The 70,540-nt window shown below is 43.8% G+C and overlaps 3 protein-coding genes and 1 long non-coding RNA gene across 8 annotated transcripts in view; 2 read left to right on the top strand and 2 right to left on the bottom strand.

Moving 5' to 3' along the window:
• Positions 1-6,134: 6,134 nt before the first annotated feature.
• Positions 6,135-25,532, top strand: thbs2a (thrombospondin 2a). 2 transcript variants are annotated; one of them, XM_034682468.1, is made up of 23 exons: positions 6,135-6,565; positions 6,938-7,009; positions 7,246-7,799; positions 8,112-8,196; positions 10,449-10,648; positions 12,131-12,271; positions 12,358-12,451; positions 12,824-12,994; positions 13,773-13,949; positions 14,279-14,452; positions 15,305-15,432; positions 15,522-15,674; positions 17,665-17,883; positions 17,975-18,082; positions 18,337-18,496; positions 18,582-18,700; positions 18,840-19,074; positions 21,341-21,568; positions 21,655-21,926; positions 22,007-22,104; positions 22,237-22,376; positions 23,763-23,793; positions 24,133-25,532. In XM_034682468.1, the coding sequence occupies exons 2-23, from the start codon at positions 6,943-6,945 to the stop codon at positions 24,134-24,136; spliced, it is 3,558 nt and encodes a 1,185-aa protein (XP_034538359.1). In that variant the 5' UTR covers positions 6,135-6,565; positions 6,938-6,942; the 3' UTR covers positions 24,137-25,532. The 2 variants fall into 2 exon arrangements, with proteins under 2 accessions (XP_034538359.1, XP_034538360.1); XM_034682469.1 differs by lacking the exon at positions 23,763-23,793.
• A 6,867-nt stretch (positions 25,533-32,399) lies between these two features.
• On the bottom strand, positions 32,400-37,740 carry LOC117811961. Its single transcript, XR_004631095.1, has 4 exons — positions 37,547-37,740; positions 36,474-36,564; positions 33,216-33,402; positions 32,400-33,136 (listed from the first exon to the last, which is right to left on the bottom strand). It is a non-coding gene; the product is annotated as an uncharacterized LOC117811961 (long non-coding RNA).
• A 246-nt stretch (positions 37,741-37,986) lies between these two features.
• On the top strand, positions 37,987-44,423 carry agpat4 (1-acylglycerol-3-phosphate O-acyltransferase 4 (lysophosphatidic acid acyltransferase, delta)). Its single transcript, XM_034682467.1, has 9 exons — positions 37,987-38,254; positions 39,039-39,220; positions 41,233-41,402; positions 41,490-41,651; positions 41,765-41,918; positions 42,046-42,148; positions 42,236-42,311; positions 43,299-43,497; positions 43,952-44,423. The coding sequence occupies exons 2-9, from the start codon at positions 39,043-39,045 to the stop codon at positions 44,041-44,043; spliced, it is 1,134 nt and encodes a 377-aa protein (XP_034538358.1). The 5' UTR covers positions 37,987-38,254; positions 39,039-39,042; the 3' UTR covers positions 44,044-44,423.
• Positions 44,424-48,150: 3,727 nt separating this feature from the next.
• The window catches only part of map3k4 (mitogen-activated protein kinase kinase kinase 4), a 34,245-nt gene continuing 11,855 nt past the window's right edge, over positions 48,151-70,540 (bottom strand). For 2 of the 4 annotated variants that reach the window (XM_034681982.1, XM_034681984.1), the window contains exons 2-27: positions 69,621-69,811; positions 68,089-69,524; positions 67,137-67,397; positions 66,893-67,045; positions 66,645-66,802; positions 66,178-66,294; positions 65,998-66,097; positions 65,765-65,848; positions 65,397-65,666; positions 65,167-65,316; positions 64,615-64,776; positions 63,277-63,410; positions 62,262-62,340; positions 62,099-62,177; positions 55,637-55,730; positions 55,108-55,233; positions 53,945-54,045; positions 53,770-53,850; positions 52,165-52,356; positions 52,009-52,079; positions 51,804-51,920; positions 51,499-51,658; positions 51,277-51,399; positions 50,962-51,068; positions 49,225-49,404; positions 48,151-48,342 (exon numbers count right to left, since the gene is read on the bottom strand). In XM_034681982.1, the coding sequence (XP_034537873.1) occupies positions 48,322-48,342; positions 49,225-49,404; positions 50,962-51,068; positions 51,277-51,399; positions 51,499-51,658; positions 51,804-51,920; positions 52,009-52,079; positions 52,165-52,356; positions 53,770-53,850; positions 53,945-54,045; positions 55,108-55,233; positions 55,637-55,730; positions 62,099-62,177; positions 62,262-62,340; positions 63,277-63,410; positions 64,615-64,776; positions 65,167-65,316; positions 65,397-65,666; positions 65,765-65,848; positions 65,998-66,097; positions 66,178-66,294; positions 66,645-66,802; positions 66,893-67,045; positions 67,137-67,397; positions 68,089-69,524; positions 69,621-69,811 (4,747 nt within the window). In that variant the 3' untranslated portion in view covers positions 48,151-48,321. The remainder of the gene's footprint in view (positions 48,343-49,224; positions 49,405-50,961; positions 51,069-51,276; positions 51,400-51,498; positions 51,659-51,803; positions 51,921-52,008; positions 52,080-52,164; positions 52,357-53,769; positions 53,851-53,944; positions 54,046-55,107; positions 55,234-55,636; positions 55,731-62,098; positions 62,178-62,261; positions 62,341-63,276; positions 63,411-64,614; positions 64,777-65,166; positions 65,317-65,396; positions 65,667-65,764; positions 65,849-65,997; positions 66,098-66,177; positions 66,295-66,644; positions 66,803-66,892; positions 67,046-67,136; positions 67,398-68,088; positions 69,525-69,620; positions 69,812-70,540) is intronic. The other 2 variants (XM_034681983.1, XM_034681985.1) reach the window with 1 other exon arrangement.

A 70,540-nucleotide genomic window follows, 5' to 3' on the forward strand; every position in this document is an offset into this window, starting at 1 on the left:
TACAGACACCGAAGTGCTTCAAGTGAAAGCACAAATTTGATGCGTTTGTCATGACATGTGTTTAAACCAACATTGGTTCACTGAAAAGCTGTCAGCATTTGAAGCTTGAAGCACTCTTTCTGCAGAACTCTTTCTTTAAACCGGTTATGAACAATAAACAGCGTCTTCAGGTCTCATAAACATACGTGGTGGAAGGATGCTTTCTGTCCAAAGTCTACTGAGAGAAAATAAACCAGAGAGAAACTGAGAGAAGAGACAGAAACAGATGAAGTCATCGACGGTCAAATGTAACTGACCCATGTTTGTCAAAGAAAACTCTATAATATGACACTGAAAATTACTGTTGTGAAAACTCCTGAGAGAAACCTTTGAAACTGTGCGTCTGTATTTAGAGAGTTACTACTGAGAGAGTTTGCTCGGCAGCTTCAGACACAACAGATCGAGATCATAGGATTAGATTTGCAGGAATATATTTTCTCATGCACAAATTTAATTTTGGTAATCTGTCAAGAATTATGGAGACTTCTCACTTAAAGCTGAAATTGGATGACAACATCTCATCAGTTTCCTGCTGATGGTGCACAGGATGTCATCATCATCATATTTATTCATGCATACAGCAAAGCCTGCAGTTATGTGATTGGTCAATACCACTTGGACTACAAACAGCTCCACACTGTATCCTATCTACTACTGTTTACACAGGCCTAACCTAATCCTCCATTAGAAAGCATTGAGCAGTTCCATTGACATGCACAAACCTTGAGCCGTTCCAGACTCATTGGGGGACAGCAAAGTCTGATACTTCAATTTAAACAAGGAGTGAAACAGGCGGCCAAACAACCAACTTATACACAGACCTCAAAGTTACACAGCGATCCTAACTAACACTATGATGGAGGAGTTAACACAAACACATTTTCATTTGAACTTTATCTCAGTCAGAGGTGCTTGTGGCATCAAATTCAAGTATATAGCATAAAGAAATCAAGAAAGAGAAAGTTGTAAAGGCTCTCCGATCGAGTCGAAAGCCTCTGCACAAGTGCACACCACCATCCTGCTAACCTCTAAATCCTCTGCAGCTCAGAAAATTATTCTTCACCTCAACAAATGTGTCTGTGTCTGCACAGGTACATACGTTTTACTAAGATTTACAGCCTAAAATCTTATGATAGTAGGAGGTCCCTGTGAGGGAGCACAGCATTGACAATAAGGTAATTAAAGGAGCATTTATGAATATAAAGTTAAAATATTCACACTATCAACTTGTATAAATGTGATTGGACATAACTCAGCAAACATCTGTGAATTAGCAAATCACTGAGAAGCATTTGGCCAGTCCACCTGTAAATACAGCTTTTAGTCATTTCAACTACTGTCTCTTTCAGCCCCTCCCCCTCCTGGAGCCTCCTCCACTGTTGCCACAAAATGTTATTTCTCTTAAATGACAAATTATGATTAACTGAACCTCAAATCTGTCCAGGAAAATGATTTGAAACTAATCTGAAATCCTAATCTCGCCCTTCTTACCACAACACAAGAAAGAATACATCCTTGTGCTCTACAAAAGTCCTCCAAACTGAAAAGGGCCACTTGCTTTAAGATGGAATGACCATTAGTTATTGGAAAAGCAGAAGTCTATGACATTTTGAAATAAGCTATATAACTAGATATTACAAATGATCCTCTTTCAGCTAATAAACAGAACCAGTTTAAAGGAAGAGGGACGATCCTGTGGGTTTGGAGCAAAGGTGATCTGATGTCATCGCCGACCTGGAGTAAACTTCTTTACTGAGTGAAGAGCTCAGAGCTCATGATGACAGTCATATCCAGAGATAATGCTGCCTCTCTCCTGATGTTTGAATATGATCAATACATTGAAGCTGTGGTGCATTCACAGTGCTCATTACATTTGGGAGATTACGCAAACAGGACTTTACAATGCCAGCCATTCAGGCCAAATGTCTTTCATTGGCATGAGTCAACGTTTGGAAGGATAAACGTAAAGAGCTTTATGAAGTAAATCTGAACTAAGAAACACAAATTGACCTGACCTGTTAATTTTCATCATTCCCCTAATTGTTGTATTTTAAAGAGGATGTGAGATTTGCATGTTACATGTGTCACTCTCTCCAGCTCTCAGTATTTCAAACCTGTGAGGTGCCAGATTTCCTCTCTGGATTGTGCTCCTGAGTCACTCTGAACCCGATTCTGTTAAAAACACATAAACCTTGGTGGTGAAGTCAGAGCTTGGAGAAGAGAGCTGGAAACTAGAGTTGTTTATCAAACCGACTGACATTCATCACCTTCAGTCCATGACTCCTCCAGATCTCTGGTGTGTGTAGCATTAAAAGAGGAATTCCACATTTATGTGTGGTTCTGTGATGCGCACTAGATAAGCATTAGCTCATGGTGCGATCCAAATGACCCAGAAAGTTCTGTGAAAGATCTCAGAGTGATGGAAACTCCTTTTGAATAGATTAAGAGCTTTGAGGAAATATTAGAGCAGAGTGTTCCTGACTCTCTTTTTATGACACAGTTTGGTGTAAACAAGTCAGACTTGATGTGTTGCTACACCTTTAATTCTTCCTCTCTCATGTGTGAATATCACATGATGATTTCACTTACAGGGCCAGGAGGCCAGCACTGTCTCAACTTTAAGAGTGGACTTATAGTTAGAGCCGGCTCAGGCTTGGACCAGCTCTTAGTTATACTGCTATAGGCTTAGACTGACACACTAAGGTCAATCAATCAATCAATCAATCAATCAATCAATCTATCTATCTATCTATCTATCTATCTATCTATCTATCTATCTATCTATCTATCTATCTATCTATCTATGTATCTATCTATCTATCTATCTATCTATCTATCAATCAATCAATCAATCAATCAATCAATCAATCAATCAATCAATCAATCAATCAATCAATCAATCAATCAATCAATCAATCAATCTATCTATCTATCTATCTATCTATCTATCTATCTTTATTAATAAAGCACGAAATCACAACAAATGTTATCTCAAGACTCTCTCCAAACAGAGCCGGTCTAGACCGTTCTCTATGTTCTATCATTAACAAAGACCCAACATCAAGGCCGGATCAGATCCAGTCCCATTTTAGAGACAGGACTGAGTCTGATCTCATCCTAATCCACCATGAGCAGAGCACTTTGCAGCCATTTACTATTGGCTCCGTAACCATCAGTCTATTTGAGATTTGAGTTTTTGGTGTCCCTTCATCTGTTTGTCTGATGCGTATCTCCCTCTGTCTTTCCAAATAAACCCACACAGTCTCAGCAGATGGCTCTTCAACATGAGTCTGGTCCTGCTGGAGGTTTCTGCCTGTTAAAGGAAGTCTGTCCTTGCCACTGTAACTTGTGAATGGATTAAGATAAAGTAGAATCTCATCTTGATGTTGGGTCTTAAATAACAGTCGGTACAGTCTAGACCTGTAAACAGTAACAGGCTGTACCAATGAACATGATTGTTTCCATATAAAAAGAAAGTTGGAATTGAAATCTAGAAGTGTTTTCTTTTCAGATTCACAATCAGCAAATACAACGTGATAACAATCAGACCCAGCCTCTGAGGACAGATCTGAGAATCCAGCTTTGATGATCTCTAATTCAAATGGAACAAAGTCAAACTGATTACAAACCCATCCTGCAAAACTACAACTGACAGTTTAATGAGTGCAAGTCTGAGGAGTATTTGAACTTTTTCCATCCCTGACAGTTTTAATCTGATGTTCTCTGCTCCCTGCAGAATGCTTTTATCATCAGCACTGTCACATTCTGCCATGTCTGACTCACCGTTCACTACTGTTTCTAATTTCTGTCAGGTTAGTGATTCCATGTTGTTGAGAGGAAATCGCCCCGTTCAGTAAGAAACTGTTTGTTCCTCGGCCTCGGTTCTTTTTTTCCTCTAAATGGAATGCACATTTCCAATTGACGCAAACCAGCGCTGAGACGTATCCTATTGGTACACGAAGGTCTACCCACATCCAGCCCTGCTATGATCCCTCTACAGGACTCCAAGAATGAGACGGATCAGCTTTTCTTTCCTTGACACCGCAGAGGGAAGCCTTGGCAAAAGCCTGACAGTCTCCAGACACAGGACATTGCCTGCCAGCTAAGTTAAACCATCTTAAGTTCCTATTGTATCAGGGTGATTTTCAGGTTCTATTTTTAAACACTGCAGACATTTCTGAAATTCTCCCTTTAGGCTGCAGTTCAATAAAAAAGAGCTTCAGTCAAATATGCAGTGATCCACACACTTCAGATCAGTCTCAGTGATTTACCTGTTTTTGAGTTCCCCTCTGATCAGCTGAGTCATTGTGAAGAGGTGATTTGGGGAGCTGTGGGGTATGATTGTTTATTCCAGGCTCTAATAGTTTCAGCAGAAAGCAGTAACAAATAAAGTAAGATGTAAAAACAAGATCCAAAAATGTCAAATAAATAAAAGAAAAATCTTGGACCGATCTATCAAACTTAGCAACAAAACAATGACACTAAAGAAATACACAACACGTGCAACTTCGATGAAAAATGATGGTTGGAAAATTCTTTGAACACAGGAACGCCGACCTGAAGATGGATCGAGTTTCAGCCTTTTCCAGAGGAAGCCTGTAAAGACTCATGGTTGTTTTATCATCCCATTATTTATTTTATTGAGAGCTCTATTTATACTTGATAACTGTCTTTTGTCATAGAAAGGAATGTAACCTTTATTAGGTATGGGATTTGTGATAATGTAAGGTCATATCATGCTTGTGTTGAGATCAAATGGGGGTTAACAGTGTAACCAGGTGTTATTAAGAACTCTCCACAAAGACTTTCTTTTGTCCTGTCATTTACAGTCTGAGTGGAAACTTCAGAAGCAAGTGGCAGGATGCAGTGAAGAGACTGTCTGTGCTGTTTCATCCAGTCTTTATGTGACATTCCTCTTCGTTAACATTAAACCACAGTTCATGTTAACTAGCTGCTCAGCAGTTATACTGAAAGTTAGCGTGAGCAGTGTTAACTCCTCAGTGAGGACAGCAGCTATTGGCTGTCCTAGAAGTCGCTAATGACATCATCACTTAATTTGCATAATGGGAATAATAATGGACGCTGTAGGAGGAGTGTGTAATGTTGAGAGAGACAGAAAGAGGTTAAAAATCACCCTAAATATATTTATAACTACACTTAGGAGAACAAATTAAAGTAAAACAAGAAAGTTTTCAACCAGAACATTTTCTACATGTTTAGTGTCCATAATCTACATTAATAATAATAATAATAATAATAATAATAATAATAATAATAATAATAAACTATCTAAAGGACCAATAAGAAACAGCAGGTGACAGCCTAGGAGGGACTCACAACATCGCCACTGCTAATTGAGAAGAGTTAGAACGATACATGCTTTCATGTCAGTCTCAAAAAGTCTCCATTAACACCTGAAGGAGCTGGATTTATAGCTGGTCCCTCTTTTGAAAAAGCGTCTGAAGGAGAGGGGTCTGAAAACTAAATAAAACAAAGTCACTAATACTGAGTGAGGCCAAGCAGCAATCTTCTGTGTTATAAAATGAAGCAGTGGTGCAGTTCCTTCAGTGTCCACTTCAGAGTAGTTCCAAAAAGAGGAGCTTGCTTATTCACAGTGAAAATGTAGTCAAAGTAAGTCCTCTGATACTTACAGAGTAACTCTGCTTTTATTGTCATTCACAGTCTCAGTCAAATTACACAGACAGGAAAATAAATGTTATCATTACTTCTGTCCCTGAAGGCATCACATGAATTACAGTAAATATATGTAAATAGGCTTTGATTATCAAGTTACATACACTTCTGAGCTAACTTAAAGTCCCTCTATATTTTTTATTTTGGAGTTTTATTTGATTCAAAATAACTTTTTTCATTAAATTAAACCTTTAATTATTTTGTGCAACATGAAGTGAATTCACCAACTTCACAAAGCTTTGTCCACATCAACACAGCTCTGTCCTGCAGACAGCCCATTTCACCTCCATCACTCTCCCACAGTGAGAGTGGATGAGCTCCACACACAGAGGGGAGGTGGGGGTATTTGATAGGGCGGGGATGGTGGTGGGCATCTCGGTGCAGCGAGACATCAGGGGAGGGGTCACGAATCCTCCATACCAACCTCTGTGTGCAACGAAAGCCATCGGGAGGTAATTATGTAACTCTGTCTCCTCGAACTGTTCAAACCCAGAGGAGTGAGAGTGACAGGCTGAGCCAGCCTCTATATAAGAGGAGGGAGGAGAGAGCTGCAGTCACAGTTGTGCCTCAAGTCCTCCAGACTGTGGATGTAGTGAACCATAGCGGACTCTACGGTTTTACGCACGAGGGTTTCAGGAGATACCACCTCTCATTCATCAAACCATCAACAACCATCAACAACCATCAACAACCATCAACAACCATCAACTTAAATCAACTCAAATCAACTCAAATCAACAGGTTGAGTCTTTTTTTTCCCGAACTCAACCTTTTATTTCTCCTATTTTCGGATATCAGACAGAACTAAGACAATCAAAGCTTCATCCCTCTGGTGAGTTAAACTGACGGTGTGCATGTGTATCTGTTCTTTTTGCAGACTGAGTGTAAAGCACGAGGATGAAAGTAAAGTCATGAGAATAAGCACTTTTATATCAGATGAGGATTTTATTCTGGTAAAGGGCTGCAGATGAGGTGTTGAAAACTGAATCATGAACCTGTTCAGATGGAATTCTTGAATCTACATCAGTGCAACTATTATCTCGATTTAAGCTTGCAGTGCTGTCGTGTCTACTTTTTAAAAACAGTTATGCAATGGAATGATGTCTAAGTGAGAAGCACAACATTTGAAATGGACGTGGGTTGTCAAAAAATGAAAAGAGGCATAAAAGACAAACTAACAAAAAGCTTCTGTGTTGTTTTGAAGGAGGTATGATACTCAGGAGGAGTCTGTTCTTGCTGCTGTTGTCCTTTAATTTCCTCCACACATTAGCTCAAGGTGAGTGGAACACTTGTATGATTGTAATATCTCAAACTGATATTGTATTGTATATAAATATTGTATTTTAAAGTTAAAGCTTGTATCATCAGAGGAACTAAGTTGATGCTTTAAACCTCACTGACTGTAGTTCCATGATCCGTTTGAATCCTTTAAACTTTTTAATTTCTCTGATAAACAGATTCTATTTGTGCATGAACTCTTATTTCTCACTCTGCATCCTTCCTCATTCGTAGATGTTGAGCAGGAGGATGAGACATCGTTTGACATGTTTGAAATCAGCCAAATCACACGTAAGACTCTGGGGGCCAAACAGTTCAGGGGCCAGAACTCTGATGCCCCTGCTTACCGCTTCATCCGCTTCGACCACCTTCCTCCAGTGAGCCCCCCTGTACTCAAACAAATCCTGCAACAGATCCAAAACAACGAGGGCTTTGTGTTTGTGGCCAGCATCCGCCAGGACCGTGCCTCTCGGGGGACCCTGATTGGTCTTGAGGGCCCTGATGGCCAGCGGCAGTTTGAGATTGTCTCCAACGGACGGGCCAACACGCTGGACTTGGTTTACTGGGAGGGAGGCTCGCAGAACGTGTTTTCATTCGAGGAAGTGGACCTGTCCGACTCGCAGTGGAAGAACATCACAATTCATGTTCATGGGGAGAATGCAAACCTGTACGTGGGCTGCAGCCTGCTGGACAGCTTCATCCTGGATGAGCCTTTCTACGAGCACCTGCAGGCCGAGGGGAGCCGCATGTATGTGGCCAAGGGATCCACTCGGGAAAGCCACTTCAGGGTGAGGCTTTTTGTTGTCTAGACAAGAAAATCACTGTTTCTGGGAGTAAAGAGACAAGCACACTCCTCCCTCCTGAAGTGTTGCCCGTGTTATTCTGTGGGGAAAGGAGTCCATATTTAGACTTTAAATTGCCCCTTGTGTGTAAAATGTGTGTCAATGTGTGTGACCGGTCTGAGAGTAAACTTCAGAGCTCCTGTGTGAATGTGTTCGCCTGTCAGCTGAACTTTCTTGAAAAGGAGAGAGTGAGAATAGAAAGTAGACTGTAAAAATGTAAGAGTGGCTGTAACCACGTCTCTCTTTTCTTTGACACAGGGCCTTCTGCAGAATGTGCGTTTCATCTTTGACACGGCACTGGAAGACGTCCTCCTGAGCAGAGACTGTGAGGTTGCAAAACCGGGTAAGAGCACATTTCTTTGTGGTTATCTTAAACCAACACTCACCCCGAAGCGCCTGCCAAACTCCATCAGTGGGAACCGTTTCGAATTGTGTGATTTTCATGAGCCAAATGATGAGTCAAAATAATTATATTAGCAAACCCTTTCAAGCTGCGATACCTTACAGATGGGATTGGGAAACTCCTTCACATGCAAGCCTCCCAAGCGTGGTATCTGTGTTTTGTTAAGTATCAACCACAGCAACTTTCCAGAGAAAGCTGTTTAGCGTTCTCAGTTGACTCCCTTCACGTGAATTTAACTCTTCTGGTTCTAAAATGGGTCAAAAACCTCTTCAGATAAGATCCCCCTCCAGGACTTCATGCTGACGGAAACAGCCGTGTCAATGCGGTGGCTCAGAGTGGAGCTGCATGCGTGGTGAACGAAAGGAGATACAGATGCTTACATTTATTTCCATTGGCAGTGGACTCGGGATAATGCCCTGGGAAAGAAAACAGAAAATAGAAAGTGGATGCTGTGCTGCAAAGTGGGGAGCTTCCTCTTCCAGCTGTGCACACAAACACACGCACACACACACACACACACACACACACACACACACACACACACACACACACACACACACACACACACACACACACACACGATGAAGTCATGTATTGGCTGATTGGGTTACCTTTCTCAGCTGAAGCTCTGCTCACATGAGCGATAATCCCTGGGGATCCTCACGCGAGACGCCGCTGCAGCTAAGAAGAAACAGATATCTGGGTGAACGTGGAGATCATCATCTTCAACAACAAAGCTGAAGGGTCGTCGGATTTGGCCCAATGTGACAAAACACACCCATATGTGCTGTGCGTGTTTGGCTTTGATAGAGATGTTGTATTTCTGTTTTCAACAGCAGCGTTGAATTCCAGCTGAATTAGTTTATGTGTTGAACGAATGTCACCAAGGCCTGGAAGTGTTCTTCACGTCGCAGTCCAAGCTCGGCTCTGAGAGCAATCTTTGAGCTAAAGTCACTCGTAAACCCACAAAACCCACACTCGTAAAATGTGTCATGTAGGGACATTAATGAGCAGCATTAAACCTACCTGAGCTTTTTCACTCCTTCTTAATTCTCTCCTATCTGCTTTGAGAAAAACAGAGGATGCCTAACAGGAGGAGAAGAATGTGTGAGTGCTTTCACAGACGAGCTAGCGCGCGTTCACATGCACACACAGCGTGAGAGCCCGCTGAGATTTGAATGAATCCAGCAGACTGAAAAGGAAAGAAAACACAGAGCTGGCTGCAGAGAGACAACATTGGACAATTTGGACGGCTTCATGATTTAGAGTCCCCGGCCTGCCGTTAATCTTCACCAATTTACACAGCGAGGTCCAAACCAGTTGCAGAATTGTGCTGTGCTCTGGCTGACTGACAGTCATCCCGTGGAGCTTGGATATGTGTCTTGTGTTTTTTGCATTAAACATTCAAAAAGCTCATCATGAGATAACTGAATTTCAAGGATATAAAAGGGGAATAAGTTGAGGGTTAAAGAGAAGTGATTTAAAAGACAGATCCTGGTGATTTCAGAGGGAATGACCCTGCCTGCCCTGACCTGAGCTGGGATTTGGATTCTTGTATATCTGTGGTATAAATATCACAGCTGGCAGACACATTACTCCAGGCTGGACTTCCTGCACCAGATTTATAGATTGTGCAAAGAAGACTAAACATTAAGCTCCTCCACTCCTGATATTTAATGTTTGAATAGATTATCATGTACATCGGTATTTCATCGGTATCGCTGGTGCCTTTGGTGCAAGGCAAAGACAGTGAGCTACACAGGCTTCTCATCAATCCATCTGTGTGGTCACTCCAGTCTGTGGAGCTCTTGTTGGAAGTGTCCACTTACCTCAAACATTGCAGGGATTTAAAACGGCTGGTTTCTCGTGACACCAGGAACACCCAGGTTTCTGCGTTTGCATCCCCTCCTGTCGTCCCGCCACAGCTGCTGTCGTCTGTAGTGGAAAGATTTAGCGTCACCATTTCAAACACAAATACATCCTTCAAACCAAACACTGCTGTCTGAACATCTGTTTCAGAGAACACAATAAACATTGTAATCACCACATTGTTGTGATCGCTTGGCCGCCTTCAGGAAAACAGGAAATCACTCGCTTCCCAGATCAGAGTTTCTCAATCATCATATCTCAAATATGTTTTCCATCACCAGTCCTGTGTAGCTCATCCACTCTGATGTCTCTTTCTCTTCCAGATGAGGTGAATATTGTGAGTGAGAGCACAGAAATCATGGATGTGAGTCCCTCCATCACCACAAACATAATCGGCCAGAAGACGGACGACGTGGGCGCAGATATGTGCGAGCGCTCCTGTGAGGAACTCAGCACCATGTTCCAGGAGCTCAACGGCCTGCGGGTTGTCGTCAGTAACCTTATTGATGGCCTGCAGAAAGTGGTGAGTAGTAGAGACATGCTGTTAATGGACATTATCTTGACATGTGTTTGTGTTCCACGAGCTTCTGCCTGTTTTAAAGTCCAAGCTCAGTGATGAATGTGACATTGTGAAACCGAAGAGAAGCTGGACATTTAAGGAAAACAAATGAAACACTCCCGGGCCGCTGCCAGGAGCTGAGAGCTCTGAATGAGGTTACTAGGTAACCTACATCGGTTTCAAAGCAAACATTTGGTATCCACAGGACTGTTTATAGAGAGACCGTGATGGCTGAACCCGTCTGACTGCAGCTATCTGTGGCAGCGTGAGTCAGACAGCCTTTATGACATGTTACATGTGGATATAGGAAGTGTTCCCCTGGCAGCAGCAGGGTCCAGTCTAATGTCTGGCTGTGTTTAAACAGCCCATGTGTTTCCTCTGGGAGCCTCCCAGCAATAAGAGAGTCTGGGCATGAACCTCGGGAGGAGGAAAAACGACCGGGATGAGAAGGGTCCCTGAGGCTCTTCCAGATCGAGTGGTGTCTCAGATTCTTGCTCTGCACACTGCTGCCTCCCTCTTTCAACTGAACTGACACACACACACACACACACACACACACACACACACACACACACACACACACACACACACACACAGAAACTTTTGGCAGTACTTTATCTCCTGACAGCTCTTTAGTGTTTCAGAATCCAGCCAGAGATCCAGTGGTCTCCAAATGGGTTGTAGGTTACGAAGTGCAAACCTCAGAAACACTTGAAGGATCCATTATTCCAACATAATAGAGAGGTAGTGTTTGTAATCAGCAATAATGAGAAACAAAGTATGACTTAATATTTTACAGGTTTCCTTGTAAACATAACGGAGTAGCTTTTCTATTCAGGGGGATTTTATTTAAGTTCATGTAAGTTTTCTGCTTTCCTCTCATTAGGGTCAGAATGATGCTTTAAAACAATATGATCCAAACCTGCCTGGAGAAATAAAGAAGAGGTTTGTTGATGGGGTCACTGCATGCAACATGGTCTTTCTTTAACTTGTGTTTGTTTGAACTTGAAGTTTTAACCGTTTAGGAAACAGTCTCACGATATTTAAATGCCCCAATATGAGCTGCAAAAGCAAACTAGCCCATCAACTGCAGGCTGCTTTTCCTCTTCTAGTGTATAAACAGAGATAAGGAGGCAGGATAAGGTTTTGAATTTGCATTTACAAAGCTGCATCAACAAAGAGATAAAGTTTACCACTTTGGTCCAAAAGATCATCTCCAAATGAAGACTCCTCACAGCTGTGCTCAGTGAATAACAGCATTTCTGAAGCAGGATGTACTACACCTCACTCCACCTGGTCCAAAGTGACCTCACATGTGCTCTCGTCAAAGAGTCAGCTTGTCGGCAGGTGTACACCTTGACATGCATAATGGAATGCAGTGCACCTTTCTGGTGAGTGTGCCCTAATGGTTTCTGACTGCAGACCTGTGTGTTGTTGTGTGTTCAGACAGAGGAGAACACAATCATGAAGGAGGCCCTCGGGAAGATGAAAAACACTAAGGAGAAAAACATGTGCTGGCAGGACGGCCGTCTGTTCGATGATAAAGAAGACTGGATTGTGGACAGCTGCACCAAGTGTACCTGCCAGGTAGTGCCAAGATATCTGGAAGAACGTACAGATTGAATGTTTAAGGTCAGTGATCCTGATTCATGTCTTCTGTTCCTCCATGGCAGGAGTCTAAGATCGTGTGTCACCAGATCACATGCCCGCCTGTAGCCTGTGCAACCCCCTCCTTTATTGACGGCGAGTGCTGCCCCGTGTGTCTGCGTAAGTAGTCTGTAGCCGATGCTTCCAGCATATAAACACAGTAATAAACACACACACGGTTTTATATACGCATGCTATTTTAACTCAATGGTTCCATATGCCATGAAAAAACAATATTCCACATGCACTTCATTTTCGTTTCTCTGGACTGTTGCAGCCAGTTTGTCTTTTAGAGGGAACCACATATTTATTTGTCAAGATAAAAGACACTCTGAGTGGCTGCTGTGGGTTTGAAGGATGACGTCATGTGGTGAACAGGCAGACATGAAGAATAAAAGCAGTGCAGTCTTGATCTTTACTTGTCCTTCTTTGTTTGGTTGTAAAACTATCTGGGAGAGGAAAACGTTGACGTTGTGACTTTACATCTTCCAGCTATAGAGAGCGATGACGGCTGGTCCCCCTGGTCTGAGTGGACAGAGTGCACAGTCACCTGCGGGACAGGAACTCAACAAAGGGGTCGGTCATGTGACGCAACCAGTAACCCCTGCCCTGGACCGTCCATCCAGACCCGCAAGTGCAGCCTGGGAAAATGTGACAGCCGTGGTGAGAATATCTTCAATATGATTTATCTCCTGTCGTTCAGTTTTTGTTTGACATCCAGCAGCAGCCGCATCAGTAATCAGATATTATCTTAATCAAAGTATGCATCTGCCAACCCTGCAGCAATCACTTTAAACTAACAGCTGTGGATGGCACACAATGCAACTGTGGAAAAACTCAGCAGTCAAATATGAGATGGAAGCTTTCAAAGTGCAAAAGACGGAATTAACGCCTTCATAAATCTGTTGAATGGATCCCTCTGAGTGAGGCTGGGAGCCAGTGAAGAGCTGGATCACATGGAGGGTTGCAGGGTGTGCCCAGTCCAAGTCACGTCTCAGTAAATCATTGGCTGAGAGGCTGTTCCCCAGCTCCGTGACTCATCGGGCTGCCATGCAAAAAAGAATACAAATATTAATGAATGTGACCATTAGACAGACTCTTGAAGAGGCTGGGTGTCAGGAGAGGCTGATAGATTGATGCTGCGTGTCGAGACGGATGAATTAAGGGTTTGATAAATGTGGGATTAACATTGTTATTGCTTTCAGCTAACATCACTCTGCATCTGTTGAGGGACTGAATCGGTCTTAACGTTGGGGAACAGTTAACCCACAATGACAGAAATACTAGCTGGGATATCTTTGAACGTGGACGCCAGCATCTCAACATGTTTACTTGGAGGGAACTTTGTATTCATGTCTCTAACTCACTGATTGAAATCTAAAGGACAATACTTGTTAGTTTTGGAGATCTTTGCCTGACGTGTTTGATGTTTGATTCCCAGTTCGTCAGGATGGAGGCTGGAGTTTGTGGTCACCGTGGTCATCCTGCTCGGTGACCTGCGGAGAAGGACAGATCACCAGGATACGACACTGTAACGCTCCTGTGCCCCAGCTGGGGGGCAAAGACTGTGAGGGGAGCGGGAGAGAGACTCAGCGCTGCACTGCAGATCCGTGCCCCGGTGAGTATTTCACTAAGAGGCAGGAAACACTCAAAAGAAGCGTCTCCATTTCAGCAGCATCTGTGTAGAACTACCAGACAGCCTGTGTCTCATGACTCCCCTGAGGCTACATTCCCCATGTGTTCTGGACCGGCCTCCCGTCTGTCTGTCAGGAAATGTTGACTCAAATCAGCTCAATATGTTTCATCGTGCAGTATTAAGTTCCAGGCTTCTGACTTCAGAAGTCAGTCCTTTCATTTTCAGATGTTGTTGTTTAGAAGAGTTGAATTAAGAGTTGAAAAGCCTTATGTATGCACTAACTTTTTCATTCCTGTTTCTGTATCTTTTAGTTGATGGTGGTTGGGGTCCTTGGTCTCCATGGGCAACCTGCTCAGCAACATGTGGAGGGGGAATCAAAAGTCGGACGCGAGAATGCAACAGCCCGAAACCTCAATATGGCGGCAATAAATGTATCGGAGAGGCTAACGACAACGACAGCTGTAACAAGAAGGACTGTCCTATCGGTGAGCTAACATTCCTATTTCAACTTAATTCCTGTATTTATGACTGCTACATGATGTATAAGAGGAACAGTAATGACAAAAGGATAAAGAAAGAACTTTAGATTCTGATCAGATCTTAAAAACAGATAGTGTCCTTGTTTATTTCACAAGGAACCTGTATCTGTAATAAGATGATGTTTATAAGAGTTAGAAAACAGATTCTCTGATGCTTTGAGCACCTGACACTAAAATAAGGTGACCACATTTTAAAACCTCCAAATAGTAACACAATAATTTGACCGTTAACTCACCTGTACCAGACATTTGTGTTCCTTCTTTTTGACATGGCTCTGTTAGTCAGCATGTCCACCGTGGGCGACTGAAAATGGACACTTGCATTGTGTGCAAAACAAAACATATTCATTGCCTTTAGAAGGAACGATGGATAATGGATTTATTATTGGTTAAAACAGCAACAGCTTGGGCAACAGCTGACTGATCTATGCTGACAGATCAGTGATGTAAGCATGGTGCATTGTTCTGGTAATTCAGTTTGTTAAAATCAGGCCAGGATCTGTTCAGACTGGAGTATATTAGTGTTTTATAGATATTAGTTGGGACTTGTGCACAGAGTTTGTCACCCTACACTAAAAGCAGTATTATATACAGAAACATTTAGTCAAACATCTCAAACCTTCTTTCTAAATTGGTGTTTGGTGAACCAAACCTCTGCACCTGAACTATGATGTGAATCTAGAGCATGCTCCATCCAGCAGGGTTTCATCCTGAAGCATCAAGTGAAAGCTTATATATTTAGAGATCAACTGCACTGGTGCTGTTTGTATTCATTCCTGTCATCCAAATGTCCTGCAGATGGCTGTCTGTCTAACCCATGCTTTGGTGGAGTGGATTGCAACAGCGCTCCTGATGGATCTTGGGAGTGTGGCCCATGCCCTGCTGGCTTCCGTGGAAATGGTACCCACTGTGAAGACATCAATGAGGTAAGAGTCACTCGTTTCCTCACACGTATCCATCATGCACGTGTTTGAGGCTACGTTCAGATATTTAACTCTTTCCCTCCCTCCTCCAGTGCGACATGGTGTCGGATGTTTGCTTCAAAGTGGGTGGAGCGCAGCGTTGCGTCAACACTGATCCAGGTTTCCACTGTTTGCCCTGTCCCAAGCGCTACAAGGGCACCCAGCCTTTCGGTATGGGTGTAGAGGATGCCAAGAAGAAGAAACAGGTGAGTTCTCCTCATTCAGAGACTCTAACATTAAAGATTGGTAGCTTTTGAAGAGGTGAGAACAAAATGTGAAGGAAGAGAAACAGCCTCAGACTCGGGGCTGATTTTCAAAGCAGGCGTCTGAATTTTTGTAAGTCAGATCCAAATGTATGAATAATGGAAGCAGCAGTTCATGTGATTTACGAGCCTCATCCTCGCAGTGAGAGTGATAACACAGGTTTGGAGGGGAGGCCGTTTATGAATTTACTCACCTTGACCCAGAATCAGCAGGAAGGAGGAAAGGGAGGAGACGGACAACTGGTAACATCAAACATGTGTTACACGTCTGCTTCTTCCATTGTAAGGTCAGAGGCAGATTCAGACCTCTGTTTGAACTGTTCTTTAAATTCACATGTTGAATGGATCATTGCTTTTAATGCAGCAAAATAATGTCAAGCTTTAGTCTTTAGAAAGCTCCATATTTCTGCTCCTGTGATAACTGCTTTTATTGCAGATTTTACATCAAGTCCTATATGTTATAATATTCACTAAAACTTGCCCCACCACTTTAAGATGCACGTCCACAACATCCTCTGCAGCTCTGCAGCTCTGCAGCTCTGCAGCTCTGCAGCTCTGCAGCTCTGCAGCTCTGCAGCTCTGCAGCTCTGCAGCTCTGCAGCTCTGCAGCTCTGCAGCTCTGCAGCTCTGCAGCTCTGCAGCTGCTCGTCTCTGATTCAATGCCCACGTTTCACAAACTGATCTGAGGGACAGTGAAGTGTCCCGTCTGGCATTTAGGATCTATGTTTGGCAGTTCTGATCAAAGGCCTTCCCTCGCTGCCACTCTCTGCTCTATGAGCTCATGGAGGAGCATCCGAACTGGACTCGTGTTCATCATCTGGTAATGAGCGGCAGCTGTGAATACCTCGTGCTGCAATTAAGGGGGAGCAGAGGGTCGCAGTGAGACGTATGAAGCAGGACTTCATGAAATAAACTGTGCTTAGAAGTGTCCCTAAAGTCCCTCCCTTAAATCTTCACTTCAGTTTAGAGAGGCTGAAACAAAGACTACAAGCAGCAGGAGTTAAAGAGCTTCTCTAGAGTCTCTGATTAATCGTATCAGGACACAAGATGCAGTCCACAGAAACAAAGTCTTGATTGGTAAACATTGTGATAGTGCTTGATCCAAACGAAAAACAAATCTGTAAAAACAACAAGAAAATCCTCAAGCCAGGAAACCTGCAGGGTCCAGATTCTCCCCTTCCCCATGCTAATTCAGATGACAAGACCTGAGTACTGGCTCCCACAGATTACTCCAACGATACCAGTTTGATTATGGTTAATGGTGTCAGAATGCACTGGCTGATGAGTCTAGGTCACTCTATGGACAACAAGTTAGGTGATACTATATTACAAATTAGATTTGAGCCAAAAGGTTGATGTGAATTGATAAAAAGTTTCTTAATATCAACCAAATATTGTTTTCCCAACATACTGATGATGAATATGTCAGCTCAGTAAGTCGGGCACCAAATTCTCGCCCCAGTTTCTGAGATGTTGTACCGACTGGAGCCGGCGTTCACTCACATTTTCTAACCTGGAAACTCGACCCCACATGAATGTAGCATAAAACCAAAACTGGTGTTGGTAACAGAATATTTCTTAAAGGGTGGTTAAAATCTTAGTGGTTCAAACTGTCCTCAAAGTCCTCAAAGCCACCCACACCTCTTTGATGCATGTCATCCCACACTCTCATTTTTACAGTTTCCTCCTCTGTCCACCGTTTCATCCTGTTAATAAAAACTTGGAAATCCCCCAAATACTCTAAAAAGAAAACCTGCTCTGAGAGAAAAGGGCAGGAACTGAAACCATGTGAGATGCAAGACCTCAAAATAAGACAGGGAAAGTTATGGATATGAAGGGTCATCTTTTAGTGGTTGGATACATCCAGTGAGAATCATGTCTGATGAGTGACAGATCTCATCGTATGATTCTGATGTCTTGTTACTTCCTGTAGGTGTGTGAGCCAGAGAACCCTTGCAAGGACAAAACCCACAACTGTCACAAATATGCTGATTGCATCTACATCAACCACTTCAGCGACCCCATGTACAAGTGTGAGTGTCGGACCGGGTACGCTGGAGACGGCTTCATCTGTGGAGAAGACTCCGACCTGGATGGCTGGCCCAATCAGAACCTAGTGTGTGATGCCAACGCCACCTATCACTGCAAGAAGGTATTTCATTGAAGGTCCTAACAGGATGTCCCCTGACACTGATCACAAACCTCTGTATCTGTGATTCTCTGAACTTGCCTTTCTTTTTCAGGATAACTGTCCGAACCTTCCCAACTCCGGACAAGAAGACTTTGACAATGACGGGCAGGGAGACGCTTGTGACAAGGACGACGACAGTGATGGAATATTAGATGAGCGGGTACGATAGTTCACAACACATGTGCACCTTTTATTCTCTAAGTAGCTTCATGTTGTTTGAATAGTTCCCCAACAATCATCACTTTCTTCTTTTGGTTTTAACTCAGCCAACACAACAACAACAATGCAGCTATAAGTAGAAATAAATTAATAAATACACACAAAATAAATCAATAAAAATACAACAAATATAAATTAATAAATTAAATTAATAAATAAAATGATAAAAATTATAATCATCTCTTTCTGCCACAGGACAACTGTCCCCTCCTCTTCAATCCTCGCCAGTTTGACTTCGACAAGGATGAAGTCGGCGACCGCTGCGACAACTGTCCCTACGAACACAACCCGGCTCAGATAGACACTGATCACAACAGGGAAGGGGACGCCTGCGCAATAGACATCGATGGAGACGGTACAGTCCTAAAACAGATAAATATATATGTATTTGTTTCTTAAAATTCCCCATCAAATCTCATCAATGCACCTTTGTTCATTAGAAATCCTGAACGAGGGTGATAACTGTCCCTACGTGTACAACACTGACCAGAAGGACACTGACATGGATGGAGTCGGTGATCAGTGTGACAACTGTCCACTGCTGCACAACCCAGACCAGGTACTGAACCTAAACTCCCAAACATACCCCCATCAAACGATACATGATGATCCTGAGACTACATTAGTGAAGCTCCAAGTCAAACATTATTGACAGGAAGTGGTAATACTGCTAACTTCTGTCTGTATTTATCCAACAGATGGACTTAGACAACGACCTGGTTGGAGATCAGTGCGACAACAACCAAGACATTGATGAAGACGGCCATCAGAACAACCTGGACAACTGTCCCTACGTGGCAAACGCCAACCAGGCCGACCACGACAAGGATGGCAAAGGAGACGCATGTGACTACGATGATGATAACGATGGCGTGCCTGATGAGAAGGACAACTGCCGACTGACACCAAACCCGGACCAGGTGGACTCTGATGGTGAGGACTTAGTGATCAATCCGGTGATGTTCTGTCTAAATGCACAAAGCCCTCAAAGACCCAGACAGCCAGCGGTGGCTACTCGTTCCTAAATGCTTGATAACTTTTGAACTGCTAATCCTATCAACAAGCTTTAAAAACTCAGTTACAGTAGACATTCTCAGCTTTCCATTGATACCACATTTGTCTCATTCAGCATATTTAAAATAAATTCAGGAGAGTCTGGCGTCCCCAAAGATGGTCTCGATCTTTAAGGGTTAATGCAAAGGCTACTCATTTGTGATTTCTAATCATCCACAAATTACTTGTTTCCTTTTGCATGAGTCAAACAAAAGTTTAACTCCCAAAATAATCTCTATTTAATGAGTTAAAATAAAATCTGTTTACCGCCCGGTGCAGCAAAGTAAAGCAAACATGTGTTGTACGTAACGAGTTGTTACTTTATATAAAGAAACAGATGGAAGAATTTGGAATAAACATTATTCTGGAGACTGAAAAAAGCAGCCGATTTAATAATCTGACTTAAACTTAATTTTCTTTCTCATCAGATGTGATCTTTCCCTTTGAAAGGGGCTCAAATATTCTCTTCTACTTAGTGCTGAAGGACTCCTCGTCTTTTTGGGCCTGAATTCAAGATGGAGGGTTCGTGCTGCAACAGCAGTTTGCAAAATAAAACCAACCAATTATCACAACTTCTTTATTAACCACTGTTTAACTACTGTTATGTGTCTGCAAGCTGCATGACATGAAGGTCAGAGGTCATGGACAGGGACACTAACAAGAAGAAACTTAGAACCCTCAAATACAAACAGATGTGAGGCCTTTGGGGTCTAGAAGGTGGAGTGGAGGTGTAAAGCTCCACAGCCACTAACTCTACTACAGAGAGTAGACAAACTAAAGAACAGGACTAAACCAACTGCCATCTACAAAAACCTCTCCTGAGAGATCAATCCTCCTTTTAATGATCCCTTTACCACCCTCCTTCCCTCCTTCCCTCCTTCCCTCCTTCCCTCCTTCCCTCCTTCCCTCCTTCCCTCCTTCCCCCCTTCCCTCCTTCCCTCCTTCCCTCCTTAATACATTCACAAACACACACTCTCTCTCAACACACTCTTCAAACAGAACCCAGAGGAAACAACTGAAGGTGTTGTCTTCTCTGTTGCACACCTACCTGAGGGAAAGGAGCTCCTTTCATTGAGCAGCCAGGCTGATGAGCTCAAGCTGGGTGCACCGAGGGCAGGTGCTCTAAATGATGGGCTCATTAGGAGCCCTGGAGGTCTCAGACTACCTCCATCTGTAACAATTACCATAAGTTATTATCACCATTAATCTCACTGGACTAGTTCATGATGCTTGAATGCATATTGAGTAAAAAAGAGAAGCCTGCAGTGAGAGACTTTTTGAGGCTGTGTATCTCTAAAGATAGATTTATATTTCAAAGAGTTCAGCTTTTATTTTGAAATCCACTCCTCAGTGAGCTTCACACACTGAGGTTTTGTACTTGGTGCCGTCCTCTGTGTGCCTTCCTCCAGATGTTTTTACAGTTAGTAATTAGCTGAACTGCTGCAGGTGTGAAATGTGATGGCTGTGGAAAGAGTCAGGGAGCGGGTTGGCAGAGGTGAGGTCACTCTGCGTGACTTCAGTGAGCTGACCAGGAGGGCGCAGAGCAGGCTGTGAAGGTTTTTACTCCTTTCAGGTTTCAGTCCTGATGAGTCCACAGTACCCGGTCTCAGCAGGGTTACCTGGAGTTTGTACAGCTGTCTGTAACTGGAAACAGACCGTGGAGGAGGAAGGCCCCTCACACTTGAGCTTTTCTTCACAGCTCGTCAGATAGTGTTTATTTGATGGGATCGTTTTAGCCTCTTGTGAAATAACAACGATGATGACAGAAAGCAGCTCGCTACTCCCACGCTGAGACCTTCATTAGCCAGTGGCGCCCCTTTCCACTGTGAGCTCCTGGCTCGCAGTCTGCTCTAATAGACTTCAGGCTTCAGATAGAAACAAGTATCAGTGGAAGTCGTCACAGCTTGAGAAGATGGCTGATTTTCCCCCAGTCGACTTGGCAGATGTAGCAAAGCAAGTTTCCTTGGAGGAGCTGCTGTTTTCCCCGTTCATTTTTAATATTCAGTTGGAGGAGCTCCTCTAACCCTGGCTGCAGCAGGAGTCTTATGACACTCATATAAGCTGCCATAGAGAGAGAGAGGAAAACAGGGAAGAAGAGTAAGGAATGTGGATCTGATTTAAACTTATGTGCTCTCTTTTTTTGAAGGTGATGGAAGAGGCGACACCTGCAAAGACGACTTTGACAACGACAGCATTCCAGATATCCTCGACGTGTGCCCGGAGAACAACGCCATCAGTGTCACAGACTTCAGGAAGTTTCAGATGGTCCACTTGGATCCTAAGGGAACCACTCAGATTGATCCAAACTGGGTGGTCAGACATCAGGGCAAGGAGCTGGTTCAGACGGCCAACTCTGACCCAGGCATCGCAGTCGGTGAGCAGCACACCAATGCTTTCTTTCAACGTAAATTTGAAACTTCATCCAGCCTCACAGCTCACATTTCTCTCACACCCTCACAGGTTTTGATGAGTTCAATGCGGTGGACTTCAGTGGGACGATGTACGTGAACACAGACAGAGACGATGACTATGCAGGCTTTGTGTTCGGGTACCAGTCGAGTGGGCGCTTTTATGTGGTGATGTGGAAGCAGATCACACAGACGTACTGGGAGGACAAGCCCTCTAAAGCCTTTGGCATCTCCGGCGTCTCACTAAAAGTCGTAAACTCCACCACTGGCACGGGAGAAAACCTCAGGAACGCTCTGTGGCACACGGGGAACACTCCTGGACAGGTGGGCTTCAGTCTCAGTGCTGTTTCATCTGGTTTTAATGTGCAGCCAGGATTAAGTGTTGTTAACTTTATTCCACTCAGGTGCGGACTCTGTGGCATGACCCCAAAAACATTGGTTGGAAGGACTACACAGCCTACAGGTGGCATCTCATCCACAGACCGAAGACCGGGTTCATAAGGTAGGAAGACTGGAACTGAAATCAGTTCATGTTTGTGACTAGCTACCTCGTTCATTCTTACAGATGAATCCATGGAAGAATGAGCACTGAGCATAACATTTAGAAAACACCTTGTCCGTCTTGTATTTTCAGGGTCGTGGTCTATGAAGGAAAACAGATCATGGCCGACTCAGGACCTGTTTACGACAAGACGTTTGCTGGAGGAAGGTTAGGCTTGTTCGTCTTCTCACAAGAGCTGGTGTTCTTCTCCGACCTCAAGTATGAGTGCAGAGGTGAGAGCACACATTTTCATCATTACTTTTAACCTTGTGTGTTTGTCATCTTGTCATCTAGAAAGTACCAGGGTGTGACTAACATACAAGAACAAAATACAGAGAGAGGTATTTTACTGTGCTTGGGTATTTTACCCAGAAGACGGTGTGAAGAAGGAAGTCACGGTGGATTTGTGCCTCTTTTTGACAGCTCTTCTCCCTCATGAGGTTATAATCATGCATATTAAGGAAACAGGGGTAAACTGTGAAGTAAAGAAACTTTGTTGGGTGCTGATTTGATTGAAAATACCTCTCAATGTAAGACTACAAGTTACCAGGAGAGGTTGGTGCTGCAAGCCTTTGTGAATTGGCCTTCACAATGATTAAAGTTAATGAAGGCTGGAGTCAGCTTCCGTGCATTTAGCTAGCAGGATTTTAAACTCCACATGATGAAAACAGAAACCAGAGAGAGCAACACAACAAACTGCACATCGTGGACTTCACTAAACACAGTGTGGACATCACCACATTGGAAGACATCTTAGGACTTTAATTCCCTCCGGGAGACCCCCAAAAACAGACTGCGTCCATATACCAGTCGGACTTATATCCCAGATTGTCCTGTAAGATAAGATAAGATAAGATCCTCCTTTATTTGGGGAAATTCACAGAGTTACAGCAGCAAACAAGAAGGTTTACAGAACAAGAATTTAACAAGAATATAAATAGGAAAGAAATGTCCATCAGAGACGACAGCTTGGACATAATTCTCCTGTCAGCCACCTCCTCCACAGGGTCCAGGACTGGCCTTCTTCACCAGTCTGTTTTTTGAAGCAGTGGATTTAGCATTACACTGTGATACCCCTATCTGTCCATATCAGGGGATTGATTTCAGCTCGTTTGTTTTCTTACATTTGGGATGTTTAAATAGTTTTTATGTCAAATAAGCTTATGTTAATTAGCTAATACATAGGCTTAGAAATCTAGGTTATTTTTTTCTAATAGAGCAAGCACAAGCTAGTTTTGTAACAAACTCAGACATTGAGATATTCTAATTTTTAACTCTTTAAAAATAAGTATTTTTAAGAGATGTCAAGTCATTATAGGTAAATGTAACCCACTGTGCATGTCAAGATTTAATGCCCTGTTGATATGTATTGGTATTTCAGGTCTCTCTCAGTTGAAGGTTGCTGTTGTAAATATGAAGTGTGCCTTTGTTTATGTTATGCATGCATGTATGTGTGTGTGTGTGTGTGTGTGTGTGTGAGTGTGTGTGTGTGTGTGTAAATATGTGGTTCACATCTAAAGGAGTATACTAAAAAAGACTCAGAGAGGAAACCTTCTCTGTGATAATCTGAATAATCTGGGATGAGTTTTTAAACCTCCAACATCTTTTTCAAACCTCAGATAAGCCGGAGTTTCCCACCGTGTTCATCAGGTAACAGAGAGAGAGGTTCTGTGTTGTTTGTTTGGCTGAAGCAAGAAAAAGAGTCACGCTATGTTTCTGCTTGTCAGCTTGCTCGTGTACAATGCCTCAGAAGCATTGTGAAAGACCTTGCTAGTCGGTCCAAGGTTCTCCTGTTGAGTGCTAAACAGTGGAAAACAAGCCTGCGGCCACTTCACAATCACAGCAACATCGCTGGGGACACGCTTTTTTGACGCACACAGTGCACATGTTGTTTCTGCTCTGGCACTTTGACTGTGAGAATCTCTGAGTGTCCTAGCTCTGGTTGTAAATATGGCAGTAACTGAGCTTTTTCTCTCCATCTTTCCACAGATAACTGAATCAAGTCTGATAGGAAAACATCACAAGCCAAAAAACAAGAACTTCTGAAAGTAAACATCACATCAAATCCAATTCAGCTCAGATCAGACTTTCCATACCGGTCCATGTTTCTCCTCCATGCAGCCACCAGAGGAAACCACGGCCGACTTCTTGTTCCAAGCGGGGAAAGAAAAGCTGTTGAGGAAAGCCTCTGCTGATTATCTAATTATACCATGTTTACCTATTTCTTCATTTTAAAGGATTCATTGTACAACCACTTACACGCTGTGTGTGCTGTCCTTCAGTCCCCTCCTCCTTTAACTGTAAAGACTCTTCTCTCTCTTTGTTGCTGAACATCTGATCGTACAAACATAACCTGTAACCAAAGCATAATCAATCCATCACTATAATATCTCCTCTTCTTTTTATCCTGAATGTTTCCTTTTTATTTTCAAAAGGAGAACTTGAGTGATCGATACCAGTAAGCCATTTAGTAAGTGCCAAAGATGTTTATACTAAGTCTGTATTATAATTCCTTTTGTAAATTATTAATGCTCTGCTTTTTTTCGTTTGTTCGTTTGCATTTTTTGAGAGTTTGTAAATAATTATTTATTTGTTTACACTGACAAAACGTATCGTTGAATATCACAAACGTCAAGATAACACATTTCAGTATAAAGAGTTTTTCCGGTGTGGTCTGCACCCCCTTCACTTCCTGGTTTTATCTCTGGTAAGGTGTCCGGTTAGGCTTTGAAACGATAAACATCAGCTGGTTTTAAGTTGTCACATACATAAAGGCGTCATGTGTTTGTGTCTGAGGAATATCATTCTGATTGTATGCGTGTGTTAAAAAAGAAAAGCCACTGTGTTTTATTTTGTTTGCTTTCCAGACAGCGCCTCTTCGTCCTCTCTGTGATTTGTCACTTTGGTTCACGTGGAACATTTTTCAGTGACCGACTGCAGCGAGCGTCTTTCTGAATCCAAACTAACAACATGTCAGAGACGTTCCTCTGACGGTGTTCACCAGGTAACAAATCACAGCAGCAGCAGAGTTCATGAAGTTACAGTGAAAACAAATACAGTGAAAACATTTTATATCAATACTTCCATGCATATGTTAGTCGATAATATCTCTGAAACGTTACAGTGTTGATGGAAGAGGAATCAGATGAAGGTCTCTGAGTGTGTCTGTGTGTCTGTGTGGATTATCAGAGTGTTAGTGTGTGTACAGCGTATGTGTTCCTCCATGTTTGGTTTCCATCTTGTTTACCTTGTTGAGAGTTTGAAATGCACAAAATGTAAATGTTTTTGTATACTTGTGTTGTTTTCTACAAACCTTGGAGTGAGACTGTTTCATAAATAAAACTCTTGAACACCAGTTTGTTTAATAAATACTTGAGGTTGGAAATCCCCTCGTGATTACTGTCATACTTTAATTAAACTAACATTTCTTCAACATTGTGAAATAAAAGCTGAACCAGGACTCACTTTTAATCTGTTATTTCTTTAGTGCCAAACATTTTTATTTATCTTTGACAAGGGTTGCTGTTGTACACCAACAAGTTAACCTTCTTTATAACAATTCATGAAGCCACACGGTGACAAAAACCCACGGTACACCTCCTGATGTGTCTGTTTTTAACCCTACCATGGGTCTTTATGTAGACAACACATTTAGGATATAACTTAACAAAGCTTTCAAAGTAAGTCAGGAACAAGGAAGAACAATGTCAACTATCTAATACATGATTAACCAGATTAAACAAAGGAAATACAACTTTTCAAAATAAGATGTAAAAAGAAACATTAAAGGTCTTCTAATCTCTTTTCAAGTCAAACCAGCCAGGTATCCAAGCCAGCCTGGTCCATCCATAGACACACATGGATGTGGTCTCAGTCCATCAGTGTCAGGTCAGTGTCAGGTCAGTGTCGGCGTCGGCGTCAGCGCCAGCGCCAGGATCGGCCAAAGTTCGTCTGAAATCATCTCCATATTTGATATCTGCAAAGATCCAGTATCGTGCCTCCCTCACATTTAACCCATCATTTCGTGAGAACTCGGAGACAATCTTTCTTTATATTCTGTCAAATCTGCAACTCAAAATCTCCCACTTCAACTCCAGTCCCATAAATTTACACTCCAATTCCACTTTTCTTTTATTCATACCCTGAAGGACATTGAGGTTTCCACTGAGAGTACAAGCACATTAAAACAAGCTAACAAAAGGATGAACTCATGAAATAAACAAAAAAACAATAGAATCATAAAAAGTAAAAGAGGATTAAAACACAGGATCACAGAAACAAAGATACTGAACTGGACCAGAGAGAGGATAACTTCAACATCTAGAGTCAAACACCATGGTCAGGAGAATATGAGTTCAACAGTTTCATGACCTGGTCTGAGGTTTCTGTAAAGTCTTACAGCTCAGGAGGATGTAAAGGTCTCTGTCTGTCTCAGTGCAGAAACCAGGGAGTGAAGGGGTTAACTGAATCATGTCGAGGCCAGGAAAAAAATGCGCTATTAGGGAAAATGGTGGGAAGTCAAACCCCACTCTCGTAGCTCTGTGGCAGAGATATTTGGGTTGAGGATTTGGAAAAGTCCACGTGGCACACACCAAAGAGCGGTTTTATGGAGCTGGCACCGCTGGCTGGTTCACAGCCCGGAGCACGTTCCAGGGTGGTTCATGCAGCTTTGCCAGAGGATGTCAATGTGTGACACAGTAAACCAGTATTTTCTGCTGAGGCAAGTAATAAGGAACGAGCAAGCATCTTAAAAGGATTAATGACTTCAAGAAACCTGGCTGCAGAAACCTGAAGATTGATCAAAAAAAGCTCCTGCTCCAAAGAATGTCTGCAGAGAAATGTCACACGCTGATGGTTTGGACTGACTTCAGGGATGAGATCATCCTCTCTGAGTTCAAGCTCAGATAGTTTCGTGTCAATATGTATTTGTTTTGGAGGTTCAGCACCAGATTGTTAATTTTAGCAGCTCAGAGACACAGAGAGCTGCAGACCGAGGGGGACACGTCTTATTCAAATATTTAAGAAGAACTATTTTAACATGTTCCCTCTCACTCACAGTGCTGTGAAATACCAGCATGTCAAATACAATACCTTACACTCTGCCTCTTTCCATCCATGCCCACTCCTCTTCCTCATCACTTCTTTGCTCTTGGACCATTTTTCATGCAACGTGCTAAAGTCAGAAATCAAATCCTCAAGGAGAGCTTGGGAGATAAAGATGAGCTCCTCTGAATCTGACATGCTTCGAGTAGATAAATGATGTATTCATAGAAGTCTGGTTTCAATAAAGACTTTAAAAAATATGACGGCTTGTTAACAAATGTAACTGACAGAAGGAAAAGTATATTATCTGGAAGATTATTTAACATTATTTTATTTGTTGGAAAGAGAAGAAACTTTACATTTATTAATATTTTTTAAATAATAAAAAATAAAATAATAAAATATAATAATAACAAGACAATAATAATAACAGTGGTTAGTATTATTATTATTATTATTATTATTAGAACAATAACAACAACACTAATAATAATAATAAAGGAAGTAAGGAGACAACAACAACATCCCATAAAAGCAAGTCTATGAAAGTGAGTTTTAAGAAGTGTTTAAATGATGTTAGGGATCCTCCTGGGGGGGGCGGGTCCAGAGGGGTCCTGATTGAGTTTCAGAGAGGACCAGTTTTAGCTGTTAATTAATGTCAATCAACCTGAGTACTCTCTTGATAACCAATACTTCTACTTCCACTGAAGTATTTTCTGTGGGAAGTATTTTTCAGATCAGAGGGTAATAAATATTTCTGCTCCTCATATGAAACTAAAATCAGTATTTATTTTCCCCGCTGGCTCTCTAAACCAGCGAGCCAGAGATGTTGCTCAACAAAGAGACGAAGAAGCTGCCAAGGGCAAGTGTGCTGGGAAAGAAGTGGGTCTGTCATTTAAAATAAAGTAAGCCATTCATTTCAGAGTTCCTCTAGTCATTGGGAAAATATCCATTCTCCTGCTCTGTGCCAACCTAAGGGCGCACACTCAATGCTCCCAGAAACGTGAAGCAGTTCTGGGCTGTGAGCAGAAGTCCTGCAGGACTGGGCTCCAAGCTGTCTGAGAACCCTTTGATATTACTCATGGGTTTGAGATGCTTCACTTCAGATCCTCTTTAAAAGACACCAAGACGAAAGCAAGAAGAAGAAGAAGAAGAAGAAGAAGAAGAAGAAGAAGAAGAAGAAGAAGAAGAAGAAGAAGAAGAAGAAGAAGAAGAAGAAGAAGTCGTTTCCAAGTAAAAGGATGGAAAGAGAATTTTCCCATGCAGCTGTACTTTAATGTTTGGACATGTGCTCAGCTTCAGTGGAAACAGCACTTATCTCTGGGGATATGTGTTCAAGCTAAGGAGATGGGAGTGCAGTTTGCACAGAGCATGCGAGTACGATCCCCAAAGTACCCAGAGTGTCAGAGTGAGGCTTGTTTCCACTTAGGTCTTGATGGCACTGGTGTGAAACCGGGAACAGCTGCATCGGGTCTCATTAAATCAGGTCGTGAAGTCCTGGCCTTGCAGTAACCTCACACAAAGCAAAGCCAGACAGTGCTGATAGCTGCGGCCTCCGACGCTCTGACTCACAAAGTAAACTCAGATTAAAAAGGAGCTCTGATATCTGCTGGAACGCAGACGCCATCAAGATAAGATACTTACTTCCTTCTGCTTGGTGATAAATCAGCTCTCATTCACTCTAATGGTGTTTTCAAAACATGCAAACATCCATGGAAGTTGTTTTAATATTTGAAAATCTGTGCAGGCTGATCAGTTTGTCACAGAAGCAAAAGAAACAAAAGGTCATGAGTCATTAGAGCGGCGTGTTTGACTGATTCAACCTTAGCCAATCACAGTGCTCGAGTCCTCTCTGAATTATGATGTCTCACCTTTAACATCTGCAGTGTGTTTAACTGATTCAACCTCAGCCAATCACAGTGCTCGAGTCCACTCTGAATGATGATGTCTCACCTTTAACACCTGCAGTGTGTTTGACTGATCTAACCATAGCCAATCACAGTGCTCGAGTCCTCTCTGAATGATGATGTCTCACCTTTAACACCTGCAGTGTGTTTGACTGATTCAACCTTAGCCAATCACAGTGCTCGAGTCCTCTCTGAATGATGATGTCTCACCTTTAACACCTGCAGTGTGTTTGACTGATCTAACCATAGCCAATCACGGTGCTCGAGTCCTCTCTGAATGATGATGTCTCACCTTTAACACCTGCAGTGTGTTTGACTGATTCAACCTTAGCCAATCACAGTGCTCGAGTCCTCTCTGAATGATGATGTCTCACCTTTAACACCTGCAGTGTTTAACTGATTCAACCTTAGCCAATCACAGTGCTCGAGTCCACTCTGAATGATGATGTCTCACCTTTAACACCTGCAGCTTGTTTGACTGATTCAACCTTAGCCAATCACAGTGCTCGAGTCCTCTCTGAATTATGATGTCTCACCTTTAACACCTGCAGTGTGTTTGACTGATTTAACCATAGCCAATCACAGTGCTCGAGTCCTCTCTGAATGATGATGTCTCACCTTTAACACCTGCAGTGTGTTTGACTGATTCAACCTTAGCCAATCACGGTGCTCGAGTCCACTCTGAATGATGATGTCTCACCTTTAACACCTGCAGTGTGTTTAACTGATTCAACCTTAGCCAATCACGGTGCTCGAGTCCACTCTGAATGATGATGTCTCACCTTTAACACCTGCAGTGTGTTTAACTGATTCAACCTTAGCCAATCACGGTGCTCGAGTCCACTCTGAATGATGATGTCTCACCTTTAACACCTGCAGTGTGTTTGCTCTGTTCTGATTCAGATGATAAAATGAGTCCCTGTTGGATTTCTCAGGTTTAGAATCAGAAATGTAAACTATCACCTTCATTCCTGTGATGCTCAAAGAGAATCTTCACTTCAGTATAAAAGCTGAACCTCCAGAGACTTCAGGATCCACTCAGTGTATGAAGACATGTTTAACACGTGGGACACCAAGGCAGTGCCACATTCTCTTTATGAACACAAGGCTACAAGCTCCCCTCCCTGTTTTCACCAGTGGAAACAAGTGATCACTCCGTGTCCTCTCACATCTCTGAGGGGTTCGTCAGGCTTGTTGTCCTCTGCTGTAACGAAACACACACTCCAGATATCAGCTGCTCACTCCTCTCTTTGCTTTCCTCATCATTTCCCCATCACAGATCGGCTGCTTCGTTTCCTCTCTTGTTGCTAAAGTTGATTATCTTCATGATGCTCTAATCAAACGTCATATGTCTCTTTATTCAACAATTAAATCTGTAAATTGTTTTTTCAGATTCAAGCTGACGTAGAACAGAAACAAACGAGTGTCTATTATTCTATTTTTCTTTTGAGGGGATATTTATGACCCTGGGTTGGATTAAAATGAGGCCTTTTGGGAAATAAGACAATCCTAATTTATGCTCCTGCAGAAGTAGAAGTCTTCTCTCCGACTAACTTGACTTTCATCTTAACTCTGAAAGAAATGCTGAACATCTCTGGAATCATAATCAGTTCATCTCTGACTGATAAGACAGTCGACAGCAGTGAAATTGGTGCTAACATGTTCCACGTGTTCTCACTCTTTCCCCTCAGTGCCAGCGTCCATCTCTCTGTGATGATTGATCGAAGCTGACTTATCTCAAGAAGAGAAATTGTAACGGCTTTCAACAAGAGGAGCTCATCTGGAGTGTGTGTTGGGAAATCTTCGACTGGAGCTGCTGTGTCAGCATGGACGGCCTCAGCATCTAATAACATATCTGGATGTCTGGAGTCTGCAAAGTTTTTCAATGTCCTGACTTTGTGAGGGAAATGTTGGCAGCACACGTGCTAAAACACACAGCTGTTGGCTTCACCTAAAGAAAGATATGTCAGAATGAGTGTGATGAAAATCTTTATAGGCATTTCTCTCAAAAACACAAGAGTCCTTCACAGGCGGAGAAGCTTGATGACCTTCTTTAAACCTGTTAGAGCAAAACACGGCACAAAAAGAGTCAAAGTGCCGACACAGAGACAGCGTGTGACATCCTGAGGGTTTAGATAACAATGGTTGGGATGTGTTGTAGATAATCAAGTCTTTCAGCATCCCCAAAGACAAACATTTTCACCTCATGGGATCAAACATCAGTTTTAATCAAGAAGCAACCACTGATGTTGAAAAATGAAGACAGTGCAAAAAGTGCAGTTCCTCAAACTCCACTAGAGGCTTTCTGTAAAAGCAAAGGCTACCCATCAGGTCCAATAATAAAACTCAATCTTTACAGCAACATTGAACTTGTTTACAGCGGGATTCAAAAAAGGTTTTCAGTGTTTTTGTAACAGATAAGTTTGGACTTCATGAAGAGTTCTACAGAATCAAGCATAATGAGGGGCGCAGGCCGGTGAGCATGCTTCTGTTTAGTTGATACAGGTTGAGTCAGCACTCTGATAAGACACCCGCCATCGTTAGGCTTCAAACTACTATTTAGAAACTCGTGGGTGACTTTACAGAGACTGTCTGTGGTTTAAACCAGGGGTTCCCAAAGTGGGGGTCGGGATCCCCCAGGGGGTTGCGAGACACTAAAATTGGCTCACGAGAAGTCCTGCAGATTTCACATTTTTAAGCAGTCTAAAATAGCATATTTTATCGACCTATTGTTGTAAATATATTGATGAAAGCATCAGGAGCAGCAGGAAACAAAGTAAGTATTAAGAAACAGTTCATTACATGCAGGGACAGTGGGGTTCGGGAGTCTTTGGCACCTATACTTGGGGGGGCCTGAGAAGTTTGGGAGACCATGGTTTAAACCAGTAAGAGGAAGTTTTCAGTCAAACTGTAACTTGATCGTTTCTCCTCCACTGTTTGAATCATCTATCTATCAGTCCCTCTGACACAGACCTCTGCTGATCTCATCGGGCACATTCTTCTGCTTCCTTGTCTCAGAGCTTCTTGTTGATCTCTTTTGCAGACCTGCTGCTGTGGACCTGCTCGACTGTGACTGCTATGATCACTATTATCAGTCATACTAAAACATTCACTGTTAGAGTTGTTGATGCTTATCTATTTAATTATTTACCACATTGACATTTACGCATTTTCAATATTTTACATATAAAAGCTTGGTGACGGCATCCATTTATCCATAAACATTAACCTGGGAAAACATTTCAAATCTATGGTGGTGCAGCAGCTGGTGGTGCAGCAGCTGGTGGTGCAGCAGCTGGTGGTGCAGCAGCTGGTGGTGCAGTTGCTGGTGGTGCAGCAGCTGGTGGTGCAGTAGCTGGTGGAGCAGTAGCTGGTGGTGCAGCAGCTGGTGGTGCAGTAGCTGGTGATTCAGTAGCTGGTGGTGCAGCAGCTGGTGGTGCAGCAGCTGGTGGTGCAGTAGCTGGTGGTGCAGCAGCTGGTGGTGCAGTAGCTGGTGGTGCAGCAGCTGGTGGTGCAGCAGCTGGTGGTGCAGCAACTGGTGGTGTCTCCTCACAGCAAGAAGGTTCTTGGTTTGATGGTTGGGCAGGAGCCCTTCTCTGTGGATTCTGCATGTTCCCTTAGGTTAATTGGAGACTCTAAGTTGCCCATCTTTGTGAGTGTGAGTGGTTTTTGTCTCTGTATGTAAGTCTTGTGACTGATCGGGGACCAGTCCAGGGTACACTCTGTCTGTCTCTCAGTGACGGCTGGGATAGGCTCCACCCCCCCTGTGACTCTGAGTGGGATGAGTGGCTTTGATAATGGATAGATGTTATTCTGATTTTTCCACTCACTCTTTTTGTAATCGCTCTAACATCTGCTGTGAATAGCATTCTGCTCAGAGACAATGAAAATGAAACAATAAAGTTTTCGTGCTGTTCCCATTACATAAGGCTGACATCAACTGCTGCTCTCTCACATGTGCTGTGACCGCCGTCCAGAGCTCTGCACATGTGGCCTCGTGTTGAAACTTTCTCATCCCCCCCAGCATTCAGATCTGCTGACATCTGTCAGAGGAGGCAGGAGGAAAAGTTGAAGAGGAGGACATTTAATTGCATAACCGTGCAGTATTTGAGTGTTGCTCACCTTGGTGATGGCATTACATCAAATAACCTGACTCGGGCCGATGCTTTTTGGCACTTCAGTCAGGCCTCATGCGTGGGCCCCCGGAGAGCAGCAGAGCAGGTGTCTCCAGAAAACCTCCCAGAGTTTTCCCCAGCCGCTGGATGAGTGGATGAGTGGATGAGGCCCACAGTGTCTGCAGATTGGAGTCCTGGGAGGAACAGACACAGCGATACATCAGGATCTCATTACTGGCTCTCTGTATATATACACTGTGTCATAAAAAGATTCGGCCTCAGGCCGTGTTGTCACTCTTTCTGATTTGGACTTTCTTTCCTTTATGTCCAAAAGCCTCACGAATGCATTCAGACAATCTGAGCACATTATCTCCTTTCATGAAACTCCAACACGCAGTCATCCGAATCGAGGTAATCAGATTTAGCGCCTTATTTACTGAAAGCCTGCAGAGAAACCTAAACGAAGGCAGCTTCTTTCCACGACGGAGTTCTTTGTGATTTATTCAGACCATTTGCACAAATGTTGTCAGTCACAGATTCAGCATCAGAACATTATTTAACTGTTGGATCTGTTGCATCAGACGAGCAGCTGCATGCACATTCTGTTTTACTGTAAAAGCAGTTTTCACTTAATAGCCTCAAATTGTTCTCCATAAATAATCCATCACAATTATTAGAGAAATGCTCCTGGACCTTCCCACAGTGGGATCCAAAGGCCAGAGTAAAGACTGGTCTGATTACCTTAAAGAGTTTTAAAAGGAGTCGAATCAGCGTTAATGTGTTTCGGGTAAAAAGGAGTAAAAGCCGGTCACAGGCTGTTGACGCAGAGTGGCTCATCAATCACACTTATGCACTGATTTCACTTAATCCTCTGCATTCTTCAGACAGCATGCTCATCCAAATCACCCTGAGCCCTGAGTGTTGCTGAGCCAAAAGTTAAAGTTCTTCCTTCATAAAAACTGCTGGCTGTGGACCAGAGTATCAACCTGTCTGAGGAACATCAGCTGCAGCAGGCTCTGACTTTATCAAAGAGTCTTTCATTAACATCAACAAGGGAATACACAGGAGAGAAATTAATGAACTGATGTGTTTCTAACAGGTGGAGAGAGAGAGAGACAGAGAGAGAGAGAGAGAGAGAGAGAGAGAGAGAGAGAGAGAGACAGAGAGAGAGAGAGAGAGAGAGAGAGAGAGAGAGAGAGAGAGAGAGAGAGACAGAGAGAGAGAGAGAGAGAGAGAGAGAGAGAGAGAGACAGAGAGAGACATAGAGACAGAGAGAGAGAGGGAGAGGGAGAGAGAGAGAGGGAGAGAGGACAGAGAGAGACAGAGAGAGAGAGAGAGAGAGAGAGAGGGAGAGAGAGAGGGAGAGAGAGAGAGAGAGAGACAGAGAGAGAGAGAGAGAGAGAGAGAGAGAGAGAGAGAGACAGAGAGAGACAGAGAGAGAGAGAGAGAGAGAGAGAGACAGAGAGAGGGAGAGGGAGAGAGACAGAGAGGGAGAGAGAGAGAGAGAGAGAGAGAGAGAGAGAGAGAGAGAGAGAGAGGGAGAGAGACAGAGACAGAGAAAGAGAGAGAGAGAGGGAGAGGGAGAGAGAGAGAGAGAGGGAGAGAGAGAGAGATTAGAGTGGATGCTTTGGTGCTGAGTTGGCGGTCTCTCCTGAAGTCAGAGCGGCGTGTCGTCCAGCTTCAGTCCATCTGGTCTTTAGTTTGATCTCACGAGGAAGCTTTTTCAGATTATATTTTACGGCGCTCTGCTTGATTTAACGGGGAACAATAAAGAAGAATCGCAGGATGTTATGCAACAAATGTCAAGAGCTGCCCTCAGAGTCACGACATTATTCTTATACGCTGTCCAATTGCCTGCTTAACTGGAGACGGGCTTTACAACTTATACAGTTACACATAAGTCATTAAACGCAGGATGACGGTTCTTGGAAAGAGGGTAAATTCAGGTGGTGGAATCCCCCCTCAGTACATCTCTGAATTCAGTCACCTCAGATCAACTTCACTTTTTCCATAAAGGAGTGAGGAGTCAGGGAAATGTGAAGGAGACCTCCTCCTCCTCTCTGGATGAACACGCTGAGGGTTGCTCTTTTCAGTTCAACAACAAATCTAAAGACTTGTGTTTTCACTGTGATATACATTTAACATTTAACAGACTCGTGTATATTTACCTCTCACATAGCTGGGTTTGGCTGCAGTTAGAGCTGATGCTGTTCCTGGAGAGCAGCTGTCAGACTGTCAGAGCTCTGATTGGAGTTGCTCTTTTTACATTGAGTCCATTATCTGATTTAAATTCTGCAGAAACATCTCTGTTTTCCTCTACAGTTAAAGTCTGGCTCTGCATAATGACGTATGTACTGTAATGCTAGAAGGACGTTTCACACTCTGGTGTTGTATGAGGACAGTTTCTTGTGGTTTATCTTCTATCTGAATTGAACGAGCAGGATTCTGACACCACAGCACAATTATTTGAAACCCAGTCAGAGTCCAGAATGCAGCTTTCAAAAATGTGATGTGGAAACTCCAAACGTCTTGAGAGTTGACTTTTCAATGAATGATTCATGAAGGGGAGAAGTTGCTCCTCTTGTCATGATTTGTTCAGTTTGTGTTTGTCTTGTTTTTTCTTCTGTCTTGATTCTGAGTCCTCCATTCTGGAAGACATCTCACGACCCCCCAGGGGGTCCCGACCCACACTTTGGGAACCCCTGCTTTACAGAAGTAAATGGTGTCTCTCATGGTGGCCAATCATTTTACCCAAAGTAAGCAGCATTACAAGTCACTTCCTGGTGAATTTAAAGTCTTAATTCCATATATTGTCTCCATCTTTTCTCATCAGGTCCCAAAGAACAGAGTACCTCTGCAGACATCACATGAACAACTAGTCTGATGAAGCTCCTGCTGAAGATGTGGCCTCACAGCCAGCAGCATTAAAGGGGACTGATTTTAAAACACTCTTTGTTCCCTCCACTGGCCGTGTGAAAGCTGATCCATCACTCCTGTAGCTGCAAAGTGAGCAGCACACACTCTACTTACTGAACTCTTTCCCCCTCGCCCCCTCACTCTCTTTGTTGTTGGTATTTGAACATAAAACGCTGCCTGAGACTTTATGTTACATTTGGACCTCTTCAGACAGGCCTCCCTCTTTCTTCAAGGTTATTTCAGTCGTTAAAGACACGAGGACTGAAGCATTATGGGACCTGTAAAACCAGAGCTATAGGAAACACTTTTCAGCAGCCCCCTAAGGTGGAACAGTCGGGACCCCACTGACCTCTTTTTAGGGTTTCTGGGCTGCAAAGACAAATAATCAGCTCCTGCTTTGTTTGGCTCTGAGGGTCCATGTGGATCACATGTGATGACTTCTGCAGACACAACAGAAAAAATGTTAGTGCACTTTGGTCAGGTCAGAGAAATGTAGGAAGTTTTGATCATGCAACAGATCTGTTTGCTGCCTCTGTGCTGCCCTCTAGAGCCAGCAGGAGGAAGTGGGCTGAGATTTTCAAAGTAAAATTGAAGTAGCAATGACTGGGGTTTAATAGTAATAATAATAATATAATATTATAATAACTTTATTTATATAGCACCATTAAAAACAAATGTTTACAAAGTGCTTTGACAAACAAAGCAAAACAGAATACACAAAAGAGAAAAGAATACACATCAATGAAACAGAATGAAGTGTTGTGACAATAATAAATCATTGTTTAAGAGGAAGGATAAATAAATAAAATAAATACAATAAATAAATACAATAATTAAAATAAATAAAATAAATAAAATAAATAAATACAATAAATAAATACAATAATTAAAATAAATAAAATAAATAAAATAAATAAAATAAAATAAAATAAATAAAATAAATAAAATAAATAAATGTTTAAGTGAATAAAATGGATAAGTAAATAAAAGCATTTCAAGGACAATAAAAGAAGTTTTCAGAATAAGAGGATAACATCACATCAGGAAAATCAGAAAAAGTGAAAAGGATAAATTAGGAACGTTTAAATAATAAATGAAAAAAAATAATAATAATCAAATAAAATGTAAAAAAATAATTAGTTGGATAAAAGCTAATAATAATAATAAAATAGAAGTAAAAGCTGTTAGAAGGATGAAGTCTGTATAAATGTAATAGTAGTTGGGTTTGCAGAGTTAGACTGGTCTGACTTTCAGCTTGAGATTATTTCAAACAATCAGCAACAAACTGAAACTAAAGATATATTAGAATCTGAGCAGGGGCATGAAGGATGTTTGTCTATAACTTCTGAAGTAGCCTATTTATAGCGTTTGATAATAACTTGAACTCAACCTCTGATATTAGCTGCACTTATGACACCTCACCAGCAGGGGGAGCTGTGCACCAAGGCGCCTCGAAGTTCCTGTCTGCATGTTCAATCCCTGAGATCATGGAAACATAGTAAGGGAACAAAGTGGAAAAGACTCTTCTGTGTCACTCTGGTTATTCAGAAACACACTTTGAGCTCAGCTTGAGAAACTGACTTCAGCTGTGTGTCCCACTCACTTCTGATTAGACATCCTCGTGCGTTTCCTTTGACCAAATAAGGCATCACAGAGAAGAGTAAAACAGAAAGAGGTCTCACTCTGTTCATAATGCAGGAGATGTTGTGAGGGTGTTGTGATAGAAAGTTTTGTTTGTATTTAGGAGTCACAGTTATGACAGAGCAGCTCTCAGTGTATATTTGGATTCATTTTTTCTCCCCAGCTTTTGTGATTTATCTCATTACATAGATGATCTTTGTCCCCAGCCTTCCTCCAGAGTTTCCAGAAGGAAGCAGATCTGTCCCTCTCTCCATCCCCGGCTACAGGCGCGGCCTTCAGATGGGTGTGGTGCCCTAAGAAGGGGAGTTCTCTTCCTACACTGAGTCGACTCTTAACTCTTCACACTGAATGAACAATGATTGAAATCTGAGGGAGAGGCGCTTCTTTTAACAGCATGCTGAATGTCTTTGTTTTCATAGTTAATTTACCACTTTTAGAAAGTTGAGTCAGGACTTCTGGATCTCTGCTGGAGCCCAAAGACTGCTCAAGGTAAGAGTCACGTGTTTGAGGTTCATTTAAAGTCTGTTTTACAGGTGAAACATTTAACCTTTAAAACTGTTCAAACTCAGCCTGGGGAGCTTTTTTTTAAAAAAACATTACATTCTGTCAGTCTGCATGTAAATACAGTTTCAGGACTCCTTAAAGTTCATGGATAGTTCATGTTGTTGATGCCACTTCACCTGCAGACTTCCAGGTCTTTGATTTGTCCCACAGAAACAATCAGATGATGAATTATACAGCTGAAACTTATCTTTTTAACAACCTGAGGATCTGGACCTTTGTTTAACCCAGGCTGTTATGTCTTATTTAACTTGTATTTCCTTATACATCCATCCCAACATACCTGACCTATAAATACTTCCTGGGATTTGAAGATATAGATAAATAAAGTGCTTTTACTCTGCAGGTCTTGCATGTATTTGTTTATCCATCTGAAGCAGTTGTAATGCTGGTATTAGTTTGACTCATACTGATGCCCTACTTACTTCATCAGTATGAGTTAGGGCTGTAAACACTTAACAGTGCCCCTAACTCTGAAAAGTCATGTGCACTGTCAACAGCAAACTTGTGCATTTGGAAGTGTATGCAGAGTCCAGCTGAAAGGCTCCATTCAGCAGGAGGAGCGAGAGAGTCAAAGGGAGCCTTTATGTTCCAATGGGCTGCTGTCACAGACAAACCCAACATGAGCTGATGTCTTTGTTTGGCTGCATGATGACATGTGTCTCAATAGGAGGTTGTTTTTTTAATGCTTTAACTTGTGCAACTTTTGCAGAACAATGGGACTCCTGCAGACGCTGAAATCACAGTTTGTGTGTTTCCTGATCATCAGCTATGTGTTCCTGGTCAGCGGACTCATCATCAACGTGTTGCAGTTCTGTACTTTACCTCTGTGGCTGGTCAGTAAGCAGCTGGCTCGCAGGGTCAACATCAGACTGGGATACTTAATCAGCAGCCGTGAGTTCTTACCCTCTGACACAGAGGAGTCAGAGAAGTCATTATCCTCCTCTCCTGTTGCCCTGCCTCGCATTGTGCAATCATCTGTTTCTACTTGTGCAATATTTTCCTGCAATGTACTGTTTAAGGTTTCTGATTCCACTGGACTCTGTCTAACGCTTTGCTTATACAGAGAAGCTAACCAAGACCAAACAGAGATACTAGATAAGATCAAACTGTGTGATCCTAAAGGACATTCTGGTGCCACATTGAAGATTGGAGCATTAAGAGGGGAGTAATAGAAGAAAGGGTTGGATTTAAAGTTCTTAGTTTCTAAGGCTCCACCCTTTGTCTGATCCCCTTGTTCTCCTTGGATCCTGTGCAGCCGGTTTACTACAAACTGTCACAGAGAGGGGGAAGAAAATCAGCTGAGACGCTTTTAAATATGAAACCACTACTGAGCTCCAAACCCAAGACTATGAGAGATCCCAGCTCTGTGACAAACTTTAATATTGATGCCTAAATCACCTTCTTTGTTTTTATGAGGTTATTATTCTTATGCAATCATTTACAGTTCAGTGTTTCCTTATAATTATTATTATTTTAGGATTTTTTTTATTGGTGAAAAAAACAAAGATTTGAGATCAGAGAGAAAGTAATGATAACCACCGTGAATGCGTCTCTCCTCCCGGTGTTCCGGTTTTAAAAGTGACCCTGTAAACTGGAGACCTTCAGCTGAACGTGTCAGTGTTTGTGGAGTTTACACAGCTGTTGAAACACAGAGGGAGTTCCTGGGAATGCAAACTAGTTTAGTTTTTATTAAGATTTCAAAATATCCTCATCAGATATTTAATGATGGTCTAAAGACGTTTATGAGGGATGCATCTGGCTGAGAGTCTCCAGTTAACAGGGTCGCCGTTTAAACTAAAACACCGGCCGATCTCTGCCACGGAAAGGAACAGGAGCATAGGTCGGTGTCAGAAACAGAACAAGGAGTTTGAACTCCACAGGTAGAGAGCTCCATGTTAAAGAGCTGCTGGTCTTTCAGTATTCTGTTTAGTTTTAATTGCAGTCTTAGGGAAATCGACAGTTCCTCCATATCATGTGCTTAAATGACAATCCAGGGGTCCTTCTTTCGATGAGGGGTCGCCTGCAGCTACTTCTTTTCTTGCAACCAAAAGTATTTCATAAAGGTTTTTATCTTTGGCCTAAAGTCTGTGAGGGAGTTAACACAACATGACAAAATAAAGAAATCTGCTTCTTTTCAGTTCCTCTTTCTCTCACCGTCTCTTTATTTGGAATAAAGGACATCCCAAAACAAGTGAAATGATCTCCCACAGATTTATCACACTTCTCTTTTTGGTGCCTGTCTGTTTCATATTTATTTGATTGCTTGGTTTTATCAGTATTGGTGATTTCACTCTTCCTGTTTCAGCATTGTGCTCTTTTTCTTGTTGTTGCTGTTGTTGTTGTCGTTGTCATTGTGGCTCTTGTTGTTGTTGTTGTTGTCGTTGTGGCTCGTTGTTGTTGTTGTTGTTGTCGTTGTGGCTCTTGTTGTTGTTGTTGCTGTTGTTTTTGTTGTTGCTGTTGTTGTTGTTTCTGTTGCTGTTGTTTTTGTTGTTGCTGTTGTTGTTGTTTCTGTTGCTGTTGTTGTTGTTGCTGTTGTTGTTGCTGTTGTTTTTGTTGTTGTTGCTGTTGCTCTTTTTGTTGTTGTTGTTGCTGTTGCTCTTTTTGTTGTTGTTGTTGTTGTTGCTGTTGTTGCTGTTGCTCTTTTTGTTGTTGTTGTTGCTGTTGTTGCTGTTGCTCTTTTTGTTGTTGTTGTTGCTGTTGCTCTTTTTGTTGTTGTTGTTGCTGTTGCTCTTTTTGTTGTTGTTGCTATTGCTATTGTTGCTGTTGCTGTTTTTGTTGTTGCTGTTGTTGTTGTTGTTGCTGTTGCTCTTTTTGTTGTTGTTGTTGTTGTTGTTGTTGTTGTTGTTGTTGTATTTCCCCATGACACTGACTTCTCCTCCTTCTTTTGTCCTGATGATCCTCAGAGCTGGTAGCTATCCTGGAGTGGTGGTCTGGGACTGAGTGCACGCTCTACACAGACCCAAAGTGCTTCCACCTGTATGGAAATGAAAATGCGATTGTGGTTCTGAACCACACCTTTGAGATCGACTTCCTGTGTGGTTGGACCTTCTGTGAAAGATTCGGCGTGCTCGGGGTAAGACAACCTGTCCCCCTTGTGTTTACCTGAAGGCGTTTCTTTTGAGTCCTTCAGGTTTTAAGGTGCTTGAATTTATTTTCCCAGAGCTCTAAAGTGTTAGCCAAGAAGGAGCTGAGTTACGTACCCATCATTGGATGGATGTGGTACTTCCTGGAGATTGTTTTCTGCAAGAGGAAGTGGGAGGAGGACCGGAGGACTGTGGCTGAGAGTCTGCAGAACCTGTGGGATTACCCAGAACACTTTTGGGTGAGTTCAAGCTTGTAGAGATGATTTATGAGAGAGTGAATGTGTTTAGAGTCGGACTGATAAAAGGACATGTTGTGAATCATTCTTCAAATCATCTTCTTCTTTGGATGTAGTTCTTGCTTTACTGTGAAGGAACACGCTTCACCCAAAAGAAGCACCAGGTCAGCATGCAGGTGGCTGAGAGCAAAGGCTTACCCAAACTGAAGTATCACCTTCTGCCCAGGACCAAAGGATTCTGGGTAACCGTTCAAAACCTCAGAGGGACAGGTGAGGGTCTAAAGATGGCCTCTCGCAGATATCAGATCCTGCAGGCTGGATGTGTTGGAGAGTGTGATGGAAGTATTTGCAAATCAAATGAGCGGTGAAGTTAACGGTCTCTCTTTTCCTCATGCAGCTGCAGCAGTTTATGACTCCACGCTGAACTTCAGAGACAAAGAAGCACCATCGCTGCTTGGGATGCTTCAGGGGAAGAAATACCACGCTGATTTATACGTGAGGTACGAAGAGAGTTCAAAGAAGATAAGGTTTATTATCCAGTGAGTCTCTTTTCCTCTGATAGATCTAACCTATTCTATCACTCACAGGAGGATCCCGTTAGAGTCCATCCCTGAAGGGGAAGCAGAGTGTGCCGCTTGGCTCCACAAACTCTACCAGGAAAAGGTGAGAGTGGGAAAGGTGTTTGGGGAAGAGATGTTTTGGGAAGTATGCTGACCGAGTGACATTAGTGATGTGGGACTGGACTGACAGTGTGCTGTTGACAGGATGACACCCAGACTCTTTACATGGGGGGAGGGGGAGACGGAGGAGTTTTCAATGAGGATGGAGAGGTTGTTTGTTTTTGAGAGGGAGGATTTAGTGCCAGGGAGAAGAACCTGTGTTGTATTACTGTTTGGTTTGCATTGCATGAACACAACACTGCGACACAACACATTGCAATCATCTTCCCCTCATTATACCTCTGCTCCTGCTTCTAACAGCAGATCAGAGGCAGAGCCACCTTTACCCCATCATTATTATGGCCTCCCAAACCAGAGACCAAGGCTTGAAAGGGGAGACCTGCACATATGAAAAGGGTCCTCACATCAAATTTTCTAGGTTCAAAACCCAGAAAAGAAAACCCCTGAATGTTCAAAGATCAAGAAAACAAACAGGGAAACAAAAAGGACCACAGACCTCAGCCTGAATGAGCAAACCATGAACAGGCCAGCTGAGCAATGGACTGTGGCTTTCAGCACCTCTCTCTAATCTAGGAGCAAAAACTGACCTGTGGAAATAAGAGACTGATATCTAGACTATCCATGGTCTCCAGCCTAAACTAACACAACAAACTAAAACACCTCAGCAATCTAGAACAAGGATTTCCTTTAACACATGCTTCATCATGATGAACACGACACAAAGAGTTCTATTTTGGCTCTGACACGTCTTTCTTTTTGAAGTTATGTTTTGGGGTATTTTTTCACCATGATTGGATAAGAAAGCTGGAGAGAGGCCGGACATGTGGGGAGCAGAGAGTAGGGGAAGACATGCAGCAAAGAGGCCAAGAGTCAAACCTTGGACCGCTGTGACGGGGACCACAGCCTCTGTATGTTGGGAACACGCTTAGACCGCTTGGTTTTCATTGTTATCTCCATAATGTGTTTTCAGGACACCTTTCAGGAGCATTACAAACAGACCGGGTGCTTCCCCGGCCCCACAGTGGACACACCACGACGCCCCTGGACCCTGATCAACTGTCTCTTCTGGGCCAGCCTGCTCCTCTACCCTCTGGGCCTTCTGTTCATCAGACTGATCAGCTCTGGATCCATCCTGACCATCTTAGCCTGTGTGGCTCTCTTATCTGCAGGTTGGTTTCATGTGTTTGTGCAGAGTAATCCTGAGACCATGTTCTCTCCTTCATGTTTCCTCTTAAAGCTGCAGGTTTGAGGAGAGTGATGTGAGTATCTGTTTTTAGAGAGGGTGTTCTATCAGTCTCTGAAGCATGCCCAGTACAACATGCAGAGTTAATAACTCAACCATGTGAGTCGTTTCATTCAGCATGAGGAGGGTTTCCTCTAAAATAAGAGTTCCTGTGTAACAGAGGGGGAACTCATGTTCTCCTCATGAAGAAGAGAAACATGAAGCATTGTTAGAAAAGTGTCCCTGAAACTCCAATCATAAAGTAATGGAGCTGCTGAATGCTGGTCCTGAAAATTCACATTTTGAAGCCCATAAGTTCAAAAGTGAATTAACTAACAATGATTATTCCACCTGTTCCTGCTGCAGTAATATTTAAATGTCACCTGTCTCAATCCTCACAGCCTCACTTGGAAGCCGCTGGCTGATTAGCCAGACTCAGATCAACAGAAGCTCCAGCTACGGGAACAAGGAAGTTCCTCTGAACAACAACTAAAGACTCCTTCAGCTTGGCTACGAACCTGCGAGCTGTTGGCAGCCGACCGGGAAAACACCCGTCTGACAGGATCTGCTGGTCCAACATGTGCAAACCTGCCTCCGAGCTCAGGGCAGGCGGTTCAGGCGCTCCTTAATGCTCTGCTGACATTTAAATATTCCTGCAGCAAGCTCAGTGTGTGACCGTGGCACCATGGAGGGAGGATCCCTGAGGGGACGGAAGGATCGGGGTCAAGGTTTTAAAAAAGGCTTTACTAAGTTCATTTAACTAAAAACAGGCAAACAGCATTTTACAGCACTACCTCTTTGATTTTTATGCAAATGTTTTTTAATTCATTTTACATGATGGAGTGAAATAAACATTCAGCTTTTTTAAACAAACACTGCTTCAGACATATTTTCTGCACGGTGAATGCTGCATGAAGACTTCGATGATGCGTGTGCCTGGTCTGGTTAAGATGAATAGAAGAGGTCATAACCTGAGTCAAGATCACCCCTATTTATTGTAATAGATAAATGGATATGCAGCCTTATGTGGGCTCTCTCAAACCAGTCCCTCCCCATGCTCACTCCACTGCAGAGTGAACTCTGAAGTCAGGCCCACAGATGAATGAAGCTCACTCTGAAGTCACACCCACAGATGAATGAAGCTCACTCTGGAGTCAGACCCACAGATGAATGAAGCTCACTCTGAAGTCACACCCACAGATGAATGAAGCTCACTCTGGAGTCAGACCCACAGATGAATGAAGCTCACTCTGAAGTCAGACCCACAGATGAATGAAGCTCACTCTGAAGTCAGACCCACAGATGAATGAAGCTCACTCTGGAGTCAGACCCACAGATGAATGAAGCTCACTCTGAAGTCAGACCCACAGATTAATGAAGCTCACTCTGAAGTCAGACCCACAGATGAATGAAGCTCACTCTGAAGTCAGACCCACAGATGAATGAAGCTCACTCTGAAGTCAGACCCACAGATGAATGAAGCTCACTCTGAAGTAAGACCCACAGATGAATGAAGCTCACTCTGAAGTCAGACCCACAGATGAATGAAGCTCACTCTGAAGTCACACCCACAGATGAATGAAGCTCACTCTGAAGTCAGACCCACAGATGAATGAAGCTCACTCTGGAGTCAGACCAACAGATGAATGAAGCTCACTCTGGAGTCAGACCCACAGATGAATGAAGCTCACTCTGGAGTCAGACCCACAGATGAATGAAGCTCACTCTGAAGTCAGACCAACAGATGAATGAAGCTCACTCTGAAGTCAGACCCACAGATGAATGAAGCTCACTCTGAAGTCAGACCCACAGATGAATGAAGCTCACTCTGAAGTCAGACCAACAGATGAATGAAGCTCACTCTGGAGTCAGACCCACAGATGAATGAAGCTCACTCCATGGAGGTGGGGGGATCAGATAAAGCAGCAAGCTTTTGGACAAACTCCCCTCACTCCCCCGTAAACAGGAACATTATGTAACCTCAGTTACATGCCGCACAGATAATGACTTGAGAATATAAAAACACTCCCTTTTTTCTCTCCTGTGGTATTTTTAGTAGACTTAATTATAATTTGATGTTGATAACCTGCTTCACTTTTGTGTGAAGCGTACCTTTAAAACAAATAAACACATGCTGTTTGTAAGAATGGAAATGGGTGAATTACCTGCATGATGATTTAATCCTGATCTAGATTAAAGTTAAGGAACTTCTTTAGGATCCACCAGGACAGACTTTAAACGGCGTTACTCGTGGTCAGGAAGTCATCAGAGCAGACGTGATGTTGCAGGGTCTAAACGCCCGCTTTGACTCCTCCCTCAGAGGTCTCAGATGACCCTTAATGTGGTGGATCCTCCATGTAAGCATGCTAATGAAGGGGACGTGTGTAGGGAGGGGTGTACGTTATTTCAGTCAGTGGAAACTAAAAAAAGATCATGTGCATTTTTAAACAGAGACAACAAAATCCAGTATATCACCTCACCATGAACAGACCAAATAAGGAAAACCAAACATCAGATTGAGTTTGGAATAAATTCATCATTGTTACATCTGAAGCTCGTCTCTTTGGAATAAGAATAAGGACTCTTTGGACTTTGGTTGATGGAAAATCCTCTCTGGAGTTAAACTGTGAAACTGTAGTGACTCCTGGTGGAGGTATGAAGACAGAGGAGGAATATTCCTTTGCTGATGTGTTCATGGTGACATCACGTTCCCAAGCTTGGTTTAGGAGGCGGAGTTACCTGACCAATCAAACCCGGCGGTGTCATGATGTTGACTTCAGGAACAGAAGGAACAAAGTAACATTTTAGAAGCACTTAGTTTTATAACATGTAAATATCGACGTCGCTTCACGTGACGCTCCGGAGGAAAGGACGTCTCGTGTCTCATAAAACAAATCTCCTTGTTTCCTCAGTCCTTGTTTCCTCTCTCCTTCTCTTCATTTCCTTGCATCTCTGGCAGGAGGGACTAAGACGCAAGTGGAAGATGCAAGGATGAAACTTTAGAGCTTTGAGATGCAGGACTCCTCTAGACTCCTCTGAAGGTGTCCTATCTGAGACCAAGACGTTAGGAGCAGATCCTGTACGTCCTGTAAACAGTGAGGTCATCAGACTTGGTTGTCCAGCTCGTCCCAAAGGCGCTGGATTGGTTGAGATCCTGGGAATTTGGAGACCAAGTTAACACCTTGACATTACGGTTTCCCTGGATCACCTTCTTCTGCGCTCTGTGCTCCAGTTTTGATGCTGACACGCCCATCGTAGGTGGACAGGGTTCAGGAAGGCATTAAGTTTTTGTTGTAGTTGGAGTTCCTGCAGCTCTTCAGTTGGATTGGACCACATGGGGCCGCCTTGATCCCAACACGCTGCAATGAGACGAGCTGCAGGTTTGGAGATGCTGTCATCGAGCAGTCACAGTTTGGCTCTTATTAAAGTCGCTCACATTCTCTCACCTGACCGGCTTCAACACGTGAACAACATGTGAACAACATGTTAACATGTTCACGTTAATGATATTCACGTCACCTGTCAGGGGTCACCTGTCAGGGGTCACCTGTCAGGGGTCACCTGTCAGGGGTCACCTGTCAGGGGTCACCTGTCAGGGGTCACCTGTCAGGGGTCACCTGTCAGGGGTCACCTGTCAGGGGTCACCTGTCAGGGGTCACCTCATGTCTGATGGTTGTATTAACAGTGTTGGTTTTGGAAGAAAGTAGGCGTGGTTAAAAAAACGATTGGTTTATTAATATTGTTTGTACATAGCAAACACTGTAAGAGCAGCAGAGGACCAGGAGTTGTGGTGTGTGTGTGTCAGTGTGTGTGTTTGTGTGTGTTCAGCAGCAGGGATCCAGAGCAGACCCTGTTCTCCTCTCAGTCAGCTTCGCTCCGGTCACATGAACAGCTCCTCACCAGTAGACTTGAACATCGCTCTAACTTGACATTTACTCCTCGGCAAAGAATAACACATAAAAAAAATCCTTCCTAGTGCCCACGCACGCCAAAACGACAAGAGATAAATTAATTTGAATATTTGGATGGTGTTCATTTCATAAACCAGCATCTCTTTCCTGCTGAGGCTCACCGCCGCGCCTTCTCACGCCTCACAGGGACTGAAACAAGACCCCCTCCTCCACCCAACTACCCCTCGGGTAAACAGTTTAAAAGTGCCATAGATTCTGATCCATCCCTCTCCCCCTCTCTCTCTCTCCCTCCCTCTCTCCCTCCCTCCCTCCCTCCCTCTCTCTCTCCCTCCCTCTCTCTCTCCCTCCCTCCCTCCCTCTCTCTCTCCCTCCCTCCCTCTCTCCCTCCCTCCCTCCCTCCCTCTCTCCCTCCCTCCCCATCTCTCTCCCTCCCTCCCTCCCTCTCTCTCTCCCTCCCCATCTCTCTCCCTCCCTCCCTCCCCCTCCCACTTATTAAAAAAGTATTCCTCAATGCCTTCTCAGAGCTCTCTTCACCAGTGAGAACAACTAATGTGGCAATAGTTACTTTAACTTTACAATATTGTTTATACAAGAATTAAAGCCACTCCTATTCTTACAGTATGTACAGCCCCTCCCTCCCTCCTCCCTCCTCCTCCCCCATACACGGGTACATAAAGACACAACATCCCCACACTCCATAGGTCCAGTCGTCCTCTGTATTGATATTAGTTCCTCAGTTTAACTCCATGTGCCTTCAGCCGTCACTTGGTCTCCTCAGCGTCCACAGTTCTGTTCTCTGATGCCGACAGCGTACAGTAGTGCTTTCTTTGTAAACTTGGAAGCTGCAGAGGAGCGTCCGTTCACTCTTCATCCGTACACACCTGAGACAGACGAGGGGAAGAGCATAGGGAAACATTTACAGAATTAAAGAGTGAGAGTATAATGTGATTTATATTGTTTTCCTGTGCCTGATATCTCCCCTCTGCTCCATTTGTCATGTTTATCCATACACTTTTCATCCTCTACTCTTTGTAGCTCTAAAATATGAGGTGTGAGTGAAAATGTAAAAGCTTACAAAGTTTATTTATAAAGAACTCAAGTTAAAAAGATGTATTATTCTAATATTCCAGCTTTATTTGGTACCTCTGAAGTAGCTTTACATGAATCATTGTTTTAAAAATCCTCCTGATTCCTCTCAGGCCGGTGTCTTTATCAACCTTCATTTTAGGGTACTGTCTCTTTAAGGCCACCTCTTCTATCTTCTGATTGGCCAGCTTTCTAGAAGCCTCCTTCACTGTTGCCATGCTATAAATATCATCATCATTGAGTTTACCAGTGTTTCTTTATTTAATGAGACAAAGTATGAAATATGGCCGCCGTGTGTTTTTGACCCTGAATCTGACCCGGAACAGTTTGGACAGAGATAATCCCGGTCTCCTCCTGGGATTACTCCGACACATGTTTCCCTCACAGTTTGAAACTTTCACACATTTAGAGTTGATATCTAAAAACTAAACTTAATATTATGCTCTTTCTTTTGACTGTTATTAAAGTTATCATGTGGAAGGTTCAGGAAGTGAACCTGGTGTCAGGATTAATTTGAAGTGTTTCCTGTCGAGTATAACTTTATTGTCCCAGAGGGGGAAATCACTTTGCAGACAGAAGATGGAGATGTTGAAAGCAGCCCTGACACCTGACACTCTCTTGAGTCAAAGAAAGCAGGACAGCTCTGATGTGAAATTAAAGTCCCGGCCGTGTCTCACCTTGACGAACGGATGGTCCAGCAGCATGCTCGCTGTCCAGCGGCGTTTGGGTTCGCTCTCCAGACAGTGACCAAGGTAATCTTTCCCCTCTGTGCTCAGCTTCTCTGGGATGGGGGGTTTGTGGCCCATGCCCACTTTGTACATGATCTGGAAGTTGTGCTCATACTCATGCCAGGGTCTCTGCAGGTTCAGAGAGAGGGAAGACAAACACAGTTTACTTCTGAAGGGTTCAGAAACTGGAGGAAGTTAAAGACAGCAATGCAGCCAACAATTCCCTTTTGGAAAGCTTTGTAGCTTCCCAGGATTTCTATCATCCATCCCGGAAACACAGTCACTGACTTCTTGCAGAAGAGAAAATGTTCTCCACAAAACAAAGGCAAATTCAATTCAATATACTCCACAGAACATACTTTACCCCCCATAGATTACATAAGATTGATAGCAAGATATCCGCTTTGTGTCAAAGGTGTAAAACAACAGAGGGTGATCTTCTTCACATGTTTTGGAACTGTCCAATTATAGACTCATTTTGGAAATATATCATTGCTATAACTTCAAAGGTAATAGGATACCAGATAGAACAGGACCCCAAACTGTGGATAATAGGAGATATGAGCTCTATTAATAGAAGTCATAACAAGAAATATTTTATTTTACTTGCCAGCACTGCAGCAAAAAAATGCATCTTAACGAACTGGAAATCCGAAGACTCACCATCACCAAGGCATTGGATAAATGAATTAATGTCTTACTGCATGCCTGAAAAGATACTGTATAACATAAGAAAAAAACCTGAAACCTTTAATAAAATTTGGGATCCCTTCCTTAATATTTTGCCATCTCTGGGACAAGCTAGCAAAAGTGCAGCTCTTCCTGGACCAACATAAAGACCACCAGCTGAAGTATGTTTGGATGAACGTAGGTGCAAACACAAAAAGTAAACAATTGAAAGAGCCATACAAGGGTAGAGGGTGGGTAATGGGTGGGGGGAGGGGGTGTTAAAGCAGCATTTTATTTTATTTATTTTCTTTACATGATTGCAGTTGACGCATTCATTAGATAATTCAAACTCAAGCTAGATATGTGTGTTAAGTATTTGTTTCTATTCCATTTTATTTTCTCTTCACGATTCTTTAATTACTACTTTGAATCTAAATTTTTTTATTTATTTAATTATTATTATTTTTTTTTTCTTATCTTATAACTAACTATTATTTCTCTTATTTTGATTATCATGTTTATATTCATTGCTCTATTCAGCTACTTACCTGCTTACTCATTAGAAGTACATGTATACAATTATTTTATTTAACATTATTATCTTTTATATTTATTTATTTATATGTATGTATGTATGTATGTATGTATGTATGTATGTATGTATGTATGTATGTATGTATGTATGTATGTATGTATGTATGTATGTATGTATGTATGTATGTATGTGCAGTATGTATATAGTTATTATTTCATTTATGTATATATTATTATTATTATTATTATTATTATTATTATTATGTATATATATGCTTTCATGTGACTATGAAAATATGTTTGAAATACTGGACCTATATTGTAAAGCTTGCGTTTTGCCAATAAAAAACAAATCTTGAGAAAAAAAAAACAAGAGAAAATGTTGCCCTCAACATGTCGGGTCACTTTTAAAGACCTCGTGAGGATCTCTGCATAAAAAGCATGATGCATTCTGGGAGAGAGAAACTCTTCTCCATCTCTTACTTTTCCTGTCACCATCTCGATGAGAACGCAGCCCAAGCTCCAGATGTCCGCTGCTCGTCCATGACCTTCCCCCTTCGCTCTGGTGATGACTTCAGGAGCCATGTACGCTGATTAGAAGAGAAACACACGTTAGTAAGCAGCTGCAGAATCATCACACTGTGGTATTTGTAGCATGAATGCAGCCTTGAGAGATAAACATGTGACAGAGAGAGAGCTAGAGAGATGTTCAGAGGGAGAGAAGACATGGAACAGATCTTTATGAAGCCACAGTGACCCCTGGTGGAGGAAAAATAAATAAAGGATGTAACAGGTTACCTGCAGTCCCCAGGGTGCTGTTCACCTCCCCTGGCATAGTGTGAGTGTTGTTCCTTAACTTGACCGAACAGCCGAAGTCTCCGAGCTTAATGAGTCCAGAGGACGTCAGGAAGATGTTTGCTCCTGGTGAAGAGAACAGAGGAAAATAAAAGATGTTCAGAAAGATGCTTCTACACTTTAATAAAGAATGAAAGAATATCTAAGAGAGCAGGTGAGACTGACCCTTGATGTCCCGGTGCACGATGCCGTGTTCGTGCAGCACGTTGATGGCTGTAGTGATCTGTTTGCTGTAGAGTCTGATGACGTGTTCCTGCAGTCCCAGTCTGGAAACCTCCTCCAGAGTTCCCTCATCACAGTACTCCATGAAGATGTACATCTCCTCCTACAGATGTATGAAAGGAGATTTAAACCCAAACTGTGACACCTGAACTTTAGAGTCCCCTGAAAATCCATTTCAACCTGCAGCTGTGACATGAACACATTTAAAGTCCTCGTGATGTCAGTGTGTGTGAACGTGTGTCTCTTACCCGATGGAGCTCCACTCCGAAGTATCGCACCAGGTTCGGGTGTTTGATGCCTTCGAAGATCTTCAGCTCGTCCGCCGTCTCTTTGATGGTTTTGTGATCGTTGGGCTGGAATCGGATCTGGATTAAAACAAAGAAAAGAAGGTGTTACCATCCTCTCATCCTCAGCATGTCTCATTATTTAAAACTGTCTCATCAGACTGGTTACCTCCTTCATGGCCATCAGCTCTCCAGTGTCCACGTTGATGCAGGTGTACACCTTCCCGTACTGACCCTCACCTGTTGACATGCAAACATGACATCACCGCCTGCGTGTGCTTTAAACAATCCACATGATAACAGAAGCATCAGACAGCAGCCTTACCTATCTTGTTTCCTCTCTGCCACTTGAAAGTCACCTTCCTGAGTCCGACATGCATGACGTTGTCGTAGGATTTGGGCGTGTGACACACTTGGCCGATGATGTTGCGCTGCTTCATCACAGCGTAGCGTTTATCCTCAAACTTACGGATGGAGCGGCGGACGGCCTCCATGGGGTTTTGTCGTGCAGCTGTGTCTGAGATGGAAGAAACAGGAATGATTATAGGAACATGTCTGGGACGCCAGAACAGCTCAGCAGGTAAGAGGTTACAGCTCTGGATGCATCAGCCACAGGCCCCTTCTCCAGCCACAGGCCCCTTCTCCAGCCACAGGCCCCTCCTCCAGCCACAGGCCCCTCCTCCAGCCACAGGCCCCTCCTCCAGCCACAAACCCCTCCTCCAGCCACAGGCCCCTCCTCCAGCCACAGGCCCCTTCTCCAGCCACAGGCCCCTTCTCCAGCCACAGACCCCTCCTCCAGCCACAGGCCCCTCCTCCAGCCACAGGCCCCTCCTCCAGCCACAGGCCCCTCCTCCAGCCACAGGCCACTCCTCCAGCCTTGGCCCTTTGCTGCATGTCATCCCAAACGCTCCTCATCCAAACATCACTTCCTCTCCTCTGCTGTCCCATCATGTCAAAATATCCCAAAAATTAAACTCTGATTGTATGTTTGTGTGAGGAAATTAAATCTGAACCTTCCTTCTACTAAATATAAATCAAGGTGATAGAGGGTCTCTAGACAGACCTGAAAAGATGAGGGCTGCTCAGAGTCTTCTTTAAAATCAATCTTTAAAAGACACGTTTTAAATGGACCTTTAGTGTTTTAACTGATATCAAATTTTGCTTTCGACCCTTAATTATTTTATTAATGTTATTGTTTTAATTTTATTCTATTTTCTAAAGTATTTTATCTATGGTTGTCTTTTGTCATTTTACCATTTCTGTTGTTTTGGAGCACTTTGGGCTGCTTGTACATATGAAGAGTGTTATATTAATAAAGCTGAGTTTATGTGGTGTTCTTTTAAATCTTGACTTAAATCAATGTTGGATTTTTCTGTTTGTTTTTTTTGTTTGTTTTTTAAGTATTAATATTTGAAATTGTATTTGAAATTATTTTTATTATATATATATATATATTTTGGGCATTTTGGCCTTTATGGGATAGGACAGCTGCAGAACGACAGGAGGGGAGCAGAGAGAGGGGGGGACATGCAGGAAATGGTTGAGGTGAATTCTCTACATGTTTAACCTGTGCATATTAGTGAAGATATATAGATTTTTCCTTTTAAAAAAGGACTTTATGTCTATTTATTGCCTTATTATAAATGGTATCATTATTATTATTATTACTGGTATTATGATGGGGTAAATGTTTCTGCTGCAGGTACATCATCAGGTCACCTGTCACCTCTCCTTCATTAATGAACAGGATTATTGTGCAGGAGTTCTTGAACTAGAGGAGTCAGGAAGTAGAGTTATATAGTTGATTATATTGTTATATCTAATTTTAAGAAGTGTCAGACATAAAGTTGAGTGTCCTGCAGAAACATTAATTTGACTTGAGAACCTGGTAAACCTCAAACCATCACGCTGCCTCTGTTCTTACTCTCACCCTTGGACTGGCTGATGAACGTGCGGAGCTCCCAGCTTCGACGGGCAGTGCTGTTAGCGTCTCCTTTAGGATAGGAGGGTTCTAAGGAAAGGAACCATAAGAGTGATATTCAGTTAAAGAAGCAGATTAAGATGCACAAACTGGAACAAAGCACTCAGATCTACAGCGCCCTCACCTTCTCTGTCCTCCGTGGGGCTGGAGTGGCGACTCAGAGATTTGAAATTCAACTCTGCAGCGACTGTAGACAGGCGGTCGTTCTCGTGGAAACTGGATCCCCTGCAAGGACATGGAGGAAAGTGATGCAACACTCTGCTTCATCTAAAAACTACTGATCCTAATAGATCGTCTCAGTCTGATGAATTTATCTGGTTACAGACAAATTAATACGAAGCAAAGGTCCCCCCTGCTAAGACTGCACTTCATCTTTATGATCTAAATATGATTATGTGTGCGGTGATAAACTCCACGCACTAAGTGTTTCCTTTACATCTGATTTAATGTGGAAATTATAAAACAGAGCACTGCTTCTTAAAAGCATCTTTATGACCTGCAGGAGGATCAGAATCTTCATGCTGGTGCTTTGGAGGAACATGTTTGCAGACTTGAAGTTAGATTATTAAATCCACTCTACTCTGTCCTGATGGAAAGTCAGTGTTAGGATTTCAGGATGACATCGAACCTGACAGAAACATCTGACTCTAAAGAGAAGCAAAGATTGAACTGAGATGGAGTCTGCCTTTTGAAAGCTGTTAAAAGTTCAGCATGCATCAGCGTCATTACACAGCTCACACACACTCGAAGGTTAGGTCTGCAGTTCATCTTCTAGAAGCACACACAAGAAGCCCAAACCCTGACCGAGGTGAATCACCAGCATCACAGCAGGACTAATGTTAAAAGCACTAATGAGCGAATCATCATCATCACCCACTCTTTCAATGAGGTCGTGTTTCTTTTCACACCATGCACAACAACCAGTCTCCTTCCTCCACCTGTAACCAGACTCTGTCAGGACGCTTCATTCCTGGAGACATTCTGCAGAGCTTCTTAAAGAAACATCAAGAACTGTAGGTCCACTGAGGTCTGACTTGAGTCCAGTCACTCAGTCTGTGTGGCCTCCATGTTATCATGAAGCTGCATCTTCTTAGACTTTATTTAATCTGGAGCAGGTCTACTTTAGTTAAAACAGGCACATCTGAATGGCCATGCTGTGAACGGATGCATAAATACATCATTCTGTAAGCTAATGACAGACTCTGATGCAAAGCGTTCTCTTCTTCACTCTCATGAATCCTCTGGTTCTCATGTGGAGTCTAACGGGCGACTCAGGGGCAGAGCTACCTGACGTCACTGGGGCTGCTGCTGGCTGCTTTGGTGTGGCTGTGTTGTTCCCCCGGGCCCTGAGGGACGGGGCGAGGGCCGTTGGGGAAAAGCTGGTTCCGGAGGTCGCAGGGGAGACTTCGGGAGCTGTGTGGTTAAAAAAAACAAACTGAGGAGCTCGGCCGTGGGAGGGGACACGGCGGACGGGATGTGAACAGAGACGCTCAAGGGAGTGGCTCAGTGGCTGGTTGAGGGACAAACGCACACACTCGCTCACTCACTCAGATTGTGTACAAATTAAGGAAAAATCATGACCACTGACACACACACACACACACACACACACACACACACACACACACACACACACACACACACACACACACACACACACACACACACACACACACACACACACACACACACACACACACACAAGCTCAACAACTACACAGCAAAAACAACAGATGGCATTAAAGGAAGAGGAAAGGAGGCACAATGAGCCATGCAGGACAGAGTCTACACCTTTCTTTAAACTACCATCACACACCTGAAACCTTCAGCGTTAGGGATGAACAGGTTGGGGTTTGGAGGGTCACTGTGGCAGCGAGGGACCTTTACAGGACGAGGACTATTCCTGGGAGCTGAGGAGAAAAAACACACATGCTTGATTAAGTTAAGACAACCACAAATGTTTAAAAAGATGTAGATAAAAATAACTTTAAGTTGACCTTACACTGCTCCAAAGGATGTAAAAGTGCAGCATACATCTCTGTTCAACACTCATTCTGATGATATTAATCCAGCAGCTTCACACACACTCTTATATAAGTAGAGGGGCAGAGACTCAAGGATAAGACTGGAATAAATAAGAGAACTGCAACTCAACTTCTTTACTGAAATTAAAGTCAAAATGCCATCATCAGAAGTTCGTCACTTCAGAGAGGACGATTCAACTTTATTAACTCTTAAATCAAATAATGAAACCACAAACTGAAGGTCCCATCCACTGAGAGGGACATACGTTGTTAGGTGACATGTTGTAATAATAAAAAAGATTTTTAAAATGTGTCAAAGTAAAGAGACTTTTCCACATGTAAGGAGTGGTGAGTGCAGATTTCAGGGGTTACATTAAGAATCAGTGAGAATGAACGCCTGAAGGAGGAACCTGGGGATGAAGGACCTCTGAGATAAACACATTAAAGAATACTAGACTGAGAGATATCACCTTAAACACTCCCCAACTCACACTACTGACAAGAACTGCTTCACTTCTTTTTATTCATTTATTCTATTTATTTTTATATATTATTTAATTCATTTATTGCTTTCTTTGTTGTTTGTGTGGATGTGAGATATGCTGAGTTCTCTGTGTAGTATCAGTAGTGTTTTATTCAGTCATGTTTTATACAGTAGAGACACGTTCAATAAAGAACCAGGAGAGCATCTAGTGATGGCTGAAAGGACGAGGCAGAAGCATGATGCTTATTTAAACCCAGCCTTTCTTTTCTCAAATAAAGCTCCCAGCTTCAAATCATATCCACTCTCCTGCATTTAAAAGAACTTTGGTCCAGTGTGTGGAAGTTAGTTTGACTTTGCCTTGAACATTATTAAGTCTTTGAGTTTTAGAAGATGATCCACAGCTCAACACATCCACAGCTCAACACATCCACAGCTCAACACATCCACAGCTCAACACATCCACAGCTCAACACATCCACAGCTCAACACATCCACAGCTCAACACATCCACACCTCAACACATCCACAGCTCAACACATCCACAGCTCAACACATCCACAGCTCAACACATCCACAGCTCAACACATCCACAGCTCAACACATCCACACCTCAACACATCCACGCCTCAACACATCCACAGCTCAACACATCCACAGCTCAACACATCCACAGTTCAACACATCCACACCTCAACACATCCACAGTTCAACACATCCACAGCTCAACACATCCACAGCTCAACACATCCACAGCTCAACACATCCACAGCTCAACACATCCACAGCTCAACACATCCACACCTCAACACATCCACACCTCAACACATCCACAGTTCAACACATCCACAGCTCAACACATCCACAGCTCAACACATCCACAGCTCAACACATCCACACCTCAACACATCCACACCTCAACACATCCACAGCTCAACAAATCCACACCTCAACACATCCACACCTCAACACATCCACAGTTCATCCACACCTCAACACATCCACAGTTCAACACATCCACACCTCAACACATCCACAGTTCAACACATCCACACCTCAACACATCCACAGCTCAACACATACACACCTCAACACATCCACAGTTCAACACATCCACAGTTCAACACATCCACACCTCAACACATCCACAGTTCAACACATCCACACCTCAACACATCCACAGCTCAACACATCCACAGCTCAACACATCCACACCTCAACACATCCACACCTCAACACATCCACAGCTCAACAAATCCACACCTCAACACATCCACACCTCAACACACCCACAGTTCATCCACACCTCAACACATCCACAGTTCAACACATCCACACCTCAACACATCCACAGTTCAACACATCCACACCTCAACACATCCACAGTTCAACACATCCACACCTCAACACATCCACAGCTCAACACATCCACAGCTCAACACATCCACAGCTCAACACATCCACAGCTCAACACATTCACAGCTCAACACATCCACAGCTCAACACATCCACAGTTCAACACATCCACAGTTCAACACATCCACAGCTCAACACATCCACAGTTCAACACATTCACAGCTCAACACATCCACAGCTCAACACATCCACACCTCAACACATCCACACCTCAACACATCCACACCTCAACACATCCACAGCTCAACACATCCACAGTTCAACACATCCACAGTTCAACACATCCACACCTCAACACATCCACAGTTCAACACATCCACACCTCAACACATCCACAGCTCAACACATCCACAGCTCAACACATCCACACCTCAACACATCCACACCTCAACACATCCACAGCTCAACACATCCACAGCTCAACACATCCACAGCTCAACACATCCACACCTCAACACATCCACACCTCAACACATCCACAGTTCAACACATCCACACCTCAACACATCCACAGCTCAACACATCCACAGTTCAACACATCCACACCTCAACACATCCACAGCTCAACACATCCACAGCTCAACACATCCACAGCTCAACACATCCACAGCTCAACACATCCACAGTTCAACACATCCACACCTCAACACATCCACAGTTCAACACATCCACACCTCAACACATCCACACCTCAACACATCCACAGTTCAACACATCCACAGCTCAACACATCCACAGCTCAACACATCCACACCTCAACACATCCACAGCTCAACACATCCACAGTTCAACACATCCACAGTTCAACACATCCACAGCTCAACACATCCACAGCTCAACACATCCACACCTCAACACATCCACAGTTCAACACATCCACAGCTCAACACATCCACAGTTCAACACATCCACAGTTCAACACATCCACAGTTCAACACATCCACAGCTCAACACATCCACACCTCAACACATCCACAGTTCAACACATCCACACCTCAACACATCCACAGTTCAACACATCCACAGCTCAACACATCCACAGTTCAACACATCCACACCTCAACACATCCACAGCTCAACACATCCACAGCTCAACACATCCACAGCTCAACACATCCACAGTTCAACACATCCACAGCTCAACACATCCACAGCTCAACACATCCACAGCTCAACACATCCACAGCTCAACACATCCACAGCTCAACACATTCACAGCTCAACACATCCACAGCTCAACACATCCACAGTTCAACACATCCACAGTTCAACACATCCACAGCTCAACACATCCACAGCTCAACACATCCACAGCTCAACACATCCACAGCTCAACACATCCACAGCTCAACACATCCACAGCTCAACACATCCACAGCTCAACACATCCACACCTCAACACATCCACAGCTCAACACATCCACACCTCAACACATCCACAGCTCAACACATCCACAGTTCAACACATCCACAGTTCAACACATCCACAGTTCAACACATCCACAGCTCAACACACCCACACCTCAACACATCCACAGTTCAACACATCCACAGCTCAACACATCCACAGCTCAACACATCCACACCTCAACACATCCACACCTCAACACATCCACAGTTCAACACATCCACAGCTCAACACATCCACAGCTCAACACATCCACAGCTCAACACATCCACAGCTCAACACATCCACACCTCAACACATCCACAGCTCAACACATCCACAGCTCAACACATCCACAGCTCAACACATCCACAGCTCAACACATCCACAGTTCAACACATCCACACCTCAACACATCCACAGTTCAACACATCCACAGTTCAACACATCCACACCTCAACACATCCACACCTCAACACATCCACACCTCAACACATCCACAGTTCAACACATCCACAGCTCAACACATCCACAGCTCAACACATCCACACCTCAACACATCCACAGCTCAACACATCCACAGTTCAACACATCCACAGTTCAACACATCCACAGCTCAACACATCCACAGCTCAACACATCCACACCTCAACACATCCACACCTCAACACATCCACAGCTCAACACATCCACAGCTCAACACATCCACACCTCAACACATCCACAGTTCAACACATCCACAGCTCAACACATCCACAGCTCAACACATCCACAGCTCAACACATCCACAGCTCAACACATCCACAGCTCAACACATTCACAGCTCAACACATCCACAGCTCAACACATCCACAGTTCAACACATCCACAGTTCAACACATCCACAGCTCAACACATCCACAGCTCAACACATCCACAGCTCAACACATCCACAGCTCAACACATCCACAGCTCAACACATCCACAGCTCAACACATCCACAGCTCAACACATCCACACCTCAACACATCCACAGCTCAACACATCCACAGTTCAACACATCCACAGTTCAACACATCCACAGTTCAACACATCCACAGCTCAACACACCCACACCTCAACACATCCACAGTTCAACACATCCACAGCTCAACACATCCACAGCTCAACACATCCACACCTCAACACATCCACACCTCAACACATCCACAGTTCAACACATCCACAGCTCAACACATCCACAGCTCAACACATCCACAGCTCAACACATCCACAGCTCAACACATCCACAGCTCAACACATCCACACCTCAACACATCCACAGCTCAACACATCCACACCTCAACACATCCACAGCTCCACAGCTATTCCACAGTTACTCCACAGTTACTCCACAGTCACTCCACAGCTATTCCACAGTTACTCCACAGTTACTCCACAGTCACTCCACAGTTACTCCACAGTTACTCAGTCACTCCACAGTCACTCCACAGTTACTCCACAGTCACTCCACAGTTACTCCACAGTCACTCCACAGTTACTCCACAGTCACTCCACAGTCACTCCACAGTCACTCCACAGTTACTCTACAGTTACTCCACAGTTACTCAGTTACTCAGTTACTCCACAGTCACTCCACAGTCACTCCACAGTCACTCCACAGTTACTCCACAGTTACTCAGTTCATAGTCACTCCACAGTTACTCCACAGTTACTCCACAGTCACTCCACAGTTACTCCACAGTTACTCAGTCACTCCACAGTCACTCCACAGTTACTCCACAGTCACTCCACAGTTACTCCACAGTCACTCCACAGTTACTCCACAGTCACTCCACAGTCACTCCACAGTCACTCCACAGTTACTCTACAGTTACTCCACAGTTACTCAGTTACTCAGTTACTCCACAGTCACTCCACAGTCACTCCACAGTCACTCCACAGTTACTCCACAGTTACTCAGTTCATAGTCACTCCACAGTTACTCCACAGTTACTCCACAGTCACTCCACAGTTACTCCACAGTTACTCAGTCACTCCACAGTCACTCCACAGTTACTCCACAGTCACTCCACAGTCACTCCACAGTCACTCCACAGTTACTCCACAGTCACTCCACAGTTACTCCACAGTCACTCCACAGTTACTCCACAGTCACTCCACAGTTACTCCACAGTCACTCCACAGTCACTCCACAGTCACTCAGTCACTCCACAGTTACTCCACAGTCACTCCACAGTTACTCCACAGTCACTCCACAGTCACTCCACAGTTACTCCACAGTTACTCAGTTACTCCACAGTTACTCAGTTACTCAGTTACTCCACAGTTACTCTACAGTTACTCCACAGTTACTCAGTTACTCAGTTACTCCACAGTCACTCCACAGTCACTCCACAGTCACTCCACAGTTACTCCACAGTTACTCAGTTCATAGTCACTCCACAGTTACTCCACAGTTACTCAGTTACTCCACAGTCACTCCACAGTTACTCCACAGTTACTCAGTTACTCCACAGTTACTTCACAGTTACTCCACAGTTACTCCACAGTTACTCCACAGTCACTCCACAGTTACTCCACAGTTACTCCACAGTTACTCCACAGTTACTCCACAGTCACTCCACAGTTACTCAGTTACTCCACAGTTACTCCACAGTTACTCCACAGTCACTCCACAGTTACTCCACAGTTACTCCACAGTTACTCCACAGTTACTCCACAGTTACTCCACAGTCACTCCACAGTTACTCAGTTACTCCACAGTTACTCCACAGTCACTCCACAGTTACTCCACAGTTACTCCACAGTCACTCCACAGTTACTCCACAGTTACTCCACAGTCACTCCACAGTTACTCCACAGTTACTCAGTTACTCCACAGTTACTCCACAGTTACTCCACAGTTACTCAGCTGCTTTGTTTAGGGATCTTCTGAACACACACAGGGACATAAATCCAGACAGTTCAAATCAAACAGGAAGATCTTACCGACGTAGAGGCCGGTGACCGGGCTGTGAGGTTTTCCAATCACATGTCCAATACATTCATTCATCAAAGCTTGCAAATTCTGCAGAAAGAGACAAACTTTCAAGACAATGACCACATCATAATCCAAGCAAACATGCAGAAGAAGAACGAGGGGAATCCTTACCAGGAAGTCTTCCTCTGGTAACGCTGATATGAAGGCAGGTTCGATGGCCTGAAGGAAATCAAAACCCTGAGTCGCCCACCTGAGGGAGGAACGGGGAAGATCATCAGAGGGGGCTAAGCTTTCTATTCGATCCTCTCCTCCTTTACTGTTCATTAAAATAACTGATAGATGAAGGATTAATGAAACCACTAAGAAAGAGAGAGGTTTTAAATAACACCTTCATGTCAAACTGCATCAGCATCATTCTTCAACAACATCTGAGAAAATCTAAACTTCAGTTAACCATGATTAAAAGATGAGGGTCTGCTTTCCTCTTTTGAGAAGTTGAACTTCAGGAAGTAGACATTTAATATTAGTGATGAACTTCTGTGTCAGGCATCGATTTCAGCATCTTCATCTCTGAAGAGGAGCAGCTCCTCGTGATCTCCTCTGCAGGTTTAAAATCTCAAATCTGACGACTGACTCACGGACATGCTAACAGCACCTTTATGTTTCTTCATCATTTCAAACTAACTCTCTCTTTAAGGTGTCATGTTGCTGTTTTAAGATGCACTCAATGATATAACCTGCAGGCTGTTATCAGGCGCCGTGTTGTCATGGTGGCTCATTACGGCTCACAGAAAGAAGCTCTTGATACAGAAGGATAAAGGTGAAGTGGTTAAATGCTGCAGCTCTTACAGAAGATGAATACATCTCATTTTACAGTTAATTAAAAATAAAGGATGAATTAAAGAGCCTGGCTAAATGTATCATCACATTAACTAAGTCTGCCTAACTCTGATTAATCAGAGCTGTGAGAGATTCAAGAGAAGCTTTAATCCGTCTAAGGATCAAAGCTGTTAGGGTGCAGAGTCCAAAAACTGCATGCAGACCTTTTCTCCAATCAAACATCAATCGCTCGAGTAGTGGGACTGTTCGGTTACTGAAGATAATGCAACCAGCAAGCCTGGCTTTAACTCTGCTCTCGATAAGAGAGTAGAAGAAGAAGAACAGGGGGGCAGGTCCAGGTCCTTACCTGGGCTTGGTTCCTCTCCCGCTCTCACACTTGGTGAGGACATAGGTCATCCATTTACGGGCAAAGGTGATGTAACGTTCTCCGATCCTCTGCCTGAACTCTCCTGACATCAGGCGCACCACCTCTTTGTGATACTGTGGATAATAACAGGAATATATTCAGGATTAATAATCCCTTCATGTGATTCAATCCTTCTGAAGTGATATCTTTAGTATTTAATCTAAAACAAACCCATCCTTCTGGAGTGATATCTTTATTATTTAATCTAAGACAAACCCATCCTTCTGGAGTGATATCTTTAGTATTTAATCTAAAACAAACCCATCCTTCTGGAGTGATATCTTTATTATTTAATCTAAGACAAACCCATCCTTCTGGAGTGATATCTTTAGTATTTAATCTAAAACAAACCCATCCTTCTGGAGTGATATCTTTAGTATTTAATCTAAAACAAACCCATCCTTCTGGAGTGATATCTTTAGTATTTAATCTAAAACAAACCCATCCTTCTGGAGTGATATCTTTAGTATTTAATCTAAAACAAACCCATCCTTCTGGAGTGATATCTTTATTATTTAATCTAAAACAAACCCATCCTTCTGGAGTGATATCTTTATTATTTAATCTAAGACAAACCCATCCTTCTGGAGTGATATCTTTATTATTTAATCTAAAACAAACCCATCCTTCTGGAGTGATATCTTTAGTATTTAATCTAAAACAAACCCATCCTTCTGGAGTGATATCTTTATTATTTAATCTAAAACAAACCCATCCTTCTGGAGTGATATCTTTATTATTTAATCTAAAACAAACCCATCCTTCTGGAGTGATATCTTTAGTATTTAATCTAAGACAATGTGTGTAACAAACTCTGAGAGGAAGTGAAATATTTAAATGTGTTTGAGTAAGTTCTTAACAATCCATTAATGGATAGTTGATTCATTGTTGACATCCTTAGTTGGGGGTTTATTCATTCTGCAGAGCGTTTCTGAAGTCAGGTGCTGATGTTGGAGGAGAAGGCCTGACGCACAATCTCTGTTCCAGTTCATCCTAAAGATGCTGGATGGGAAGAGGTCAGGGCTCGCTGCATGCTTTGTGCACTGGGACACGTCATGATGGAATAAAAAGGGCTTTCCCCAAACTGTGGACACAAGGAAGGAAGCGTAGCATCGTCCAACACGTCTTGGTATGCTGAAGCATTAAGATCGCCCTTCACTGGAGATAAGAGGTCTGACTGAAACACCTGATCTCAATAATAACAGGTGTGTCCGTGAACTTCTATCCACACAGTGTATGTCAGATATGCAGCATGTAAAGCAGGTGTTTCACTGTCACCTCAAAGGCAAAGTTGTAGCCCTGAATCATGGCCTCCCTGTAGTACTGATGCAGAGTGGCCGACTCGGACTCCTCCACCTCCGCCTCAAACTCTGTGGTGAACATGTACTCCACCCGGTCGATGGCAGTGCCGATCTTAATGCATAGCTGTAGCGCCTCATCCTGTGACAGAGGAGAGAGAGACACAAACCAGAGTTACAGCCTGGCTTCAAAGAAAGACATCACACAGCTGTCTGTGTGAGAAGAAGAAGCTTCATGTGAGAGACAAGGTCCTGTGGGTCTGAGTTAGGGTTACGGTCTGAGTTAGGGTTACGGTCTGAGTTAGATCTGAAAGTTCCATCTGGTCTGATCTCTTTTTTCAAAGTTATCATTCGAGCAGAAATTCAGAGTAAGTGAAAGCAGCTGCAGAGAACAAGGTGAAAGTAGGACACCAGCTTGCACCTGTTTTTACAACAACAACAAGAGATCAACAACAAGAGATCAACAACAAGAGATCAACAGCACATCAACACTTCTTTAACTGGTCACAAACCAGAGTGTGTGGTCACGTACCTTCAGCTCTTCCAGCGCGCTGGCGATGAGTGGCTGACTCGATGTTTGCTCCCGGCTCAGAGCGAGCACGTCCTCCATCGACTGCTGGAAGGACTTCCTCTGAGCCACCAGGTGAGCCGAGTGCATCACGATCAGAAGCATGTTCTCCACCTGAAAGCACATGGGGACCCGTCAGAGGCTTGTAAACTCAACACCCTCACACACAGAGTAAAATAAAGAATAGAGCATGCCTTCATGGCTCCCAGAGTGTCCACAGTTTCCATCTGGGGGACCAGTTTGAGCAGGTCTCCGTCCCACTGAGCCCACTCGGACTCGGTGGTGGAGTCCCCGGCTCCGTGTTTACTCATGAGCAAGTAGGCCTCGTCCTCGACCATCTCGTCCGGCTCTTTGGAGCAGTCTTTTCCTGCAGCAGCATTCAGAAGCTGCAGGATGAGAGGTCGCTGATCCATCAGACCACAGGGGACAAACATCTGCAGCTCCTCCAGGCCGGGGATCTGAACCTGAAGATTAGAGCAGGAGTGGAAACAGGAACATGAATGTGTTTAGGAGAAGAGAGGGGAAGGTTTAAAACATGCAGAATATCAGACAACAAACCCACCTTGACATGGTTTCTCTTCTTCAGGGCCTCCAGAAGAGAAGTCACCCCGTTGGTGATGCTAAAATCTGCAGCGACTTCTAAATCCTGCAGAGAGTGATGCACAAAGAATCTATGTCAGAACACTCAGCCCCAGTTTGGTGTCGAGAGGAAACCGAGTCACAGATAAAAACAGCAAAGTCACTGCTGTGGCTTTCTGTTTCAGGAAGTGAATATTCTTCTCTGCGGTCTCTCACCTTGCGAAGCATTTTGGCAAAGCCCAGAGCTTTGGATGCTCGCTCTCTGGCTTCATGGAACAGTTCTTTAAGGGACCGACTCGTCTCAATAACCGACCGTCTGCAGAATCAAAACATCCCCGGTCAACACAAAGAGAAGGTGGACTTTAAAATACAACTTTAAAGAAGTTCCCCTCTTACCTGATCTCATCTGAGGCAGTGCTGTCGTCTGCACTCTCCCAGAATTCATTTCCACTTCTTTGCAGGCCGGCTTCGAGGAACTCTCCCGTGGATTTAAGCAGCATCCCGGCGATGTCACTGCAAAGAGGAGCGGTCGTTAAGTTCCCAGGACCATCCAGACTATGAGTACTGATAGGAAGGGGCCCATGTGGACCAGGCATTAGATTCTGCTTCCTGCTGTGTGCAGACGTGATTCTGAAGAGATCATTTTGTTACTTAAACTCATAAAAACCCTCCTGAATACAAAGTGAAGTGTTGAAACATGAGTCAGTTCAGCTCCTGACTGATCAGGATGAGACTCATCAGACTGGACTTCTCTTATTTAGTGTTGCACCGTTCACGGCTCAGTGTCTGCATGATAACGTTAGACAGCTTCTCCAAAAACACCAAGCTGAACCTAAACAACCGTTTACACGTCGTCCACTGACCAGAAAAGCTTCCCAGACTGCGCCTCCCCTCCTCGGATATACGGAGTGATGACCTTAGTGAAGTTCCACTCCTCCTCCAACAGGTTCTTTAAGCTGTGAGAGGCCTGAGGCAGCTGCTGCAACATCTGGATCCAACTGTGCATGTAGTCGAAGTAGACCTAAGAGGACAGATGTGAGACAACAACAGGATGTTTAATGCATCACTTTCATTTCAATAATGCAGAAAGTTATTTTACAACTCAGCTTACCATCAGCATCTTATGAAGGTCCTCTTCAAACTCATCGATATTAGAGTTCGTCTGCAAACCCTGAGCGTCAGTCACCACACCTCGAAGCATGAACTGATAATACTGCTTCATCAGGAGACCGCCTTTCAGGACCTCCTTACACTCACGCACCAACTGCAGAGACAAACACAAGAACACAGAGGTCAGGATGTCTCCCCTGACAGACAGCAGGAAGAGATGCTTCAGTAAGAGAGTGACGGCTCGCCTGTTTGATGCTGAGCAGGGAAGGCTCTCCAGCCGGCCTCTGTTCAAGTCGTAATTTAAGGCATTCGTGAATGACGTCGAGGAGGACTCTGCACAACACGAGGAACGCCGGCTGGAAAGATGGGAGGTCCATGTCCAGCATATCCTCCCAGGAAACCATGTCCGCCCCGAGCTCTGGATGAGCCGGGCCGCTGCAGGACAGGTGGCGGGACAGCTCCGGCAGGTAATCACTGTAGAGCATGGGGTCTGGGAAATCTGCAAACTACAAGCCAGAGATGGTGAAACGTCATGAATTTCAACATCTTATTTTACTGCCATATTAAAGTATTTCAAACAGGGTTATTCTCTGCTTGGTCCATCGTAGCTGTGCTGCTGTGACGATCTCTTTGGATCTCATAGCATCGAGCAGGCCTCAGTTAATAAGCCTGCATCTCTTCCTCAGCTCTTGAGCACAGCCTCCGGACCTCAGAGGCACATTCAATAATTCACGTAGCATTCCCGTTCATTGAGCATTTTCAGGCAGATGTCTGCAGCCCGGAGAGAGAGCTCCAGAGAACGGTCAGGACTTACTGATGATGGCACAAAGTTAGGTTAATAATAAAACATATAAAAACTGAGCAAATGGAAGAAGTCTTTTATCTTTAATAGCCTTTCTGAGTGGTAACACATCCCCTGTTGTTTATAGCCTCAGCTCCGCATTCTTCAAAGTCTCAGTGTTTCATTAAAACACTAATGTTTGCTCAGCGTGTGTGTGTGTGTGTGTGTGTGTGTGTGTGTGCGTGCGTGCGTGTGCGTGTGTGTGTGTGCGTGTGTGTTGGACGTCCCTTATAACCCATGGTTTTGCATCAGCAGGATAAGTCATGGTGTTATTGATGTGAGGGTTCAGATAACACTAGTGAATGTGTTTCAGGTCTCTTATGATAACCCTAAAGTTAAAGAGGAACCGCTCTCACCTCCAGGGCCGGCGTGTTGCGGAGCAGTGCTGCTCTGGATCTCTGCAGAGACCGGTCCATCAGCTTGTGCAGTCGGAGGATCAGTTTACGGAGTCCCATCTGTTTCAGAGCTTTGTCTACAAACGGTCTATAGATGGCCGTGGGACAGAACACTCCCTCCTCCACGGATACTTCTGCACTTCCTGCAGAGGCAGCGGGGAGGAAGTCATCCTCTGACAGCAACAGAGCAAATTTAGGCGTGAGGGATGGAGACAAGTCTCCGTCTGCTACGTGTCCTAGTTCTCCCTCCTCCTCCTCCTCCTCCACCTCCCTGTCCTCTGTGTCGCTTTCAGCCGTAAAAGTGGCCGTAGAGTCATTCTCCTCCTCTTCCTCGTTCTCCTCTTCTTCATTTCCACGAGAGCAGCGTGGGGAAGGGATCTCAAAGATAGGCCATCCAATGCGGGAGAGATCATGGAGGCCCAGCACGGTGGCCATGACACGCAGCTTCTGATTGAGGTCCTGCGTGATGTTGAGCCACAGACAGAGCGCCTGCAACCGGCCCTGAAAGTCCCGTGCTGCGTACTTCTCGTAGTCCTTCTGCAGGGCCTGCAAAGACGGGTACAAGGCTTCCACATACTCCAGTAACACCATCACACGCTTCACCTGCTCGAACGCCAGCCGCTGGCGCTGGAGGTGCTCCCTGCAGTCAGCGCTCGAGCCCAGAGGCTCAGCCGCGTTCATCCCCGGGGAAGAGAAGGCGCTGAATCCCCAGGGATCGACTCCACAGTGGTTGGTTTCCGCTACGACAGCCCCCCTTTCCTCCCCGCGGCTGAGACCTGGAGCGTCCTGATAGTCCACCTCAAATATCTGTGACCCTAAATACTTGGCCCCCCTCAGGCTGGCATAGTCCACCTTAAAGTGCAGCACCTCGTTGATGATGTCAGGGATGGCCTGGCGGGCAGTGAAAAGAAAAAGGTCCTGGTCGCTGGTGGAGCGCCGTGCATGCCACGCCTGCAGCTCCAACCAGATGACCTCTTTGTTGTGACCCATGAAGGCCATGTTCTCCAGGCCTCGCTGCTCCTTCTCCTTCCTCTTGGAGGACATAGACGTGAGCTTGAGCAGCAGCCGCAGAGTCTCAAAGAACTTGAGGCGGTCAGCAGGACAGTCTGTCCTGGAGGTCTGGCGGTGAGTCCGGACTATAAAGGGCATAGAGACCGGCTGCTTGCCGCTGCTGCAGCCTAAGCTCAGGTAGTGTTTCCTGGGATCCATGCTGAGGGCGCTGAAAGGACCGGACTTTGAGAGCGGATCCAGCATGAAGGAGCCTTCGAAGGTCTTCTTGTGGTCTCTCTCCGTGGTGCGCTGTGCCGCCCTCTGCTTCTTGCCCTGCTTGTAGCTGTGCTCCTCAGGGGGCTCCGCCGGTCTGGGGTTCTCCTTTGGCACAGTTTGGCTCACGTCCGCTGAAATCAACACAGAAAAGAACCCGGCTCAGTCACTACCAGGTGGTCACATGTTTCTGTACAGGGTCTAATGCAGGTCTTTCTGGGTAACTGTACCTTTGTTAGGAGACCTTCCCGCCCCCCTCGCCCCGCTGCTCCGGTGATGTTTAGCAGACATGCGTTTCATCTGGCGGGAGGTATACGGAGGCGAGGTGCCATACAGGGCTTCTTCTTCTTCACTGGGAGAGTCCCAGGATTCATCCACCACAGAGTTCTGTTGGGATGCATCTTCCCCTGGCTTGGTCTGCCTGTCATCATGTCATGATGTGGAAACAGAGAGAGCAGAGTGTAAGCACAGGAAGGATCAGGGATCTCTGTGGAGAGCTGCAGGGTCTGATTGAAAAACATGAGTCATTCACAATCCTGAGAACACTTTGAAGAGTTAAAAACAAATAAAAAAATCAAAGTGCAATGAATCAAGTTTGATCTTTAACATTCCTTCCTTCAATGCAGTCGTCACCTCCTGCAGCAAACACACTTCAGATGGAGCTCAGGTTTCTTTGACTCATTTTGTACCCGTGCAATCAGTCGGTCCTGATTCTGAACAACAACAGAACTCAAGGAGAGCGACTGGAAGTTTAACCACAGCAGCAAAACAGCTCAGACTGCAGTGAAGCACCAAGCCTCTAAACACCGTCAGTACCAGGACCAATGAATGGAGCGCTTGGTTGAAACCCTGCACACTGTGCCCCGCGTCACACTATCAGCTGGGAGCAATTAGAGCGCAGTGTCATAAAGACAGCCTCATGAAGCTGTGTGTGTCCTTTAAAGCTGGGGTTGGTGTTCAGATTCAGATCCACTTTTTGTTCTCCTGGTTAAAATGATCTTTATGTCCTGATGGTAATCAATACATAATGTGTTCTTAAAGAAGAGGTAAACACAGCTGCTATCTACAGCCGGAGTAAACCTGGGAAAACACCAACCAATCCCTGCCATCAGGAGCCAAATCATCAAACCAATCAGATCCTGTCCTGCCG

This window comes from Notolabrus celidotus, chromosome 4, assembly GCF_009762535.1.
Source record: "Notolabrus celidotus isolate fNotCel1 chromosome 4, fNotCel1.pri, whole genome shotgun sequence".
Taxonomy (NCBI): Eukaryota; Metazoa; Chordata; class Actinopteri; order Labriformes; family Labridae; genus Notolabrus; species Notolabrus celidotus.

Coding starts and splice junctions, on each gene's coding strand:
- thbs2a (XM_034682468.1), top strand. CDS start 6,943: ATGATACTCAGGAGGAGTCTGTTCTTGCTGCTGTTGTCCTTTAATTTC. Junction 12,272..12,357: donor GCACCAAGTGTACCTGCCAG/GTAGTGCCAAGA, acceptor CCTCCATGGCAG/GAGTCTAAGATCGTGTGTCA. Junction 17,884..17,974: donor CCACCTATCACTGCAAGAAG/GTATTTCATTGA, acceptor TTTCTTTTTCAG/GATAACTGTCCGAACCTTCC.
- agpat4 (XM_034682467.1), top strand. CDS start 39,043: ATGGGACTCCTGCAGACGCTGAAATCACAGTTTGTGTGTTTCCTGATC. Junction 41,652..41,764: donor ATTACCCAGAACACTTTTGG/GTGAGTTCAAGC, acceptor CTTTGGATGTAG/TTCTTGCTTTACTGTGAAGG. Junction 42,312..43,298: donor ACAAACTCTACCAGGAAAAG/GTGAGAGTGGGA, acceptor ATGTGTTTTCAG/GACACCTTTCAGGAGCATTA.